At 41.9% G+C, this 51,436-nt stretch overlaps 1 protein-coding gene across 2 annotated transcripts; it reads left to right on the forward strand.

Moving 5' to 3' along the window:
• Positions 1 to 1,553: 1,553 nt before the first annotated feature.
• On the forward strand, positions 1,554 to 24,038 carry LOC142338704 (uncharacterized). Of its 2 annotated transcripts, XM_075388579.1 has the most exons (3): positions 1,554 to 1,679; positions 4,319 to 5,028; positions 22,751 to 24,038. In XM_075388579.1, the coding sequence occupies exons 2-3, from the start codon at positions 4,437 to 4,439 to the stop codon at positions 23,329 to 23,331; spliced, it is 1,173 nt and encodes a 390-aa protein (XP_075244694.1). In that variant the 5' UTR covers positions 1,554 to 1,679; positions 4,319 to 4,436; the 3' UTR covers positions 23,332 to 24,038. The 2 variants fall into 2 exon arrangements, with proteins under 2 accessions (XP_075244694.1, XP_075244693.1); XM_075388578.1 differs by lacking the exon at positions 1,554 to 1,679 and having other exon boundaries at positions 3,992 to 5,028.
• The last annotated feature ends 27,398 nt before the right edge of the window (positions 24,039 to 51,436 follow it).

Consider the following 51,436-nt stretch of genomic DNA (forward strand, 5'->3'; position numbering starts at 1 on the left):
ATTCATTCAAAAATTGCATTAAAAATTCGTTTTTCGAAGAGCCGAAGTTTCCGGATTGGCTGTCATCCAAATTTCTTTGAAACCATGCAACACTATATACGGTTCCCATTAGTAATACAAGGTCAAATTTGATTTTTAAGAATTCGAGTTAGTCATTGAAAGATCATAAATGATTTCGTAGTTATCAAACAAGAATCAATTTTTTTGTTTGCTAGCGCCCCCCCCCCCACCGCTTAGTGTGGCACCCCCCATTTATACATATATCCCCCCTTTTAATATGCTGTTAACGCTAGGTAAGTTTATACATAAACATATATGAACAATATGCATTTATTAACAGCTAGCACGGCTATGGTTTGAAAGTATTACGCATTGCAACGAAAATTTGCTGCATATAACGTAAGAATCAATAACAATTTCTGTATTATATCATTTTTGGTGTTATCGGCTACAAAAAGGGCTCGATTTTTTAATGAATTTTCAGGAAACTATTCTAAAATTGCCTTCAATATATCTAGACCCTCTTGTTTCAATGAAATGCAAATATCGCTCTGACAATCGGCAAAACTTAAAAGTTAGGAGATGCTAAATTAACGGCTATATAAGGCTTGGGGGGGGGGGGGTGAGGGAGGGGGCGTGCTAACAGAAAAGATCCCAAGAATCATACTTGTTAATCAGAAACGAATGATACGCGTGTCAAGCTCAGCTTTTCAACATTAGTACACACAACAACTAACGTTTCTTGAGCGCCTATAGTCATTAGTATTAACGAAAACCCTATGTCCAAGTTCAGTTCGGAAAGAGGTGTAAACCCAATTAGGTATTAGGCTTAGTAGTTTTACCAATTGATAGCTTACAGCATCCTTAGTTAGTACTTTATAAGGTTCGTAATAATTCGAATGCCAAAGGTAGGACAGCTTCGTGACGTCACATATACCGTGAACTTAATTCTGCAAATGTCGACATTCACGTAACACACTCGCTTGCAAAATTGAATAACAAATACATTTTGTTTATGCATGTACACACAAGCCAGGGTCTACTGGTGGAAATTAGCCTACTGACAATTGAGCCCAAATTGATAAATGTACTGCTTTATCGGATCATTAAGCATGGATCAAATTTCCTTCAATTACTTTTAATTTCGAAGAACAAATAAGCTTAACTGAATTGCCCAAAAAATTATTTCCCCTTCCCCATAAAACGCCATAATTGGCTTAAAGCTAACGTACAACGGACAAGGAAAAACCTGAATTCAGACAATCAAAAAGTTGGGAAGTCGGAAAGGATATATCTGAACAAACAAATTATGAAATCAAAGTCACGTTTTCAAAAATATTTTTTGACGAAATATTTCAGACCATTTTCATGGCAACTTTACTTAAATAAAGCTGCCTGGCTTCAGTTTTTCTGCTATTTGACCTGTCTGTTAATTTTGATGTCTGCGGTAATACCCGTTGACTCTACGTATAACATGGTGAGCTGAAGATTTAAAAGAGGGGGGTAAATAAACGCATATTTAAAAACGAAAACGAAAGATAAATTCAGCCACTATGCACGGACAAAACGTACATGTACTCACAAATCGTATTATACTATTATAGTTTGGTAACTATCTTGTTTGCCTTATTAGTTCATGAAAACTCTGCACCGCGAAATTTTACCCTCTAGAAGTTCAGGTGACCAGATAATAGATCGAAAGGACAACAATTTGAAAACACAAAAATTGAAACAATAGATCGAAAATCACTATTCTTATTGGTTGAAATTAAGCTTTTTTGCGAGCTGAATTATATTTCCCACATTATGGCCATGCCTCGCGAGCCAAGGCCATGACATAGCGGCCGCGTGGGACTTGATATGAATCTATCAGAACCGAACAAAATATCATAACAGAACATGTTACATGCTGTATAATAAATGAGCGCTCAAATCTGATTGGTTAATACGCAACTCGAACAATTTCATTTTCGAGATCTATCGTCCCAATTTTCGCTTTCGATCTGTTTTCTTTTGATCTTTTGTCCTAGTACCAAAAGTTAATACACTAGACATTTTGTTATTTTGGTTAGTTAACACTTTTTTTTAATAAAAAAACTAAATTGTTATCGCTCAGCTAAATTAGAGGAAATGTGCACTCTACCTTAGTCAATCTAAGTATATATTGGTATCTATTAATGAAATTAGTACACTGAAACATAAGATTTTTAGTTCAGCGGTGGAATTGAATAGTATTATCAGCACCGAATCAGTAACATATTACCCTGATCAATACTGATTTTCAGTACTAGTAATGGTTCAGAACTGAGTCAGCCCCAGACATTCGAGAATTTTCGTCGTGAAAGATCTTAAAAAATTCTTAAAAAAGTGTCTTGCAAATTTTTTATAAACTTATGTGTCGCCTGACTAAGACTTTGTAAGACAATTTATCAGGTCTTACACGATAAAAAAATATCACCAGGTCTGATAAGATTTTACACGATAAAAGTTCATTTTAGAGATCTTACAAGATAAAATTCTGCCTTTTACCCCAGACATTTGAGAGTTTTTATTTTGTAAGATCTTACAAAGTTCTTACAAATTTGTCTTATAAGTTCTTATAAGAATATGCGCCGCCTGACTGAAACTTTGCAAGACAACTTCTCAGGTTCTACACAGTGATTTTTTATCAGGTCTGATAAGATCTTACACGATAAAAGCTTACTTTTGTCAGATCTTACAAGATAAAATTTTCGCCTGATATAAATTGTTTATCGTGTAATATCTTATACGAATCTTATAAGATCTTGTAAGATAAACATTAGGAAAGCCATGCCACATCTTTTTGATAAGATTATTATCAGATCTTGTACTATACAAATTCTTTAACTAGGGCATAGTCCTAAAAATGAAGAGAATTCAGAGTTTTCTTCCAAAACTAGGCCAAAACAAGGCCAAAACTATCTTGGACTGCTAAGTTTAGCCATAGTACCTAGTTAAAACTCACATTAAAACTGCCACCGAAGCAGAATCAAAACAATGTATTTTTTGTTTCATAATTGGTTAGTTGACCAATTATTTTTTAAAAAAATTTCCTAGGAACTTGATTGCGTTATACCATTATATTGACATCATTAAAACATGTCTTATCAGCAGATCTTACAAGATAAAAATTCTTCCCTACGTAAACTTTTTTAGCTTCAGATCTGGTAAAATACTTTTTTTTCTTAAGCAGTGATTATCAAACTAGGCTGAAATAGTTGAGCCATACAACCTAGGTGCGACTCAGAATAAAACTGCCGCCAAAGTAAAATCAACCAACATTTTTTTCCAAAGTGGTTAGTTGACCGATTGTTTATTTTTTTCATAGGAACTTGACTACGCTATACGGCAGAATTGAAATAATTAAAACATGTCTTATCAGATCTTAAACGATAAAAATTTTGCCCTACGTGAACTTTTATTGTGTAAGATCTGACAAGATACTTATCAGATGTTGTAAAATAACAATTCAGCAAATTTGAATTATTATCTTTTAAGATCTCATAAATATCTTATCAGATCTTACACGATTAAAGTCTACGTAGGGCAGATTTTTTTTATCGTGTAAGACCAGATGAGATCTTACACGATGAAGATTTTTGATAAACATCTCATCAGATCTTACACGATAACAATTCCAGAATCACTGGGGAGTCTTGAGCCAATTGTGAACCATATATTCGCTGAAACGCAGGTTTATAGCAATTGCTCAGTACTGAAACAGAAGTGATTGTACTGCCGTACTGTGTGTTATCAATCCAGTACAGATTTTGTAATGGGGTTTCATTTTGACTTTCAGTTAATTACTTAGTTACCTAAAAATTTCAACCGAGATCATACATAAGATCATATTGATATCACACGTCAAAATTATGCCATATTTGCAGAAAAAAGACGCTCTAAGATAACATATTAGTTCATCTTAAACGGTAAAACAGAAGCATGCGACGTTTATTATATCTGAACGAAATCTACATTGGTTAAGAAGTTAAAAAACTTAAATGCAAGTTTGTATTACTGTCTGTACAAGCACGCTTTTATGTGCTTTTATATGCTTTTTACATGCGTAATCTTTATTCACCTTGATTTCTTCATTGGTATATGTCGCCATATTTGACTCACCTAATTTTTACATTTTTCACGCAGTTCAGAAAAAAATTGAATCATACGCACAAAAAGACAATATAATTAGACACACAGGCCCATTTTTAATTTCAAATTCCGTTTCTTGAGATTCAGCGACATAAAAAGTCTACAGTTATCAAAAATTGCTGGTTCTTTCAAATTGCGAATTAAGTTTCTACAAGTCTCTTCCCAAAAAAAGTGCTTTCAGTTTTGAAGTTTCAATCTTCAAATTTATTCCAGCGCTTACTGGTCCCTAATTGATTAGCGTTATTATAACTAGTCTGGTTATAATGGCGGATAGTTATGACTCTGACAGCTATCAGAGCATTGCGAGTCCTTATCAAGAAGTCAACTTTTATCAACAAGTTGAACAAATTCTAGAAAAGCATCAAGTTGACAAAAACGCGCAGGATTGGATCCTAACATTGCTTCCGTCATGGGACAACATCGAGGATTTTAAAAGTAGCCAGAAACTACCACCCGATAAAATTGAAGCGGTTGCGGACGATCTTCGTGAAACTCTGGACCGCTTTTTTTCCATCAAGAAAGCTTTATCTGGAGATTTTTCCATCATCGGGTTGAGTCCAGAAAGTGTGTTTGTGTGTGACGTCATCAGCAACATGTTCAAAGGATCCACGCATCTGGAAACTTTTCTTCTATCTGACGGAGAAGCAAAAAAATGGTTCTTGAGAGCAGATGTTGAGAAATTGATCTTCAACATCTTCAAACAGCATCTGACACGGAGAACACCCAGCTATGTATGTGACAGTGTGATGGTTGACCCGGTGGAAAGTTTCGAGGCCAGTGCTCCGACCTTTTCAATGTTGGACTTGACCTCTCTGGGACCTCTAAGCAGATTTACGCCGCCAGCTTCATTTCAAAGTAAGATTAACCTCAGAGCTCAAAACACGCACGCAAATACACACACACTCACTCAAAATATATATCGAGTTTACGAAATCGTGTTCTATCGTGCTCGATCTTATAAGATGCTTTTAATTGCGTATTAGATCAACATCCGAACTTGTAGTGTCGCGTAAATCATATCAGTCAAATTCATTGCCATCATTTTTTTCCTAAGATCTTCTGAGACATTTTTAAGTACACATCACAGTTAATTTTTGCTATATTCTTTCTTTTTTACGCCGAGTTGTTTTGCCCGAATCTTAAACAATTGTAGCTACTAAAGAAAACATGGTATCAAGAGCAATATTTGTGGTTAGTCAATATCTCAATTCAATACACCGTGTAAAGATTTGAATACCGTGATAAGTTCTCAATTGGTTTTTTGATCATTTTTATTTCCCGTACCGCTGAGTGCTGCAATTGGTAGCTTTTCTAAGCTGAAACTTCGAACGTTGAAAAATGAGATGAGCTCCCGAATGGGAAACAAAAGTTAATTTTGCAGGATCTTGCAAAATTAAATGTTTCTGGCAAGATCTTACAAGAATTAACTTTTTCTTGCAAGATTATATTATTGGAAGAAAAAAATTGGCTAAAAAACGAAAAAAGAGGAAAAAAAGGGCTCATTAAAAGTCGAAAGAACTTTGTCACAGGTCCTATCTTATCCTAAGTCCTATCCAATGAACAAAACATTTTATTTTGGAAGCGTAGAAAATTGAATATAAAAAATTTAAAAAGTGTAATGAAAAAATACTTAAAATGAGAACGTTTATCCGGAAATTATAAATAGGATCTTTTTCCCACTGAAATTATGAATGGTAACTTTTATCCCACCCTTGATACTATAAGTAAGAGGTGCTTCGCTATAAATTTAGTTCCTCTTATTCAATTCATTTCTTTCATTTCATTTCATCGTAGGTACTTCTATTCGAAATCAAACTTCTTAATGAATTATGAACTGAAGTCCGTTTCATCGTGATATCTAAAATGCTCATATCTCTGACAATTTTATATTTTTTTGATTACTTTCCTAATAAAATTTTAAATTCCCAATTTCCTTATTCCTTTCGAATTTCAAAGCTTTGTATTTTCTCAACTAGAAAAAAGTATGAATTGGTGATCCCAGGTTGAGGTGCCAGACCGAAAGTCGATATGTCCTGTTATCGATGTGATAATTCTTAAGTACATTTTGCCGCCTAATTGTTGTAAACTTGATTTCTTCGACACGTTTGAATCATAATCATCGAAAACAAGCTAAACAAAGGTGCACGTGGCGAAACAAAAGAAATGATTGAATAAAGAAATTGAAACAAGGATCTTATTTTGAAACAACAAAACCCAAGGAATTGAAAAAGAAAGACGACATCGGCAACTCCCCCGACCGGGACTAGAAGGCCAATGTCATTTGGCGCTCCGATAACAAACACAAAGAATCGTCAACCCTTCAAGTCTTCACCCCAGATGTGTAGGGAACTGGGTGGAATGAGCTACAGTTACTGATGCAGAATTAAGGATAACATTGCCAAATCGAATCAAATTGGAACTGGGGCAAATGTGAACAAAAGCTGCCTTCAGAAGAACATCAGAGGGGATAGGAGACCGTCAATCTTAGCAGAATTTGTCAACGTTCAGATATAACTTATTTAATCTTAACTTTGAGCAATGTGCAAATTTATAATATTTAACTTCTCGGGGCCTTAGAAAGCTACCCCCCCCCCCCTGAAGAGACTTAATCAAAAATTAACAACAGGGTTTGCGTAACTATAACTCAAGATCTTTCCCGTATTTTTTTTTGAAAAACAGGTTTCAGTGAAGCAATTGTTAAAATTATTAGCATTCTTAAATTGTTATATTACAAAGTTCGGGTCCGGCGAATTATGTTACAAAGTCTACATCATCCGAGCAGCCAGCACGACCCAGCAGTGCCCGCCACGAGCCAGCACGACCCAGCAGTGCCCGCCACAAGCCAGCACGACCCCAGTAGTGCCAGCCACGAGCCAGCACGACCCAGCAGTGCCCGCCACGAGCCAGCACGACCCAGCAGTGCCCGCCACAAGCCAGCACGACCCCAGTAGTGCCAGCCACGAGCCAGCACGACCCAGCAGTGCCCGCCACAAGCCAGCACGACCCCAGTAGTGCCAGCCACGAGCCAGCAAAACCCAGCAGTGCCCGCCACGAGCCAGCACGACCCAGCAGTGCCCGCAACGAGCCAGCACGACCCAGCAGTGCCCGCCACGAGCCAGCACGACCCAGCAGTGCCCGCCACGAGCCAGCACGACCCAGCAGTGCCCGCCACGAGCCAGCACGACCCAGCAGTGCCCGCCACGAGCCAGCACGACCCAGCAGTGCCCGCCACGAGACAGCACGACCCAGCAGTGCCCGCCACGAGCCAGCACGACCCAGCAGTGCCCGCCACGAGCCAGCACGACCCAGCAGTGTCCGCCACGAGCCAGCACGACCCAGCAGTGCCCGCCACGAGCCAGCACGACCCCAGCAGTGCCCGCCACGAGCCAGCACGACCCAGCAGTGCCCGCCACGAGCCAGCACGACCCAGCAGTGCCCGCCACGAGCCAGCACGACCCAGTAGTGCCCGCCACGAGCCAGCACGACCCAGCAGTGCCCGCCACGAGCCAGCACGACCCCAGTAGTGCCCGACACGAGCCAGCAAAACCCAGCAGTGCCCGCCACGAGCCAGCACAACCCAGCAGTGCCCGCCACGAGCCTACACGACCCAGTAGTGCCCGCCACGAGCCAGCACGACCCAGCAGTGCCCGCCACGAGCCAGCACGACCCAGCAGTGCCCGCCACGAGCCAGCACGACCCCAGTAGTGCCCGACACGAGCCAGCAAAACCCAGCAGTGCCCGCCACGAGCCAGCACAACCCAGCAGTGCCCGCCACGAGCCTACACGACCCAGTAGTGCCCGCCACGAGCCAGCACGACCCAGCAGTGCCCGCCACGAGCCAGCACGACCCAGCAGTGCCCGCCACGAGCCAGCACGACCCAGCAGTGCCCGCCACGAGCCAGCACGACCCAGTAGTGCCCGCCACGAGCCAGCACGACCCCAGTAGTGCCCGCCACGAGCGAGCACGAACCCAGTAGTGCCCTTCACGAGCCAGCACGACCCAGCAGTGCCCGCCACGAGCCAGCACGACCCAGCAGTACCCGCCACGAGCCAGCACGACCCAGCAGTGCCCGCCACGAGCCAGCACGACCCAGCAGTGCCCGCCACAAGCCAGCACGACCCCAGTAGTGCCAGCCACGAGCCAGCACGACCCAGCAGTGCCCGCCACGAGCCAGCACGACCCAGCAGTGCCCGCCACAAGCCAGCACGACCCCAGTAGTGCCAGCCACGAGCCAGCAAAACCCAGCAGTGCCCGCCACGAGCCAGCACGAACCAGCAGTGCCCGCCACGAGCCAGCACGACCCAGCAGTGCCCGCCACGAGCCAGCACGACCCAGGAGTGCCCGCCACGAGCCAGCACGACCCAGCAGTGCCCGCCACGAGCCAGCACGACCCAGGAGTGCCCGCCACGAGCCAGCACGACCCAGCAGCGCCCCCCACGAGCCAGCACGACCCCAGCAGTTCCCGCCACGAGCCAGCACGACCCAGCAGTGCCCGCAACGAGCCAGTACGACCCAGCAGTGCCCGCCACGAGCCAGCACGACCCAGCAGTGCCCGCCACGAGCCAGCACGACCCAGCAGTGCCCGCCACGAGCCAGCACGACCCAGTAGTGCCCGCCACGAGCCAGCACGACCCAGCAGTGCCCACCACGAGCTAGCACGACCCCAGTAGTGCCCGACACGAGCCAGCAAAACCCAGCAGTGCCCGCCACGAGCCAGCAGGACCCAGCAGTGCCCGCCACGAGCCAGCACGACCCAGCAGTGCCCACCACAAGCCAGCACGACCCCAGTAGTGCCAGCCACGAGCCAGCACGACCCAGCAGTGCCCGCCACGAGCCAGCACGACCCAGCAGTGCCCGCCACAAGCCAGCACGAACCCAGTAGTGCCAGCCACGAGCCAGCAAAACCCAGCAGTGCCCGCCACGAGCCAGCACGACCCAGCAGTGCCCGCCACGAGCCAGCACGACCCAGCAGTGCCCGCCACGAGCCAGCACGACCCAGCAGTGCCCGCCACGAGCCAGCACGACCCAGCAGTGCCCGCCACGAGCCAGCACGACCCAGCAGTGCCCGCCACGAGCCAGCACGACCCAGCAGCGCCCGCCACGAGCCAGCACGACCCCAGCAGTGCCCGCCACGAGCCAGCACGACCCAGCAGTGCCCGCAACAAGCCAGTACGACCCAGCAGTGCCCGCCACGAGCCAGCACGACCCAGCAGTGCCCGCCACGAGCCAGCACGACCCAGCAGTGCCCGCCACGAGCCAGCACGACCCAGTAGTGCCCGCCACGAGCCAGCACGACCCAGCAGTGCCCGCCACGAGCCAGCACGACCCCAGTAGTGCCCGACACGAGCCAGCAAAACCCAGCAGTGCCCGCCACGAGCCAGCACGACCCAGCAGTGCCCGCCACGAGCCTACACGACCCAGTAGAGCCCGCCACGAGCCAGCACGACCCCAGTAGTGCCAGCCACGAGCCAGCACGACCCAGCAGTGCCCGCCACGAGCCAGCACGACCCCAGCAGTGCCCGCCACGAGCCAGCACGACCCAGCAGTGCCCGCAACGAGCCAGTACGACCCAGCAGTGCCCGCCACGAGCCAGCACGGCCCAGCAGTGCCCGCCACGAGCCAGCACGACCCAGCAGTGCCCGCCACGAGCCAGCACGACCCAGTAGCGCCCGCCACGAGCCAGCACGACCCAGCAGTGCCCGCCACGAGACAGCACGACCCAGCAGTGCCCGCCACGAGCGAGCACGACCCAGCAGTGTCCGCCACGAGCCAGCACGACCCAGCAGTGCCCGCCACGAGCCAGTACGACCCAGCTGTGCCCGCCACGATCCAGCTCGACCCGAGTAGTGCCCGCCACGAGCGAGCAAAGCGCAGCAGTGCCCGCCACGAGCCAGCACGACCCAGCAGTGCCCGCTACGAGCCAGCACGACAAAGCAGTGCCCGCCACGAGCCAGCACGACACAGCAGTGCCCGCCACGAGCCAGCACGACCCAGCAGTGCCCGCCACGAGCCAGCACGACCCAGCAGCGCCCGCCACGAGCCAGCACGACCCCAGCAGTGCCCGCCACGAGCCAGCACGACCCCAGCAGTGCCCGCCACGAGCCAGCACGACCCAGTAGTGCACGCAACGAGCCAGTACGACCCAGCAGTGCCCGCCACGAGCCAGCACGGCCCAGCAGTGCCCGCCACGAGCCAGCACGACCCAGCAGTGCCCGCCACGAGCCAGCACGACCCAGTAGCGCCCGCCACGAGCCAGCACGACCCAGCAGTGCCCGCCACGAGACAGCACGACCCAGCAGTGCCCGCCACGAACGAGCACGACCCAGCAGAGTCCGCCACGAGCCAGCACGACCCAGCAGTGCCCGCCACGAGCCAGCACGACCCCAGTAGTGCCCTTCACGAGCCAGTACGACCCAGCTGTGCCCGCCACGATCCAGCACGACCCGAGTAGTGCCCGCCACGAGCGAGCAAAGCGCAGCAGTGCCCACCACGAGCCAGCACGACCCAGCAGTGCCCGCTACGAGCCAGCACGACAAAGTAGTGCCAGCCACGAGCCAGCACGACACAGCAGTGCCCGCCACGAGTCAGCACGACCCAGCAGTGCCAGCCACGAGCCAGCACGACCCAGCAGTGCCCGCCACGAGCAAGCACGACCCAGGTCACCAAAGTGCCCCCAAGGTCACCCAACTTGACCACACCTGACTCCAAGGTCACTTTTAAGTGCCCCCCAAGGTCACCTAGAGTGCACCCAAAGTCAACAAAGTGCCCTACAAGGTCACTCAAAGAGCCCCCCAAGGTCACCAAAGTGCCCCCCAAGGTCACCCAACTTGACCACACCTGACTCCAAGGTCACACGAAGTGCCCCACAAGGTCACCAAAGTGCCCCCCAAGGTCACCCAGAGTGCCCCCAAATTCAACAAAGTCCCCTCCAAGGTCACACAAAGTGCCCCCCAAGGTCACACGAAGTGCCCCCCAAGGTCACTTAAGTGCCCCCCAAGGTCACCTAGAGTGCCCCCAAAGTCAGCAAAGTGCCCTACAAGGTCACACAAAGAGCCCCCCAAGGTCACCAAAGTGCCCCCCCCCCCAAAGGTCACCCAACTTGACCACACCTTACTCCAAGGTCACACAAAGAGCCCCCCAAGGTCACTAAAGTGCCCCCCAAGGTCACCAAAGCGGCCCTCAAGGTCACCCAGTTTGACCACACTTGACCCCAAGGTCACACGAATTGCGCCCCAAGGTCACCAAAGTGCCCCCCAAGGTCACCCAAGTGCCCCCCAAGGTCAACCAACTTGACCACAACTGACTCCAAGGTCACACAAACTGCCCACCCAAGGTCATCAAAGTGCCCCCCAAGGTCGCCCAAGTTGACCACACCTGACCCCAAGGTCGCTAAAGTGCCCCCCAAAGGTCAATCAAATTAGTCAAATTAGCCCCCCAATAGTCACTCCATCAACCCCAAAGGTCACCAAAATTGAACCACCTAACCGTATTTTGTTACACCAAAAGCCATTAGAGTGGATTTTGAAAGCGGTTTCAGACTGAACCAATTTACACAAACTGCTGCTCCTTACAAAGTTTGAGAAAATGAGGTCAAATTTGTCAAGAAAAATAAAAGCAAATAACGGCAAGCAAAACATCAGCAGCACCGTCAAGCTTTTTAAACAACGATTAAAGACAACGCAGCTACTATTTCGAGAGAACAAAAAACAAATTTCAGATGATCTGGAGCCTGAAATAATCTTACAAACATATCAAGAATTCAAAAAGCTGATGGAACAAGCTGAAGTACTCATTGACGTCATGACGCAATCTGAAAGCACTCAAGTGGTAGAACCTCTCGAAGAAGCGGAAGAACTCACGTCGATGAAAATTGAAATTATGCAAACCGTCAAACAGCACGAGATCACGAAGAGACAGCTTCGGTCGAGAGCAAGCAGTCGCTCATCAATACACAGCCACCTATCAACTGCTTCCAAAGCTGAAGGTAGAAAGGAGAATAGAAATAAGGATAATCAGCACAACACAAGAGCTCCGTTTGGGCACACTTTTGATGCAGCCCAGAACCAAGAAAAAATCGAAGACCAGCTAAATAACTTTGTCAACTCGACCAACAGCGTACTTTACGAGCTGAGAAATAGAAACATTCAAAGAGTTGTCACGCAATGAGGAAAAGCAGAACAAGGATCAAAACCCAACGGAAACAGACAAAACGTCACAACTAGATCAACCCGGAGTTTCTGATGCTTTTCAGCTTCAAGGATCAGGCGATTATGATATCTCAAAAGTAAATCAAAAGTCTTTAGTCTCTAGCCACCAGATAACTACACCGACAAGCCAATATCATCCATTCGACGCCTATAGGAAAGCTAACGAGGCCAATTTTGAGCCCTCATACTATCAGTCAATTTTCCGTGCTGATCAACAACAGAAAAATCATTCTCCATTGAGACAAGAGGACCCTAACAGACAGTTGGACAAAAATGTTGACAATAGACCAACTATGATCATTTCCCTGGATCATTCACCTACAAGTAGCGCTATGCCAAAAACAACAAACGAAGCCTCAGGTCCTCTAAATAACAGCCCTAGTATTCAACTAACAGGAAACTGCGTTCGCGATGCAAACAGCCTACTGCTGAATCAACAAAAGACCATAAGGAATTCTGAGAATGAAATAGTGAACATTAACACCAACAGCTATCATGCGTTCTCAAACACCAACCCTATTAGGACAAATCAAGTCGAATCCAACAGTGAAATGCCGGCCCCCCCTTTAACAACCAATCGCCCGTATTTCACTGGGAGCGAAGAAACAGGCAACATGAATCCAACAAACACTTCTCCACTAAGCAAGAACAGCTATCAGAAAAGAGATCGGACTTACATTGCACAAGCTAACGGATCAACAGCTGCCACGGAAATTTTTAGTGTGCCAGCTGAAACAAAAAAAAGCTTCGATACGAACCACATCAAATATGTTGCCCCTGGAGCCGTGGCACATCAACAAAATGTTCTCACCAATAACTTCCAAAACACAACGCTCGGTCGTGAACACTTTTATAACGAAACTGACGCAGGAAGAAATCCCGAAAACCCCGCAGAACAACAAGGTAACTACGCTACAACCCAACCAGCCCTCAATGGTTACTACGCGTATCCAGGAGAATATCAGAACTACCATAACCACAATCAACACCAGCCCTTCTTTCGAAATAACCACCGCTCGGTCAAGCTCCCAGACATTCGCGTAAATAAGTTTGTCGGAGATCCTCTGAAATGGAATGAGTGGTCTAGTATGTTTTCATCAATAATCCACAATAATCGCGACATCTCGGACATTGAAAGAATGAGCTACCTGCAGTCCCTAGTCATTGGTTCAGCAAAAGAGGCCGTATCCTGATACTTGTGCAACCCAGGTTTTTATCACGAAGCGTTGTCGGAACTGGAACGCCGCTTTGGAAACCCGCAGCACCTCGTATCAGCCTTAACCAAAGAACTAGAGCTATGGCAACGACCACAAGCAAGCGATCATGCGTCTTTGATCAGCTATGCGTCCTTTCTACGCAAACTGGTTCAAACATTCAACGCCCATGGATTCTATGCCGATTTGAGGTCAACATACTTAGTTCGGATAGCACGAGATAAATTACCATGGTCTTTGAAAATGAAGTGGAGCGAACACATTGTAGATATCAATAGTACCTTCCCAGGAATAGAAGACCTCTCAAATTGGATGGATAGACAAGCTAGAGCTTGTGAACAGCTACAGGAGTCTGTATCACTCCAAAATCAACCGAATGATAACGGAAAACAAACAAATTTTAATCGGCGAGACAAAAATAACCACCACAATGGAAATAACAGCCATCAATCCAAGTTCTTTAATCAAAACATAAACGACAACAAAAGATACGGCAACAGAAACTCGAACACGAACGGTAGTTTCAGAAAAGGAAGCGAGCCAGTCAACAATTATAGTCACCATAACGTGCGACGAGACAATATTGGAGGAACATCACAGTTTATGAACAACAGCGGAAGTACTACCCCGAACAACAACAGCGGAAGTACTACCTCGAACAACAACCGAATTTCCGAAAGAAATTCTTCCAACACTCAGCAAACTAAGAGCAAGAAATGCCCAGTAGATCAAGGCGACCACTACATTGGAAAATGTTCTAAATTTTTGCAGATGTCACCATCTGAGCGAAATTTGGAAGTGAAGAAAAATCTGCTCTGCTACAACTGTCTAAGTCCCAATCACAATGCCAAAAATTGCCCATCAAAAGTATTATGTAGACACTGCTCACGCAAGCATCATTCAATGCTACACGATAAAAACTATAGCCCTAATCAGAAAACAAACATCACACAACACGAATTGCCCCTTTGTGAATCGTTCGAAGATATAAATAGCGGAACAAAACCGCCAAATTATACACCTGTCTTCCCGAGGAGAATTCGAAATCAATTGCCAATGATACCCATCAAACTATTTGGACGCAATGAGCACTTCGAGCGCTACGCGCTATTGGACAGCTGCAGCACAATCTCTTATGCTTTCGATCCAATGGTTATCAAATTGAATGCACCACAAACAAGCTCGGAAACGACTCTGAACGTCTCAACAGCTTTTGGCGACTCTTCTATGGAAGCAAAGCTAGTACAGCTTGACATCGGGCTTTTTCGGAGCCAACGACCATTGTTCCGTCTAAACTACGTTTACTCAATTAAAAATTGGCACTTCGATGACGCGCCCGTGACACAGTTAAATGAGGTATGCAGCAAGTACCCACATTTACAACACATCAACTTCCCGCAATTGGAAAACAACAAAATCCAAGTCCTGCTTGGAATTGATGCAACACAGTACATCCTTGAGCGAGAGTTCTTGCAGGTTCCTAAAAACACTCCATTTGCCATTCGCAGTCTACTTGGGTGGACCATAACAGGCCCCATTAAATTTGACAATGACAAACCCGAAAAAACAAACTTACTGTCAGATAGTTTTGAGGCTTTTGATAGGGAAATGACTTTTTCAACAGAAGATGATGAAGACCCTTTAAACGAATCCGTGACCAGTTTCTGGAAAATTGACACATCTGGAACGGAAAATGAAGACGAAATTTCCCTCTCCAAGAACGACCAAAGGGCAGTAGAAATACTTAACAACACAGTGAGACATACAGGAGAAAGATATGAAATCGGTCTCCTCTGGAGAGAAAAAGTTACCCTTGAGAACAATTACCCCGTAGCAAAAGCTCAGGTCCAAAGCATTGACAAAAAACTCAAGAAAGACAAAGCCTTGAAAGATATGTATCAGAAAACACTCGACACTGACCTTGAAAAAGGATATGTCAAATCAGTGACTTTCAGTGACACTACACCCGATCGCGTCTGGTACCTACCACACCATCCTGTTACCAACCCCAACAAACCGGGAAAGGTGCGCCGTGTCTCAAACGCTGCATCAACATTCAAAGGAAATTCACTGAATAGCAATCTTCTCACAGGACCCGACCTACTAAACAATCTTGTCGGGCTCTTACTTCGATTTAGAGAAAAACCTGTTGCTATCACGGCTGATATTGAAGCCATGTTTATGCAGGTCGGCATTATAGAAACAGATCAACCCTCCATGAGATTTCTGTGGCCAACTGAGCGAAGTATAAAACAATTCCAGTACACCCGCCTAATCTTCGGCGCTCGATGCTCGCCAACAACAGCAATTTTTGTTCTTCAAAAAACTGCTAGCGATTTCTCACCAAACCAGGCCGTTAAGGATTTAGTCTACAACAGTTTTTATATGGAAGATTTTGTACACTCGTTCAAGACAATTCAAAAGGCTAAAGATAAGACAGCTCTGCTTAAGAAAACGCTTTCGAAAGGCGGGTTCAATTTGACAAAATTTGTCTCAAACGAAAGATCCGCTATACAAGATCTTGACGACAGCAAAGAAAACGACGAAAATTGTCATCGAGTGCTTGGAGTTCACTGGAATAAGTCAGTTGACAGATTATTTCACAAAAAACCATCAAAGTTTGACAACAACGGTAACAGCTATTCAATCAGGAAACTTCTGTCGCTAATCGCCTGTCTTTTTGATCCATTAGGCATTATAGCCCCGCTAGTAATTACACTAAAGATTATTCTACAGGATGTATGGAAAGAAGGACTAGCGTGGGATGACCCTTTGCCGCTCGAAAAACGGATTCTGATCCAAAAATGGATTGACAAATATCAATCTGCACCACCTATTGAACCTCCTCGCTGCATAAATCCCAAATCATCAGCAAATGAACTACATGAACTCCACATATTCAGCGACGCCTCGCAACTAGCTTATGGAGCTGTAGTTTACATCAGAACTTCTTCAGAAAATGACGTTTCATGCTCGTTTCTCATAAGCAAAGCCAAGGTTGCTCCAATCAAGCAGCTCAGTATTCCTAAAATGGAGCTCCAGGCCGCAGTTCTTGGAACCCGCTTAGCTAGGTTCGTTAAAACGCACCAAAATATTTTGTTCAAGGAAACCGTCTTTTGGTGTGACAGCACAGCAGTCCTAGCGTGGATTAAGAGCTCGGACAAGCTTAAAGTTTATGTGTCCAACAGGGTGCGCGAAATTCAAGAAAACTCATCATCTGATAGCTGGTATCACATCAGTGGCAAGCATAACCCAGCCGATCACGTATCTCGCGGTATTGATCCAGATGAGCTGCCAAAACTTTGGCTAACTCCACCCTCGTTTTTGTTTGAACCAAAAGACAGCTGGAACAAGATACTCAGCGCGGAGAAAACAAACGTAACAACAATACAACAACCAGTAAACGCAGTCATTGACATCGAGAGATTCTCGAAGTGGACCAAGCTACTCAAAGCAACCGCACAAGTCTTTCGTTTCCTGGACATAATTAAAACCAAGCAAAAAAGAGCTCTCAACTGTACGGATATTGAGAAATCGAGAAGTCATCTGTTCAAAGCGTCACAACAAAACACTTTCGGTACCTCAATCTGCTTGATGAAGCAGAAGAAATCTCTTCCAACGAAAGACAAACTTCTACAGCTCTCCCCGTTTCTCTAAGACAACATTTTGCGTGTTGGCGGCAGAACCAAAAGGAGTACATTGTGTTACAACACGAAACACCCAATTATTCTAAACGCAAAAGAGTTCATTACTCGGCTCTTTCTAATCAAATGCCACGAAATCTGTATGCATTTTGGAACTGAATATGTGAAGAACTATGTACAACAAAACTTTTACGTGTTTGGTCTTCGAGACGCCCTTCGCAGTATCACCTACAGGTGCTTTGATTGCAGACGATTCAAAGGCCAAGGACTTCAACCACCCATTGCGGATCTACCCGACATCAGATTTCCACAAGACCAGTCTCCTGTAGTTTTTACAAACGTTGGAATCGACTATATTGGCCCCTTTACTGTTATTCAGCGGGACAAAGAAGAAAAAGCCTATATCTGCCTCTTCAATTGTCTAGTCACACGAGCTGTGCACTTGGAAGTGACAGAAGACTTAACGACAACCACTTGCATGACGGCAATCCGAAGATTTATCGCCAGACGCGGACAACCTCGACTCTTTCTCAGTGATAATGGTAGCAACTTTCTTGGAGCCAGAAAACAGATACGAAGACAACCCCTCAAACTTGACCATGAGTTCATTAGACAGAAACTAATGAACGATTCCGTCGAATGGCGTCTAAACCCTCCTTCTGCTCCCCATTTCGGCGGGGTGTGGGAAAGGCTCGTTCAAATTGTAAAACGAGCTCTTCTCTTGAATCTGGGATCTGCGAAGTTGACATGGGACGTCTTCTCCACCATTGTTATCGAAACAGAGAGTCTTGTCAATGCGAGACCTTTAACACACGTTAGAAGTGACATCGAGGACGAGGACCCGTTGACACCCAACCACTTTCTGATTGGTAGAGAGTTTCCCAATGTCCCAGCGTGTGTCTTCAAAGAGACTCCCATAATCCAGACGAAGACGTGGACCCAAGTGCGACAACGACTCGAAGCAATCTGGAAAAGACTTCTAAAAGAGTACATTCCAACCCTGAACACAAGGAAGAAGTGGTTAAAGCCTGATGCCAAGTTGGAAGTGAATGACGTCGTTTGGGTTTTGGGAGAATGGACCCCAAGAGGAATTTGGCCCCTGGGACGCGTGACAAGGATATTCACCGGCCCCGACAAAACAGCTAGGTCATGTGAATTAAAAACTGCTTTAGGCATCTTAACCCGACCAGCTGTTAAACTTGCACATGTTTTCCCAAAAACATCCCCGGCAGGTTAGGTAGGCCCCGAGTATGTTATCGATGTGATAATTCTTAAGTACATTTTGCCGCCTAATTGTTGTAAACTTGATTTCTTCGACACGTTTGAATCATAATCATCGAAAACAAGCTAAACAAAGGTGCACGTGGCGAAACAAAAGAAATGATTGAATAAAGAAATTGAAACAAGAATCTTATTTTGAAACAACAAAACCCAAGGAATTGAAAAAGAAAGACGACATCGGCAACTCCCACGACCGGGACTAGAAGGCCAATGTCATGTCCAGACCGTCCCAGACGGAAAGTGTCTATGTCCAGACCCTCCCAGACGGAAAGTGCCTATGTCCAGACTTTCGTGCGTTCAAAATTTTTCGTGCGTTCATCGTGCGTTGAAAACTCCCTATGTCCAGACTTTCGTACGTTCAAAATCTTATATGACCAGATTTTAGTGCGTTCCAAATTAAAATTCGTGCGCTCATTTTTGCGTTCAAAAACATCTATGTCTAGACTTTCGTACGTTCAAACGTGCTTATGTCCAGACTATCGTGCGTTCAAAATTGCACATGTCCAGACTATCGTGCGTTCAAAATTGCACATGTCCAGACTATCGTGCGTTCAAAATTGCATATGTCCAGACTATCGTGCGTTCATTTTTTCCAGACCGTGTAATTTTGATCGCACGACGCCATCTTGTGCGTTCATTTCGGTCTGGGCATATCGACCTTCGGTCTGGAACCTCAACCTGGGTACCAGTGAGGCACGATCAAGGTTAGTAAACACTATGTTCTAAAGGCTATCTTTCAGCTTGAATAAAATTACTTTCGGCAAGCAAAAACTTAGGAAAATGTTCCACGTTGTCTCACTTTTATGTCCTGACTTAAAAAAGTTCTTCTTAAAATTTCATTCATCTCTAATTTTTGTCAGCTATTGCTAAAAAAAATTTCGTCCATAAACTGACCTGAAAAAAGACTTAGAAAAATAAGAAAAGTCTTAGTCGCGCAATCTAATGAGTGCTGATAACGATCTAATCAGATTTATCGTTAATGTCAGATCTTGACGACAAAAGTTGTTGAGCATCTATGAGTTGGGGGGGGGGGGGGGGGGGGGAGGGGAGAGGGGGGGGGGGTGAAATGCGTCTTTTTTTGTTTTATAGCCAATTAAAATTGCGAACTATTTTTCGATCTATTGTCTCAATTCTACAACTTTCGATCTGCAAGTGTTTACAGCTGTGTTATTGTGAATCTCAGATAGCCGGCAAATTGTGGCTGGTTAGTCAAATTTTTTAAAAGGGTTGTTGCATCATTCCCAATTAACCATTGACTTACGCCGCAGTGCACTTTATTAATCAAGAAGGTGGCCCTTTATTTTGGTCCCGACTGCTGTCGAAATAGGGTGTCAATCCTTGCCAATCGTGATTCACAGGAACTGGTTTCTTCCTGCGTTAAGATCAGTGTGCATTTTAATTGCCTGGTTCGTATTAATCTCTATTCTAGAGTCTGTCTCATAAATTTGAAACAGGAAGGCTAAATTGTTCTGTGCATGACACAAAATGCTCCAACATTTACATTTGGAAGCATAAGATATATCGCCACATCTGAAATAAAATTTTGCCCAGCTGCTACGGAAAATGTCAAAAATATTAAACTTGAGCTTTAATTTGAGTTTTTCGGAGGGAGCAAAAGCCTGAGTAATCTTCAAGTTTAAAAAAAATACTTAGTTGCACTTAAATTATTTATAAAAGTTACGAAAAGTTTTCCTCAAACGTGTTCCTATTATAAACTAAAGCGTTTAAGTTTCAATTCTATTTACAGCATTGGTGGTGTTGAATTCGCTTCACCAAAATAGACAATTAGAAGAATGTTTCCGTTTGTGCCTCCCAGCTCTGTGGGTGCACATTCTTTGCACAGTTAGAAGTACATTTGACTTTTTAGTAATAATTTACTGAGTAATAACACGGGCTCCGTAACTGGGACTGCGAAACGTGCTGGGGGCACAAACAGAAAAATCCGGCGGTTACATTAAAAAAGCAGCAAAAGTTATCACAGTGAATCAATCTTTGAAGGAAGTTAGGAAATTAAGAAACTTAGCAGCACATGTCCTGAAATACAATTCAAGAAAAAATCAACAAAGAAAACGCATTTGTGACTACCTGGTTGATTTCAGAACTGCTGATGTTTTTTGTTACCAATTACCAAATAAGCAATTGAATTCACACAATCGACGAAAAAATTTCTAATAAAAACTAGTTCATTTTTACAGTTGTATCAAAAAAACCGAAAAACGAGTTAGATCACAGAATAAAATCCTGTACCCTAATGAAGCACACGACATGAAAATTCTATAAAAAGACCTTTAAAACAAAAAATGAGCTCACTGAAGTGAGCGCAAAAACAACAAATGCTTTTTGGATTTTCAAAACAGGTTAAGTCTCACTTTTACAAAAACAAATAAATTCAAAATTTTTCAAAGAAAATTGAAAACAAAATCAAAGGCGTACAGAAGGGCGTATGAGACTAAGTTGTGGAAACGTTGCTTTGAAAAATTTGACATTTAATGAATAGTTCAACTACTTTCTGCATCTCCAGAGAGATGTTTTTCTATCTGACAACATATCTGAATTAGCAAATAAGAAGCTGTAGCTAATTTACCTCTAAAGTTAATTAAAAGCTGCTCGTTTAGGAAGCCTAAAAAACGGAGTAGATCAATGGTGTATTTTTGGTTTGTATACTGCAAGACAAAGGACGTTTTAATACAGTTGGAGATCCTAAAAAGTTTCGCAAATTATAAAATCTTTTCGAAAATTCGAGAGAACCTTGAGCTACGTACACGAAGCATCATGTACATAATTGAGACTTTTCACTTGTTTTTTTTACAAACAGAGGCAATTTTCCTCCGAGCAACGAATTAACTTGTTGATTATTTTGGGATAAACGTATTTTGTAAATTGTAATTTTACTTGGTGTAACAGTTAAAGCAGAAGTCATAGCTATGCAAACCAACGAAAACATGCAAAAACATTTCTTTTGCTTCGCGTACCAAAAATTAATGATTCGGGCCGTAAGTTTTATTTTTGCCAACTGTTCAGGCCGAATGAGGTTAAAATCGCGCCCCAAATTTTGCATTCAATTGTCATCAGAGTTCTTTAAAAAGCTGCACCCACTAACAATAAGATCAATATGAAATGGGAAATCAGTAATAGCTGACTGAGTACAATAAGATACCCCTAACTGCTGGTGTCGGTTTTTGTTTTAATGGTTGACACCAATATGAATTAAATATCATCAGAAGTGGCATAAATTGCGATCAAAATTTGTTTTGTTATTTCTTATTCAGATCAAAATAGCATTAAAAAGTAATACAATACATAATCAGTCATTGATGATTGTGTTACAGTGATGGTGCATGCGAAATGTGCATGTACGATTCAGTTTCGGTTCGAAATAAACTCATATTTTTTTCATTTTTTTCGATCATTCTTATTAACAATTAACCAACAAAAGACAGATCTCGCATAATTTTCTTCCTGATTCTGAAAAATATTGCCAGTTTACAAATTAAAGAGAAATTGTCCAAAAATTGGGTTAAAAAAGTGAGGCTAAAATGCATTGTGGGTCAAAATTGTTGCCAAAACCTTGTTCAAAAAAAGCAAAATTCCTAAATTTTCTCTTTGCTGTGAAATTCTAGAAGCAGTGAGTTTTTAAATGATACCACAAATTTTGGTCTGGGGTGCCCTCAAAAAATCAACCTGAACAAGTTCTCAATCTGAACAAAAAAGTTTGGCTGGCTTAAAATTCTTCCATTTTTTTAAAAAAATGTGGGAACAATAATCGGACGTTCGAAAAAGCCAAATAATGCAAATGAGCATGCAAATGAGCAATGTAAACAATGTTTTTTGAAACGTCCATTATTTAAACTTTGTGGTCATGCTATAGATAGCCCCATAAAGTTGCAACGCAAGCGAACGTTCGAAAAACACCTAACATGCAAACGATCTCAGCATGTTTTAAATTTTGAACTTTGACCTCTGAAATGTTCGATAGCGTTGCAACTTTATGGGACTAACTATACATAACGTACATGATGCACAAGTTATAGAAGAGGTGTTGAGCTAAATGTGATGAGCTGAATCATCTTGCGTAAGAATGTGACTTTGTTTATTTTTTTTGGTGACTAGAGGATAAACGTGCTTGAATTAATTGGTCTGTAGTAGGTTGAGAGGTGTCATTAATAAGCAATTACCGTTACTGAACCACTTTAAAATGGTAAAAAGGCATTTGTGTATATACTTGTTCAGGTAATTCACCCACGCTAGAAAGCGACTCAGCACTGCCAGGTGAAACTCTTCAAATCCAGAGGACAGCTTCTCAATCCTCCCCACTATCTTCCAAAGAAGAAAACGATGGCGATGATGAAATTGACGATCTCTATCACGACTCGCGCGAGTACCACGACACAACTCAAACCTACTTCAGTCTCAGAAATAACACACAGCCCACTAGCGTTACTGATACTGATATAATATTGTGCTCAGATTCTGTGCCAGCAGACACCGACTATAATGCAAATCGAGGAGCTTCAAAACTAGATCTGGAATCTGATATCTCGATAAAGCTTGAAAGAGTTGTAATTTCCCCGTTACTGGTCGCCAAAACAGTTATACAAGAAGGCGCGCCTGTTGAAAAATTCGAATTGTGTGATAAAGGTATGAACTTTTTTTACTCCCTCGGAATTGACCAGTTGGATGACTCGTTTAAAAAGCGAGCGCCCGTTCTTGACACGAGCTCCTACATCGTCTTGAAAGCGCTGAACAGGGTAAAAGTTGAATGTTCGGGCCTTTTCGGACCTTTCGGCCTTAGAGGGCACGCTTTCACCTGAAATTCTCGACCTAATAAAATACTCAACAGTTTTTGATGTAACTGGTCTTTATCTTATAAATATTCCAGAAGTTGACAAAAATTATGTTTTGTTTTACTCGAAAAATAATGAAGATTTCGAGTTTGTTATTGAGGAATCGAGGAGCGTTTTATTTTTACGTTATTTAACTGAGCTCACACACAGCTTGGCTATGTGTTTTGACCAGCAAGGTTCACATTATCTTTCCGGCACTAAAAAATGCGCAGCTGTAGAGGACAGATTTGATATGTTCAGTTTAGACAATTCTGACGAGGAAAAATTTGCTCTGAAAAAAATCCGCGAATTGTCTGAAAATTTTGCTGAAAATAATCAGTCTTTGTTTCCCTTCAAAAATGGGTTTTTCTCACTTTCGTGTGAAAGGATTGAAGCAAAACACGAACTTTATGAGTATACTTTAATGGGATCGGTGGAGGAATTAGGATACCTTTTAGACGAGCACACAATCACAGATTTAGGCGTTATTTGCGACGAATTCAAGTTTGATTACATTAGGTGTTATTTTCCGCAAGATTTTGAAGATATAAGCGCTCAAACGCGTATTGAAGTGAACAAAACTGAGCCAGAAAAAAGAGCGCAAAATCTTCTTTTGAGTATCCTGGTCGACAATCATCTCCAATTTAACTTTCCCTCTGCGTACAGAGTGGTGAAGAAACTGAAAGAAGATAAAATCGATGGCACGCAAACTTAAGTACAATGGAACACCTAAACTACAGAATACGAAGTAATGGTTAAGTGACTCTGCTTGAAGTCACTGAGAACTTCTAGCGTTTATCGAGAACCGCGAAACGGTTCGAGATATTAAGTCAGAATTTCGAAAAGACTTCTGCAGAGTCACTTAACCATGTTTAAAACACGAAACGCGCACGTTTTAAAATGACGAAAGTCAACGAAATTCAACTTCTGGCTAAGTAGCAACTTCTGGCACTTTGACTTCTGGCACTGCAGACTTTCGGCATTTTAAAATGTGCACGTGAGTGTTTTAAGCTATCTTCCGGATTAAGCACATATAACACAAATATAAAACGCATAAGGCTGGGTAATGTGCGGGCACCCCGTGTCGAAATCACCCCCCCTGAACTCCTCTTTTAGCGCAAAAAATATTCCAACCCGTCTCACGCCCAAAGCTCGACCAAAATTTTTCTCAACTAGGGACATAGGAAAAGTCGAGAAAATATGGTTTACCTCGAGAAAAAGAAGACCTTTTTTTTCAAAAAGATGTTGATATCGAAGTTAAACCAAATATTGATATTCGTGTGCGAAAACATCAAGACGTAGGTTTTCCGGTTTTTTGGTAGAGCAGAAATTTTTTTTAGACAATTAGAATTTTGAAAAGCTGATTTATCTATAATTCTGCAATTCTTCAACACTCAAAACTGTCATTCATATCCATTTAACTCTTGAGCATCACAGAAACTTCTCATCACGCCGCTGAGGTTTACTGAAATTGTCACGGGCAAATTTGCCCGATCTGTGTACTTTTTGTTCGTTTCCACTTTGTTAATACATTGAAAACTCAAAAATTTGCAAAAATAGATATTTTAGAAAAAAGAGGTAAAATTGAAGGGGAACTGCTCAGCCCGTGTTCGCAAAAGTGTCCAAATTTTAACCGCGAATTTGCAATACAAGCTGTGTATCCTATTTTGCGCGCGCTACGTATCACAAATCCGCTTGATTTCTGTATCTTTTTCGCACGCAAGGTAAATAGAATTCGCACTGAATGTATCTAATTTTTGCAGTGAATGTATCTATAATCCGCAACTAAGTCTAATTTGATGGGAGTTTTGAGCTGTAAAATTAAAAGAGCGTTTTTTTTTGGGTTAAAAATTCTATTAATTGATAGCAATTAGTTGATTAAAATTGGTTAACAGGTTAGTAAGTTAACGTATAAGGCTCAATTTTGTCACAATGTTTTTATTGATTGCAAATTGTAGTTCGGTAAATGAAATTGACATCACTCAAAGCCTATTTTTTTCAGAAAAGATATTTTTCAGAAATATTGACAAATTAATTAACTTATGAAAGGTGACTCAATTTCAGTTTAAGGTAATGGAAAATGAATATACTATCAACTGATGTTTTTGATCGTCGCCTCACTATTTTTCCATGGTTCTCCAGGCTTTTATTTGTATTCAAGCGTCATTTTATTGCGATTTTTCAATGAAAACTTGACAAATAAATTAATTGAAAAATCGCTCAGTTTCCAGTTTTCCTTTATTAATCGTCTATGGTTCAAATGGATATTTCATCAATATACCTGGCGCTTAGGTAAAATTATCCATCTAAAAAATTGAGATGTCTACTGTAGCAACTTCTTAACTCCTTCTGTTCGTCCACAACAAGATACGATTGGACAGAAGGAGTTTCAGTGAAAATTCACATTTGAATTGCTAACTGTTTTTTTCTTGCTTATTTTGATTTAATGATTGATTTGCAATTGAATTCGTTAATTTGAGCTTCTTCAATGTTTTTATGGCTACCTACTGGTGAACAGGCGTCTAAAAATATTTCTGAAAAACACCTCAGTTCTACGTATTTTTTGGATACTTTTTCTGGAAAATACCTCCATTTTTGCTATTACTTTTTGGATCTTTTTACAGGTTTACAGGTGTCTATTAAATTTTGACTTAACATTTTGTTGCGTCTATTTAGAGGTTTATAGGTGTCTGTTAATTTTGATAAATTCCTATGAGTTGTCATTCTGTTTGGGATGTCCTAAAGTCTCCGTCCTGGTGGTGCATCTGCTGCAATGGTGCTGGAAAGGAAAAGAATGACCTGTCAGTAGTCTGAGCAGTTAGACTTAGTATTCATGTCAGTAGAAGTCAGTCTGTCAGAAACTCGTACAAATTCCCATGTTTTGCAGCAAAGTGGTTGGTTTTGGCTCGTTCTCTTCTTTGCGTCTTTAAATCTCTGATCGTCGATGTATTACGGTACAAAATTGTGGTAAAGCGTTTATTGAAATTATCAGTCAAATTTTTGTTGACCACTCAATTCGGAACTGACTGACAACCAAAAGCACAAACAGAAAAGATCCAATAACTGAATTACTCTACTTTTAAATATGTTCAATTTATTGGGCAGGTAAGAAAGAGGTACTAATCAACAAGAAAGAGTAGAGGGGTGATGCCTTCTTCGAGAATGTTGAAACCTCTTGTACTGTGTGCAAATTATTGCACGCGTTTTTGTTATATAAAAATGTTTCTGGATTTTTTCCGTTTGTCTCTCCAAACTCAGTGGGTACATACTAACTGCACAATTTCCGATGAACGCACGTGCTGTATAACTACAATGGTTCTCTATCTAATGGTTTTTTTTGCTTAAATGGGGGCATAAAGTCCTGTTTTTAGTCTTTTTGAGGATAGTAACAACGCGTTGTTCTATTTAACTGCAATTTTTTGAGAAAGTCTTACCCTTGGAGTGAAAAAAATATAAAGTCGCTGTTTCTGAAATCTCCGATTTATTCGCCCACACCCAGATAATTGGGTATATGAATTTTATGCCCCAGAGGAGTCCGTGCTATTCTGATTTTTTGGTTTTTTCTCGAATTAAGATCTGAAATAGATGCAATTTTGTTTGCAAGAATAAATGGATCTATTGTGATATTCTGTTCACCCCAGTGTTTTTTAATGCCTCCCAGTTACAATTTAGTTGATGTTCTAGATCACCTTTTTTTGTAAAAAAGGGTTTTCCCCTTATAGCATCCCATGAAATTAGACCCCCATTATGGTGTATTTACCATGTTAGAGGGGGCTATAGGTTTTCTGATCACTAAGCTGGGGGCTATAATGGGAAAGTCTCAAAAAAATAGCAGGTGCGCTTTGGGGCGTAAAAGATGGTACTAGGGAAACAGATCGAAAGACAACAGATCAAAAGCAAAAAATTGGGACAATAGATCGAAACTTAATTTATTTAAATTGCGTGTTGGCCAATCTTGTTTAAGCGCTCAATTATAATAACATGTTCGGTAGTGATATTTTATTTGGTTGTGACATATTCATATCAAGTCCCACGGTGACGTACAACCATGCCGACGTAATACAATGCCGATTATAAGAGTATCAAAAATTCATTCAATTTTTCACCCGAAAAATATCTAAAAGAATCACATCACTTTAACTGCGATGAGCTCCAAACTCTGAGCCCATCAAAATGAAGTGGTGAGATTTTGGGTGTTATTATTATTTATTAGGACATATAATTGGAGCTAGATAAGTTTAAAACAAACAATGATAATTGCGGGCCCTGGCCATGCCTCAGCGGCCCATGGGATTTGATAGGAATCTATCACCACTGAACTACTGGTCAGCATCTCCTGGTTGCTTTGAAAACAAATTCCGCAAGCCTTTAAATGATAATTGTTTCGACCCACTATAGTGGGGTGAGGAAATAATTACTCGAATGGGTTTTTTTGTTTAGTCAATTTTGGCCGATCGATATAATCATCGTAGAGATTTGTGAGTAGTGTCGTTAGAATTTAAACATTTTTTGGTTTTCGCTTTTCACAGTGAGTTATCGAGGTTAAAACTTTTGTGAATAGTAGACAATATTCGGTTGTTTTTTTTACACAATCCGGTTTTTTGACCGACCATCTGTGAATTTTGCAAATATATTAAATTTGTTTACGTAACGGTAGTGTTGCTGATTTTATCTTTAAAGATATATGAAGATTGTTAAATTGCTTGAACTGAGTTTTATGGCTAGAGTTTAAGCTAAACCTTTCAAAATTCAGATTTTTTTGTCAAAAAAGGGGGCCCAACTTGCTTTTTTAGCCCACTTTCTTTCAATTTGCTTGAAGTAGACACCTTAAAACTGCAGTCATATTTTTCAAAAAGAGCGCTAGTTGTACTCCCGCTGGATTAAAGAGTCTTATGGAATTGTAATTATCCCAGTTTTTCGCTAAGCTCGATAATTATGCAAACTGACTTTTTTACTTTTGATAAATTGAAATACTTTGTTGAAAATTGATCTATAACGCATTCATTTGAGCAAATAACTGTTTTCTTAACCGTACAGCAACATCAGGGCTGTTTCTGACATCACCATTGATCTATCGTGGCCTTGTTGTATTCCATTAGAGATTTATTGAACGATATGTTTGTTTTTGAAAGTTTTCTATCTCTTCATCATTTGTTAGTCAATTAAGTCAAGAATGTGAATGAGCGGGGTCGGAACATTATGTGCGTACGCACATTACCGAGCCTCCTTGTTAATTGGTATTGACAGTTTGAGTAAACGTCGGTGTAGTAATACGTCGGCATAGTTGTACGTAATCAGTCCCAGGGGCCGCTAAGGCATGGCCATGGCTCTCGAGGCATGCTGGCCAGATGCGGTAATTTCACGTCAGCTAACAAATAACGCTTAATTTTAGCCAATTTTAGCGGGGGCGGCGGTCAATAGATCCGAACAAAGTCGCAGTTGTTATTTTAAAGCATAGCACAATAAAATTTTTCATTCTCGAATTTGTGCACCAGCAAGCCGCTATGATGCTTAAGTTTGCGTAGACGAAGAAGGGTCGTTTATGAAGTTTGTCGGTCGAGACAAGGAAAGCATTTCTGTGTTAGTTGCAAAGTACAGATCGAAGATTAACGGAAAAAATAAAGAAGAACGCTAAATTTGAGAAGTTTGACAAAGACACAAAACAATTCATAACGTGGACCAGCTTAAGGCGCCGAAAAATATTGCCGGAGAAATATGAAGACTGCCCGTTTGTTGATTTGAAACCTTATCAACGTGAGAAGTTGTGCAAAATTGGTCACGTGGACTACAAAACAGAAATAGAGCGTTTGGAACCCAGCGATTTTGATCCGATTTCAAAGATGGCGGAAGAGTTTGAATTGCATGTATCTGAAACTATTTCCATGTTTTTGAAGAAGGATAAGGACTTAACTTTCAGTTTCAAGAGCAGAGCGAGAGCTCTTGGATCTAGAATCAGTGAGGGACTCAGAGATGAATTTCTATTACGTCACATTCTGTGTCACTTCAACTCGTATCTTGCAAGCCAACAGTGCGCTGCAATCGAAGGCATCTGCGAAATTCTCAAATGTGGCACCGAACATAAATTTGAGGCACGCTTCAGAAAGCTTCACAGCAACGATCTGCAGCTAAATTATGAGGTCTCCCGGTATCCATGGACAAGTTCAGAAAGTGATTTACCAAATATCGGGATTTCGAATGCGAACCATGTTGGCAATTTTGTGTTGAAAGACGGCGAAAATGTGCAGGCGTTTTATCCTATTGATGATGTCACTGCTTTGATTGTAATAAATCTCAAGACTGGATCGAAAACAGTAGTCTATAACCTGCAATTGCAAAAAGAGAAATTTTGCATTCCCGTCGGAAAAACTATTTCTGCGTCATCCTTCGATCCTGCTGCGCGTGTCGTTGCTTTCCCAGGTTTAGACCTCGACTTATGAAAAGACTTTATAATTCTAGTGGGGCGGGGGTCTTTATTGACTATAAATACACAGTCCAGCACTTAGTTAAAGTCCAGGTAAAGTCTTTTCATGGGTCCAGCTAAGTCTTTTCATAGCCAATTATTGTCGAGTACGGTCTTTTCATGGAAGACACTTTGGTTGCATACAAGTTTACAAAATGGACGAACATTACCAAACGCGACATACGTATCCTATTATTGACACCTATGCAAACGATTTCGACTGTGGAACAGACGAAGATAATTTTTCATTTTGCCTTCAACCAAGCAGCGATTGTCTTTGAGTCGCCATGGGAACGCGAGTGCAGAAAATTGATTACACGGATCAAAAATTTCTATTAAATCCTGCAATCGTCGAAAGTGATGTCGAAAGGCTAATAAGCACCGGTGACGGACAGTGCGTAGTCGCTTGCTCTGTGGAACAGACTCTATATTTTATAATGACAGAAACTGCGCGCGTACTCACCAGCCTACCTTTAGAAGGAGATTCAGATGAAATAAAAACTTTTATGCAGGGTAGCAGATCACTTATTTTCTTACCAGCAGAATCGAAACTGTTTGTGCACCAGGTGTTGGTGTCGGGAGCCCCCAGTATTAAGAAGAGGGACATAGGTAGCGGTAATCCGAAAACGGAAGGAGAATCGAAGGAAGAGGAAAGAGATCATTGGATCAACTGCTTGTACTGGATGTATTCAAAGTTCCCATGTGACGACTTGTTAAATCATGATCAGAAAATGTTAGACATTTGGATGTGTTGGATTATGGACTTTCGCAAGCGGAATAAAAAGCGTTTTTAACTAAGTAAAAGAATTAATTTCTCAAAAAATGAGAGAATAACAAAATGATATTTTACAGTAGAATTTAGAGATTTACAGGAGAGATCTGATTATTAGATCAAGATGGTGATTTGAATTTGGGGATAAAAAAGGACTCAAAAATCAGCTGTATATATACCCATTATCAGTGTGAAAAAGTCAAGATACAAAACTAATCTTAGCACCGTGATTTATAGTGGGGGTCGCAAAGGTTACCCAATATGGTTTGCTTCTGCAAATCAGTCGCAAAGGGAACCATAAATGGAATGCATTTGCACTTTTCTGAGAATTCATTCACACTTCCGGAGATATCATCATCATTTAATACATGCTGGGAAGATTTTACATCACTTAATCTAACTCTAATAATAGTTATCTAGATTCACCAATTTGAACCGAATATTGATTCTCAGCACCATTTCTTGACGATTCATTTATATAATTTCTTTGATCAAAATCAAATTGCTTGTCTTTCTAATCTGGTAAGTCAAACTTTCTTTCTAATTCTCACTAAGTTTAAGACTATAGTTTGATCGAAATTCTAACACCCCCACTCAGACTTGAGCTGATTGCGTAGAGTCTGTTCCCATCAAAACTGCTCTGAATGTTTCCACTTTCGAAACGGGTAAGGACTTTGTGAAGATGTCCGCTGCCATTTTGTCTGTAGGAACGTAATGAATTGAAATAGTCCCATCCTCCGTTTTGTCCCCGATGAAGTGGAACTTTGTTTCGATGTGCTTGCTCCTTTTGTGCATGACTGGGTTTTGGCAGAGTCTGATACAACTTTGGTTGTCTTCTCCAATTGCTATTGGACGTTTCTCCTGTCGTCCTGTCGTTCTCTGTTGTCATCGTCTTGATGACCATCATCTGGGTGGCAGATTCCCAGTTCCGACCCATCATCTAGTAGGTCCGCCGTTTCTTTGTTGTCAGGGATTGAGCCCACTTCAGACTCCTTGATGATCACATCGCGAACTGCCATCACCTTGCGTGTGTTGGGTATGTACACCAGGTATCCGTTTTCTCCTTCAGTGTAACCCACAAACTTTCCTTCCAGTGCCTTGGGTTCAAGTTTGCTGACTTCTCTGTCCCTCTTCCTCATGAAGACTGTGCAACCAAAAATAGATAATTTACTAATTGGAAGCTTAGGTTTTATACCTCTCATCAGCTCTGCTGGGCATTTTTCTTCTCCTCGTCTCACAACCAAGTTTCTGATCCTTGCTGCGTGAAGAATTGCTGCTCCCCTTATCATCTTTGGAAGTCCTGAGTCAATGAGCAAACATCTTGCCATCTCCAGCAGTGTCCTGTTGCACCTCTCAGCTAACCCATTCTGTTGTGGCGTCTCTGGTATGGTCTTCTCCTGTAGAATGCCTGCATCTAAGCAGTACGTCTTGAACTGCTCTGAGAGAAACTCCTTCGCATTGTCTTGCCTCAGCTTCTTGGGCGTCCCCACACTGAGAACAAATCTCTTCAGGCTGGCCAGTGCTTCACTCTTTGCCTTAAGCAAGTCCACAAACACAAACTTCGTGTACTGGTCTGCAAACACTATGCAGAACCGGAACCCTGACAGTGACTCTACTCTGAAAGGTCCCATCACGTCTGTGAACACCCTCTCCAGCTTCTCTTCTGCTTGGGTCTCTGCCACTCTTGGTACTGGAGTCTTTGTGATCTTGGCCAATGCACACACATTGCATACATCATCGAGTTCCCCCACTGTCTCTGGTGCATTCCTGACCACATCTGCTTGATTCAAATGACCCAATCGTCTGTGCCACTTCCTTGCACTGTCAAGTTTCAGGCTGTTGGAACTCATCTTGAATTCTAGAACGCTGCAGGGTAAGTAAAACAAATTATTTTCTTGTGTTAGTTTTACCCGAGTTCCCTTTTGGAATTTCATGCAGCTGTTTCCTCTCTCGAAAGTGAAGCTATGTCCCCACTCCGTGCATCTTGAGACTGATAGGAGGTTTGAAGAATAGTCCGGCACACACAGAACATTTTTGAGTTCGCATTGGAATTCCCCTTTGTTTGAGGGTATGCTGATCCTCACACAGCCTGTGCCCACCACTCTGGAAGCCTCTCCGTTGGGATTTCTGACCACTGATTGAATGGGCACAAAGTCCAGAAACGCATCGATGTTCGTCACTATGTGATCTGTACAACCACTGTCCACTAGCATGCCTGCTGTCTTCCACTGGGTAAGAGCTGCCCAGCATTCCTCGTCTGGTGTAGCCAATGTTGGACCCATTGCCACTGACTCATGTTTGCCTCCATCTCTTTGTCTCTTGCATGCCCTGTCTAGGTGACCCTTCTCACCACACTTGCTGCATTGTGCTGTCTCCTTCTTCCTGCAGTCCTTGGCAAAGTGTCCAGGGATCCCACACACAAAGCAGTTTCCTTTCTTGGGTCCCTTCTTGAAGTCACGCTTCACTGCCAGTGCCACTGAACCACTTTGTCCCTTGTGTCTCTGCACCGTGCTCTCATGAAAGTTATGCAGCCTTTTCCTCAACTCTGTGAAGTTCGTTGCCGGGTTGAAGCTTTCCTGTATAACAAAACTTTCATACCTCATTGGCAGACCATTGAGGACCAAGGCGTTGAAGAGGGTCTCTGAGACTGCTTCCCCTGCTTCTTGTAGCCTTGTGAGCAACTCCTGTCCTCTGATGAAGAAGCTGTCCAAATCCTCAGAATCCTCGAGCTGCAGTCGAGCAAGCTGTGCCACTAAAGTCACCACTGTCGGCGTCTCCACACTCTGAAATCTCTCTTGCAAAAGCTTCCAAGCCTTTGCTCCATCCCCAATGCCGTCATCTCCCACACAGTCATGTCTCATCAGCATGAGGGTTGTTGCATCTAGAGTCAGTGCCAGATGGCACCACACATTGTTCCGTTTCTCCTTGATGTCTGCAACTTCCTTCTCATATGCATCCTTCAGCACCTTGTGGTTCTTCTTTTCATCATTGGTTGCCCCATTGGCCAGTGGCGCAGGCTCATTGGGTTGCTCCTCTGTCCCCAGTAGTGATTTGTAGAGTCCCTTCGTCTGCATCATCGCCACAAATCTTGTGCTCCAGATTGGAAAGTCCTGTGCCTTTCCTGTGTAGGTCAGCAGCTTCACTGTCTGTTGATCCATTGAAGTTTGAGCAGGCAAAACAGTTGTGAAAAGAAAAGGTACTAAGCAGAAAAGGATTATGACTGTCAACAACAAATTAGTTTTGTTTTGGAAATTAATATTATGACTTAAAAAATTGCTGGGCCCATAAGCTGTTGGGTTATGGACTTTCGCAAGCGGAATAAAAAGCGTTTTTAACTAAGTAAAAGAATTAATTTCTCAAAAAATGAGGGAATAACAAAATGATATTTTACAGTAGAATTTAGAGATTTACAGGAGAGATCTGATTATTAGATCAAGATGGTGATTTGAAATTGGGGATGAAAAAGGACTCAAAAATCAGCTGTATATATACCCATTATCAGTGTGAAAAAGTCAAGATACAAAACTAATCTTAGCACCGTGATTTATAGTGGGGGTCGCAAAGGTTACCCAATATGGTTTGCTTCTGCAAATCAGTCGCAAAGGGAACCATAAATGGAATGCATTTGCACTTTTCTGAGAATTCATTCACACTTCCGGAGATATCATCATCATTTAATACATGCTGGGAAGATTTTACATCACTTAATCTAACTCTAATAATAGTTATCTAGATTCACCAATTTGAACCGAATATTGATTCTCAGCACCATTTCTTGACGATTCATTTATATAATTTCTTTGATCAAAATCAAATTGCTTGTCTTTCTAATCTGGTAAGTCAAACTTTCTTTCTAATTCTCACTAAGTTTAAGACTATAGTTTGATCGAAATTCTAACAGGATGCTTGATTGTTGTTCTTCGACAGATCTGCAGGCTAAAATCCGGAACAAAATTAAAAACATTCGCGAAGAAATGAGAAATGTCTAAATCTGGTAAACCAATGAACTTCGTCACCGTACATTTCGAAGAAATGTTCAGCAAAATTGAGCATATTTCAGAATTTCATAAAACAGAGATTTTGGGAAGCATGTTGCTGAAATTGATGATGTTCGTTCCGCTGCAGATTGTTAGATGCGAGTCTAATTCGTTTAACATATTAGCTGCCAATGAGGAATCTCTCAGGGCTCAAGCCGTTAAAAATACGTTTGATCTTGCTAGCACAGTGAGCTTTGGCTATTACGACATCCTGTTCAGCTCATGGACCGGAGACATTAAGGTAATCTCTTCGATGGGAAAACAGAGCTCTGGAAAGAGTTTTTTGCTGAGTAATCTACTTGGAGCGTCATTCCAGAGTACAGGAACCAGGTGCACGGACGGCTGCTGGATGACAGTGACGGCTACCGAAGATTGTCTCTATGTCATATTAGACTTCGAAGGAATCGGGAGTTTTGAGCGAACAGACCAGGAAGACATGCTACTCTCGTTGTTCAACAGCGCCATTTCAACTGCCACTATTTTTAAAACTGAGAAACGATTTGAGCGAGACGATGACAAACTATTTAATAAAATCAATTTGGGAAGTGATCAACTTCAAGACCAGGTGTTCCAAGGAATGTTCGTCATTTTCATCAATGACGTCGCCGAGTCGTCTAAGCACAGCTCTAAAAGAGAAATCAAAGAGAAACTGATGCGAGTCGTACAAAGGAGTGACAAAAATTTTATCAGAAAACTGTACAGAGGTCGTTTCGCAATAGTGTCTGCTCCAATGTTCGAAACGAAGGATTATTACTCGAGTATCGAAGTACTTCTTTGAATCATTCAGGATGACATAAATGCCGTCTTTTCAGGTGGTCGCGTGTTTGCAGATACTATGAAGCTGCTGATGGCAAAATTAGCTATTAACGATTTCACACCTTTAGGTCGGCAACAAATCGAAGGGAGAATCAAGAAGTTGAACTTGCACATGACTGATATAATTCGTTACGGACGACTAGCTGCTGATCAAGCAAATGGCGAAAATGAGAGCGAACTGCTCAGTTACGATGATCCAACGTTCTCTGTTTCGAACATTAAGAGCATTGCTTTGGGAGCTATCGGAGATGTTAGGCTAGATGACCATGAAACGATCTTGCAAGAATCGGGATTCGACGAAATTGTCACCCGATTCGTCGAAATGTCAAAATTGACCTGTGATAACGTTGAAAGTTGGCGTTCTGATTTGGAGATGTACATTGGTCAGTGTGTGTTGTTTCGGTTTGACCGTATTCGAGAATGGATCAAGGAAAATTTCCGGGAATGGAGACGATTAGAGAATGCAGAGTCTACGGATCTCATTGGGATGCAATTGGAAAAACTAGATGCCCAGAATTTGAAGTATGCACAGTGGTTTTGTCTATGCAACGAAAAGTGTTCAAGTTGTTTCCTAAAGTGCACTCATATTTCAAACCATGACTTAGAGCACGAATGCTCAACCAATCACATTTGTAGCGGAGTTTGTTCGTACTGCGCTGTCAGCAAAAACAGCTGCGCCTTGTTGTTTGGTCACAAAGGTAGCCACAATTGTCTACACGCAGACCACCTCTGCACTGAATCGTGTCGCTTCAAAGTGGTCAACGGTTGTGCTGGCCAATGTAATAAAACTATAGATCACTCTGGAGGTCATGAATGCGCTCAAAAAAGTCACCCATGCAACCAAATATGTAGCTTGCAGATTTGTACTGGACGGTGTGTCATTGAAAGCGAAGTCCAGCACACGGTTCACAAATGCGCCAAGGATCAATGTATTGCTGCGTGCTGCATTGAAAACTGCTCCAACATGTGCACCTCAACCGACCACTTCCACGGAACCGAACTGAGTGAAAAGTACAGGAAAGAGCTTAACTTAAATTGGGAACCGGCGTTTTTCCTACCCGATGGGGTCTCGGCGCTTGATACCAATGATCATTTCTGTGGAAAAAGTCACAATTGCGATAACTACTGTGAACATGAAGGGTTCTGTCAAGTAATCACAGAGAAACAGGTGAAAGACGAAGTCTTTGTTGGGAAAAAGGAGACGTTTAACTACAGTCTGAAGTTTGTCGAAACTAGCAAGAAGCATCAGTGTAGACAGAAAATTGCCCCATTCTTAAAGTCACATGACGGATCTCACCTTTGCTCTGTTGGGGCACATACGTGCACTGAAAAATGCCCAACGTGCTTAAATATCTGCAACAAACCAGTCGATCATATAGCTCAAGGCGACAAGTTGCACCACACTAATCACGGAAATATGCATAACTGCAATTTCGTTGCGAATGCAGACGAAATCAACATTGGCGAGCACGTGTACCAGGTCGGAGAACCGGCTGTCGCTGAGATGTGCCATATTTTCTGCAAAACTCTTGGCCGAGGTCACATACACGTTGCCAATTGCAGAGCAATCGATTCGAAACAGTGTACCGGAGACAGGAATCGCAGACATGCCACCGTTAAGTACCAACCCAACGAGGAGGAACCCAAGGACGAGCTTACCCACAGAGCGTACTGGAATTTCATTGGGTTCGAAGATCCCTGTAGCCATGAATTTGCGAGTGAAGATTTTGAAAAGTGTCCCGCCTATTGTAACTCTAGTTGCCATGATGAAAAAGATAAAAAGTATTGCGCGCTGCCTTTGTGGCATAAAAAGATAACTTCTCTTGACCAGGTGAAGTCAAAGAAAACGGGAATAATTTCCAAAGACGGACATTTATTTCCGTGCAACCATAAAGTCTCGGCCTTTCATTTCGTTCTGTGTCTGGATGATTCTGGCTCGATGTTTGGCAGACCGTGGGATGAGCTGAAAGCTGCGGTCAATTCCTTCATCAACAAGCGACTGGCACTAAACCCAAATGCCCCTGACAGGGTATCGATTGCCATACACAACGCACAGACCCGCATTGTTGCTAATTTCATTTCTTTGCAAGATTACAAGTCCGATCTTCTGAAATTCGAAGGTGGTGAAAATGACTTTGCTGTGGCGTTGATGAACACAAGTGTTCTGATACAGAAAAATCTGCAGAAGAATATGACCCCTGTTCTTGTTTTCATGTCAGATGGAATTTGGAATAACGGAGATGAAGAAATGAAAAAACTCAACGAGAAATTTTCGATTGAAAACGGTCTCAAAGTGTACATAATTGGTTTCGGCAACATTAATTTCGATAAGTTGAAGAAGTTGGCTGAGATAGGGAAAGGTGAGTATATTGAGGCGATAGACGGAGTTCAGCTTAAGAACTCGTTCCTGGAAATCTCGTCTAAGCATCCCCCTTCTATCGGGATATCAGTTCAACAAGCCAAAGCCAGAGGACAGATTTCTTTCTAATCAAAAATTAACTGCTTTTTAGTTTTGCTTGACAAAAACCGCGCTTAGTATTTTGTAAATTGCTTGATCCAATCAATTTAGTGTCAGTACTATTAATGCTCTTGTATCTTCCCAATAAAGCTTGATTTGTATGGATGTTTGGAAGACGCATTCAGGTATGTTTTGATTTAGGAATTATAATATACGCAAAAATGATAAAATTTTGTAATCAGATGGTTAAGATTTCAACTGTAAATATATTTTTAAATCTCTTTATTTACCAAATTGTGACCGATTTTTTTGATCCCGGGGACTTGACATAAGTAAAAGGATTTTACTTCTTTACTTAGACAATAATTTTGAACAATATTTATCAGTATGTAGATGCGACAACCATTAGCGCTTGAACAATGTATTTAGTGTATTTTAGACAACAGACTTTTGAAGCGAGAATGGTAAGGTGAATCAGTAAAACCGATTTTTGCAGGCATCAAATTAGACGACAGCCCAGGTTGAGGTCGCGCTCGAAATCACCTCTGATCAGACCGTCCCTGACAAGTGGGACCTCTGATCAGACCGTCCCAGACCGAAGTGACCTCTGATCAGACGAGTATGCGCTCGAAAATCATTGTGCGCTCGAAGTGCGCTCGAAGCCGCCTCTGACCAGACGAGTTCCAGACCGAAGTGACCCCTGATCAGACAAGTTCCAGACCATTGTCCAGACGAGTTCCAGACCATTGTCCAGACTAAAGTGCGCTCGAAATATTGTCCCAGACTAAAGTGCGCTCGAAATCACCTCTGATCAGAGAATGATTTTGAACATGAACAAATATCTCAATATTGTTATAATATATTCATTTCATCTATCATTTTATCAATCTTATATTCAACTATCAAAAAAAAACAATCCTGAAAGTATGGTTAAAGAAAGTAAATCGGAAAAAAATGATCAAAAAATTACTGAGTATGCCATTTTTTTATGCTTTCAACTGAAAAAATGAACTTAGACAGCTCTGCATAAAAACGTCTTGATCTACTTTGATTCAAAATCTTTTCTTGAGGGGACCGGCATTTGTTATCAGCTGGACCCCTTGGTTCTGATCAAACCCATCAGATTTGCAGATGAAGTTTCGATCAGAATGCTGTTTTATTGTTGTCTCTTACCCGAGACAACCAAAGTCAGTAAAACAAAAAAAAATTGAAAAAAATTTCGCTCGAATTGGTCTCTGGTCAGACTAGTGTGCGCTCGAATCGGCCTCTGATCAGACTAGTGTGTGCTTGAAACTGCCTCTGATCAGACCGTCCCAGACCAAAGTGACCTCTGATCAGACCGTCCCAGAACAAAGTGGCCTCTGATCAGGCAAGTTCCAGACCATTGTCCAGACAAAAGTGCGCTCGAAGCTTTTTCCAGACCATGTAATTCGAGCGCACCGGGAAAATGTGTGCGCTCGAAAATCGTCTGATCAGGGGTCACTTCGGTCTGGCCACATCGACCTGGGAGGGTAAAATTTAGTGGCGCATTGAAGCCTCCAATTAGCTCCATTGTTGATTAATCACAGAAAACACTGTGAAATGTACGTACTCAATGAAAATCAGCTTTTTCCTATTTTGCATTTGTCCAAATTTCGTGCCGTCCGTGGTTAAATTGCTTCGTCTCAGCACTTTGCCCTAATTAGTCAAATTTTTTCACCCCAACTCACATATTCTGTTTTTTTTTTATTTTAGGCGCACAGTCAAATTGTTTTAAATAGATGCTTGGTATCTTTTTCCATGCTTAGTTTTGCTAAGTTGTTTCAGGATTCCCAAGCGGAAGAAACTAATCGGCGCTGGGTCGACAACCTTTAAGTTTTTTCTTTCTTGGCGCAAAGTAAGTATTTTTGAGACCTTCAAATCAACAACTTAACTATAACTTATTTTCCTTCACAAATGAAAGTTAATAAAATTTTCAGAACAAATGGCTTTTTCTAACTAATTCTTTTGCTCCTAATACTGCATCATTACAGTATACATATGTAAATTGAAATAACGAAATAAAAAAAATGAATTATTATGCTCAATTTGTGCTCTCAATTACCAATTAGCGTAGATTTTCAGTAATGAATCGTGTATTTAACATTAAAATGAACCGCAAAACGAACTTAAAATTTCGCTTTCCCAATGTATATATCGATCCCCAGGTCTAGGTACAGACTTATGAAAAGACAATGCTCCAACAAAAAGTACTATGAAAAGACCATACTCGACTCATTTGATCTATGAAAAGATTTTAGCTGGACTTTAAGACATTCTGGACTTAAGCTCGACTCAGATTTTGCGCAAAAGACTTGCTCGACCCAAAATTTGGGCTGGACTTAAGCTCGACACTATGTTATCTGCTTTTTTTCCATTAGCATTTTACGTGCAATATTGCGTATAACATAGTCAGCATGTATGCTCCTTCACCTTTTACGATTAAAAAAAAACCAGAAATCCCATGAAAAGACCTTAACTCGACTTTGTTGGTTATGAAAGGACTTTAGCTCGACCCATGAAAAGACATTAGCTCGATTTTAACCAGGAAGCTTGACCGTGTAATTATAGTCAATATTGGCCCCCCTACTAGACTTTTAAAGTCTTCTCATAAGTGGAGGTCTAGGCCTGGGTCCCTTATTTGATAACTTTGGAAGTCTGGTACAAAAACAACTTTGGAAGTCTGGTATTGTTTTGTACGTATCTGAACGTGTGCTTTCTTCTTTCTGTTTTTAAAGATTCTAGTCCATAAAGCAATAATATTCCAAGATAAGAAATGAACAACTAACAGCTGTGCCTCAGGTATACCAGTTTTTCTGCAAAAACATTTTTCGTGGCCAATGTACAATGAGAGAGACGACTAAAATAAACCCTTATTTTTTAAACAAGGTTGTAGCTGATAATCGAAACAGTCTACCGAAGTTTTAACTCATAAGGTCCAGCAACATTATAGTGTTCTTGTATAATAAGCAACGTATAAGCTTTAGTACGACGAAGACAACAAGTGAGGTTTATACGGCAAGGGTTTTAGATGCTCGTTTACCATTTTGTTTTGCTTGACTTCCTTGACGCCAAAATCGGCTCATAATCGGTCAACAATTGTCTAAAGAACCTAAAAACATCAAGACAAAAATCACATTAATTGATACATATATGTTTTTATTTACTTCAAAATTAGGCTGTACCAAATTTTTGTAGCTTTAATTCAAATTGGAACAATTTTTTCGCGTATTAAAATACTCTATTCTGTTTGGCTAGTATTCCCTCGCTTGATATTTTTCTTTACCCGCTTTATTTACTTGGTATCATCCTCCGGCCAAAAGAAGATTTTGAGAGAATGCGTATCATTTTTACAAGCGGGCGGAAGAGCGATCTGGCGGACGTGCGCAATACGGAGGAGCGTGCGACGCTATCGGAACCGTAACAAAGATCATTGATCCAAGTGGTAGGCTAGTAAGCCCTTGGGCTGGTTTCTTCAATAACTCCAAGTCACAGGTGTTTAGGTGTTGTTCAGCAGGCGTCTGCCACTTGAAACGTTGCTTTAGCAACGGGATCTACTCTTTGATCCAATACGTTTACGGTCAGGCAGCGTTAGCGTAAGACTGTGCGCGGGCGAATCGCTTAAAGTGATCAAAATCATCTACGCTTATGACGGACGGAGTTGCAGTTGCTTGGTTACTAAGTACAGAATGATTACGGGTTTTTGCGCCAAAGTCAGACTGGTCGGCGCTTATGGGCGTTAACGGGCGTGCTTTAGGTTGCGTATTGCGCGAGACAAAAAACTGTAATCAAAACTTTGTCGCTGAGGCGACAAGTACGGGGAATGGTTTAAAATTTTCGTTTAAAGCTACGTACTATCCTCTCCCAGACGCCACCTTGATGTGGCGCACTGGGCGGGTTGAACCTCTGTTTTATGCTTTTGTGGGCAAGCTCAGCGGCAATGTTTTCTGTGTTCCATTTTTCAATGCTTAGCGGAGCTCTTTCTCCGCATCAACAAAGCCGGTACAATTATCGGACCAAAACATGCTAGGTGTTTCTCGGTGGGAGGCAAACATCTCTATTCTCATTACACATGAATTAGCCTTCATAGACGGGACGATTTGCACATGGACAGCACGGATAGTCAGACAAGACGAGACCCTACCTCTTCTCGGTAATCCGACAAACGGTGACGTAAAACGGGCCGAAAAAATGACCCCGGTGTCAGTAAAAGGAGAAGATTGCAAATCTTTCTACAAGAGTTCAGCCATTATTGTTTGAATAGTGGTAGCGCGAAAACATTCTGCACCTAACACAGTTAGATTTAATTGAACGCAGTAAAGATCTTAGTTTCAGGATGAAATAGCATTCTTCTAATTTAGCCCGCACATATTCAGTGACTTGATAGTGATTTTTTACGTGAGTATGACACAGAAAAAGTTTTGGCGGTAAAATGGCGCGCGCCAAGAACGATAGGATGTTTAAGATAAAAATTAACTTCGGCCAACGGTTTTACGCGGCCAGCCGAACGAATTAGACAATTGGGTCTGACAAAAGGAGTAAATGGAGCAATACGGCAACTCCGTTTAACGGATCTAATTTCAAGATCTTTTCTTTTGGAATTAAAAGATTCTTCTTGAAGGAAAAGCTGTAGATGAAGCTCGGCTTCGTCAAGATCAGTGGGATCTATTGTACTACCATCAATGTTACAGTAGCATTCTTGGGACGGTAACAGCGGGGTAGGTATGTTGTTATCTATAGAAACTTTTGATAAGAACTGAACTAATCGAAGGGGTTTAGTTGCGGAGACGGTTCTTTAACTAATTTGGTTACTGATGCGGCCAGTGATGGGTTAGTTTTTGTCATTTGCTTTTGTTAGTATACCAAGTTTGATGCTTTTAACTAATTCAGTGCTTTGTTCGAATAGGAATTGGTTGGTTTGTGGGGGATTTCTGAACCCCGTCCCCGCCTACTCGATTGCAAAACCTCAGCGGAAATACCACGAGTACCTCCGTCTGCCGAGTTATCACTTAAGGCAACGTGGTTCCCTTCGTCAACGCTAGTGTACTCTAAGATCTCGCTAAAATGGATGAATACTGGGGGCTTGTTTGTCGAATTATGCCGTTGCAAGAGAGTAGTGTTGTCTGTCCACATGAAAACCTTGTTGAAGTTCACTGTGAGAGCTCAACAGATATCCTGTTTCAATCGAATGGCCAGTAGCGCTGACTTTAATTCCAGCTTTGGAACTTTCATCACCTTCATAGGTGCTACTCAAGCTTTTTAAAGGAGAAACGTAATTTCCGTTTGGGGCCCACTCGAAGTAGTTACTTGAGCTTGGAGAAACGCAACGACAATTAAAACTTTTTGCGAACTACCGAAGTTCCTGGAAAAAAGCTACTTGTTATAGTGATTTCGGCAAGACTCGGTAGTTCTACACCCCATTCAACGGTGTCTTTTTTAGCTCTTCATCTTAATGCTACCCGCTGACACGCGAGATGTCCTTTAGTAACAATTGGGCACCAACGGTAAATGGTGCCATTAAACCGATAGAATTGAAAACCTTAGACACATGGCTCAGTATCTATTAATGTGTTAAAGACTTAGTTACTGTACTGGAAGTACCGCAACTCGCAGTTTGAGTTTCATTGTTGTTTTCCATTTTAACCCAAGCAAAGGCATTGATTCCTCATGAAAGGACACGATTACCTTTGGTTCGGTGGACTGAGGTGTGACATCATTTTGATCCCCAAGATTTAGCAGATTGCTTACAAATTTTGCAAGCTTTAACCCACCTAAATGGAGATGCACCAATTCCTTGGATTTTATGCCCACAGGGGACCCAGCGAAAACAAGTATTCGTCCATGTAGAAGTTTTCTAGGACGGGTTTCGTTGATTCAGGGTACGTATTTGTTTTTTCTCAGTCCGTGCTTTGCATTGCATACTTAGCGCATGTTGACGTGTCTTTAGCATCAACTATATTGCGCGTATATTGTTACACTAGAACTTCTGTTGAGGGTTCCTCGTGCCACAAAAGACGCAGTGATGGCTGGTCACAGTCAGAGACACCAATCCTTTGGAACTTATTTTCGACATCTGGAGATACGGCAAATGTAGGTTGGCGAAACCTGAGTAGTTCTAGAGCATGTCGGGGCCATTGAGAAAAGATTTGGTCAAAGAAAAACGCTGCACCATTTTGTTCCCTACGCACTTTTCCATTTTTTTCGCGTTGATCACGGGATGATGTGGTGGGTACCAATTGTTATCCGATCGCTGCTCGAACACGTGAACTTCAGGAATTGTTATTATGTAGCCTTTCTGAAGGACTCTCGGCGGCCACATTTCGAAAGATTTAGGCTCTACTAGTAACGAAAAGATGATTTTCGGAGCAGGATGTTTTCAACGGCCCGTGACATACTGACATGACGTCAATGATGCTGCTACCCACGTTTAATCTTTCCCTCACATGGGAATGTACAGTGGAAGCTTCGAAATCTGAATCTTTATGAGGCGTGACTGTCAACTAACACCTTTTCTGTCAACGAAAACTTTCTTTTTTCCTTTACGTTTTATCCCTTCAATTTTGATGCAGTACCTTTTAATTCAAGTCTAACTAAGAGTCTATTGGACACTCAAGAGCTTCTGCAAGCGTTTTCGCATAAAATCAACATTGTGGTATAAGTTCAAGAAGATTTAGTTAGTTGCAATTCTGTCACCTGAAGGAGGCCTTTGACATCCGTGACAGAAGACAAAGTGGTCGACATGCTTTTTTGCTGTTGGCCGGTATACGGTTTATTACCACCTGCGTTTGACTTCGAAATAATGATGTTTGTTGATGGTTTAGCTGGATAAAATTTTCAGCCCAATGGAGTAATGCGGTGGTGTTGTGCGACCATTTGCAGCTATCTTTTCTACATTTACGGTGGCTGGTGCACTACCTGAACTTTTTTTGGTGCACTACCTGTTTACCACGCAAACAATATGAACAGAGCTTTTCCTCAGTCACAAAATTGGCTTGCTGCGTGGAAGTATTTGTTAAATAAACGACCTTCCAAGAGCTGGCTTATGGCTGCCTCTACATACAATGCAGCTTGGTATAGATGTTAATGGACAATTTTGTTGCGGCTCCTGAGGAACCATGTGTTGCGTATTTGCAACAAGTGCCTTTGATGAAAATTTCGCTCTAGTTAGTGAATTGGTGGTATCTTCAATTTTTTTGAATTGCTGTATTTGTTAAATCGTGCTCCTCGGCTTTTTTGCCTAACCAGTCATTAAAAGCCAGACAAGCAGGCTTCACCCAATACCCTTTGACAGTGAAGATTGACTAAGACTCCTTCAAACTGGCTGGTAGCTTCTATGAGCAGCTTTTTTATATCCAAGCAAATGACAGTGATTTGGTTGAAGACACCCCGACAAGACTTGAACTGCAACCTCGTATATTAATGATGGGATTGCTTTTCTGCATCATAAATGGCTAAAAGCTGTTGAGAGTGTCCAAATGATCACCTACGACCGCCTGTGGTTGAGCAAAATTACGTTATAAGGTTCACAGTTCGTCTTTGTACCTTGCGCCGCAGTAGGCGAACTCAGCTATAGCTGTTTTAGCTTTACCAGTTACGAGTGTCTTAAGGTTTGTCAGTAACTGAAAGTCAATTGCGCTTTTTAATTCACCAAACCATTCGTGCCGCTGTATTGGGACAACTTTCATTTGACCCCATTGTATTGGGTCAACTTTCATTCGGGTATCGTGTTGTTCCTCTTGCTGGTTATGGCGTCAGGCAATGCCTTAACCCCGCTCGCAATTTCGGCTGTTGGCGTTGCATGCTGTTGGCCACCTCAGAACAATGGCATTGGAGCGGTACGGCGATTTGTTGGAGGTCTCGACAAAAGGTGGCAAGATATTAGTTGTTGTACTGAGGGGAAAAAAGCGGATACTATAAGTTGCTTTGTGGTTGCTATGAGCATTTTTTTGTTGGAGTTTATTGCAAGATTGGATGACTGATGGCTGGGTTAGCAGTGCTGGGGAGTCGGGTCGGCTAAATTAATGAGAACGGCTGCATTATTTGTCGCCTGATTTACGTTTAGGGGCGACTCTGAGGAAAACGCCACATGTTTAGATTAAGGTTTCACTCTAGGGGACGTTTCGGTCCGGTGGAACGCGGCAAGAGGTGCTTCATGGGAACGTATGCGTTTTTTAAGATGGGCGCTTGTTGTGATACACTGGTTTGGGTTGCAGGTGGAGTTACGTTAAGTCCGAAGTGAACTAAAAGATGAGGCGGGATTACGGATGCGGGTCCACGTTTTGGTTTGGGGATGGAGATAAGTTGTGCTGGAGGTGGGTATTAGGGAATTGTGTTGCATTTGGAATGTTACTTTGGGGCGGATTCTGTTGTTCCTTAAAAATGAGGGTTGGGTAGATGCAACGGACCAGGCAGACTAGAATTCTTTGGTCTCAAGTATAGAGCGGGTTGATCCGTGATTGATTTGACTGTGGATTTGGTGACAAATCAGGAAAAAATTGATGGAATTCGAGGTTGTCGTAACAGATGTCGGTGGCCAGGGAATTTGCATTGATGAATGAGGAGGTGGGGTTGCGACATTTTGTACGTCGGTTTGTACTTGTCTCACTGGGTTAACCACTCCTTTGCCTTAAGGACATTGTGCCTGCTGGATCCTTCAAGATTGCTGGAGTTAAGCATGGAGGTATTCCCTTTACAACGCCTCTTGTTGATCAAATGAAATTGCAATTAGTGAGATAGAATTTAGAGGTGATTTGAGTTACCGACAATATTACTCGAGTTTTCTGGAAGATTACTAACAGCAGATTATTGAAAAAGATGGTCGGCAATTACTGATCCAGGACGAGAAAAAGCCTTGCGGCAGGCAATAAATTACGGGTTGGAAACGAGTTTACCCTATTCTGCACAAATTTATAATTTCTGCACCAATTCTGCACAAATTTTAACCCGTTGTTTAAGTAACTTAAGTTTACCTTAGTGGTGACTAAACAAAGATTTTTTATCCATCAGTTCGGCCTCTTTTATTTTAACGGCTGCAACACGCTGGTGATGGTCTTCTTGTAATTCTTGAAGTTCCATCTGCTCCAGTTGTATTTCAAGCTCCTTTTTCCACATAACAAATTCGTGTTTTTGTTTTGTGAGGCTCAAGGCATCTTGTTCTTGTTGCCCAACCTCTTCGCGTTGTAATTTTTCCATGAGAAATTCATGTTTGTGGTGGCTTGACAGTGTTGAAGTTGTTCCGCGAGAACTTCTCTTAGACTGTCCTTGAGGATTGAGGCTCTCGCATTCGATGTCTCGGTCTGCAACTGAGTCAACATGGCTTCTAGCCGCAAGCAGGAATTTATCATTGCTCTTAGTTACATCATCCAATCATTGCTAAAGGAAGGGAAAAATTGACGCATGTTTTCCGGTTTCAGTTGCCAAGACAAAGAGTTCTCTAATTTTCTGTACTCACTCACTGAAGGCATCTTTTAAAATAGAACCTTTTTCAACTTTAACCTTTCTGTCATGTGGATCTATGGCGCCAGTGATGTCTTTGTGGATGTGACATAACTCGGATCCTAGATTAAATCTTGAATAAAAGCGCTTTTCTGAATTTCTGTTGTGGTTTGGTCATGATCTTTAAATAGCTGATTGGTCAATGTAGAGCAACTTCCAAACAAACACGCGAAATAAGGGCTATACCAAACCCAATTGACTACGACTTGATAATCAAGCCGCCAAAGCGCAAAAAACTGATTCCGAGTAGCACAATATTCGCAAAAGTGACTAACGGGGAGAGAGCCTCTGACGTGACTTCAAGCAAGCGAGACAATACAAAGAGACAAGCGGCGGTTTAGGGAAGGCCGTGTGGAGGAAGCATGATGAAGTGTTAATTGAAACGAGCCGGTTGGAAACGCAGGCACGAAACGTGAAACGGGACCGATGAGCTGATTGAACGACGTAAAAACGAAAATGGAAAACGAAACGATGGAAAGGAAACCCGGCAAACGACGCACAACGGGAGGAAGAAGGAAACAGATGGAAGGGAAATTTTCGACGATGGGCACAGAAAGCGGCGGGAAAAAGGAGGGATTTAAGGGAACTGTCGAGCAGATTGCCCGCAACAAAACGTGCAGACGTGAAAGAACGGGTGGGAAACAAGAACGCAACGAGCGAGGAGGCGAAGAAGTACTATCAGATCACAGCAAAAAAATTCAGCCAAACACACTGGCCGTAACTCCAGAACAAACATAAATCACACCATAGGAATTAGAAGAGAAGCAAAACAAAATAGCCACAGTCAATATCAGGCTTAATATACCAATAACAAATTAATTCAATGCAACGCAGTAAAACAAAAGGGATAAAAGGGCAAAAAACTTCCTGGCAGTAACTACAGGATAAATTCAACTCACACTCTAGCGATACCCAAACCTAAAAACCAATCGGTAAAATTAAACAGACTACAGCAAAGGTTGAAAAACAACAAAAGTGTATTTTTTGACTCTGACAGCTGGAAAACTCAAAACAAAATCTAGCCGTATTTCAAGAACAAAATTAAGCCATACCATTGGAATTAGGAGAGAAAATATGGCAAAACAAACTAGCAAAATTTACTATGGGGCTTTATATCCCAATAACAAACTAATTTACGGTAATGCAGTAGTATGCTAAAAGGTTGAAAAGAGCAAGAAATTTACTAGCCGTAGCTGCAGAATAAAATTAGCTCTCGCTCTGGTAATACAAAAACCTAGAAAACAATCAGCAAAAAAGAACAAACTACAGCAAAATTTAATAAGCTACAAAACAGTAATTGTAGACTCTGACTTTTGAAAAGTCAAGACACAATCTGGTCGTAACTCCAGAACAAACTTAAGTCGGACCATAGGAGTTAGGAGAGAAACTAGAGCAAAACAAATTAGCAAAACGTTTTATGGGGCTTAATATCCCGATAACAAACTAATTTACGGTGACGCAGTAGTATACTAAAAAATGAAAAAAGCAAAAAAATTTACTAGCCAACGCTCCAGATTAAACTTAGCTCACACCCTAGCAATACCCAAGCCTTAAGTTTCCATCAGCAAACTAAGAATTTTAAACAAAATACAGCAGATCTGAAAAAAATAAAAAAGTGTATTTGTAGACTATAGCTGGAAAAGTCAAGACACAATCTAGTCGTAACTCCAGAACAAATTTTAGTCACGCCATAGGAGTTAGGAGAGAAACTACTGCAAAACAAATTAGCAAAAAATTCATGTTGCTTTATATCCCAATAACAAACTAATTTACGCAACGCAGTAGTTTACTAAAAGGATGACAAAAGCAGAACGGATACTAGCCGTTGCTGTGGATTAAAACTAGCTCACACCCTAGCGATACCAAAGCCTTAAGTTTCCATCAGCAAACTAACAATGTTAAATATAGCAGAACTAAAAAAGTGTGTTTTTAGACTGAGAAAAATGGAAAAGTAAAAGAAAACAGTGTAGCCGTTACTCGAGAACAAACTAAGGCACACACCAGAAGACAGTAGGACCAAACCAAAAAAACATTCAATGATAGCACACAAAAAATAATAGGTTATAACGGGTTGGTGGGGGGCAGTAAATTAGTAAGGTTCTAACATTTATAAGACAATCTAGCTGTAGCTCGTGAGTCAACTAAGCCACACAATGAAAAGTAACTGGACGAGAACAACCAACCAGCATATCATCAAAATCAACATACTGCAACACAAATGAGACATCCATGATCACACACTAGCAAAATATCTCAAAATCCAAAAAAGAAGGCAAAGAAAAACAAAAAAAACAAGTTTTGAGAGAGTGATGTTTTTGAAAAATAAACGGAACACGAAGAATGGAAACAATAGAGGACGAAAAATACGGGGACGGTATGATATTGACACGAACGCCGAAGGTATAAAATTCTACTATTTTTATGTAGGCCGGAGGTTGTGAATTTCATTACACCTTTTCTTGGACTTGAGTTGCATTCAATTGACGAACCTTGTTCTGGGAAAGCTGATTTTTGATAAATTTGCCAAAAATTCGAAATTCTTCTGAATTGGATCATGTTTTTGCAAATCGTGATTATCGCACGATCATATGCAAACTGGATGGTTTTATGCATGAAAGTACCGTCTAGCAATATCCTTTATTGATTTTCTATATTTTTTTGTATTGGATCAAAATTGACCAAAAACGTTCAAAAATGAATAATCAATCGATGACCGTTTATGAGTTTTTTCCAAGAAACTGTCTGAAATTATTTTGGTTGCCCCTACACTAGCAAAAATTACTGGTGGGGTTTCCTAGACTTGCCGGTTAAACATGTAAACATTCACTTTTATGGACAGTTCAAAATTATTATGCAAAAATTTCTAGTTATGTCTTGCAGTGTTTGTTGCCTGTCATAAAAACTGTGGGTCACGCGGAGTCAATCAAAAGGAAAATCGGCTCAGCCCTTGCACCATGGCTGACTGACGGATGCAATCCATCAATGCTCCTATCAATCGTTTCCAGCATATCACTCTAGGAAACAACATCAGGAACAGAAACAACACTCAACAGTATTGCAACATTCACTAACGCTTCCTTAAATTTGTCTTAATTTTTCGTTGTTTTTGATGTGACCAAAAACCAGTCTAACACGGAGTTCATTAAAATTTTAGCTGTGTTACAGCTGCAATTCCCCAAAATCATTTTTATTATGTCCAAAACCGAAAAAAATGATCAAAATTGTTGTATAATTGTTGTATTGGTTTGCAAATCTTGATAATCTATGAACTTTTGCAAAAAGATAATATTGCAAAGCGGTATTTTAGATCTGATGATTTGATCTTTTGTATGTGCTATCTTAGAGAATGAGTAATTTTGCCAATTTTGGTAAAACTTTGGAAAAAATCTTGTTTCTTTGTTGATGCTGTTCGACTTTATGTTGTGATGAATTCGTTTTGATGTTTTTCGTTTACCTTTTCAACCGAATTGTCAACCATTTTGTTGATTGAGGAAAGCTTTCTCATTTTTTAGTTGTGACCATAGTTTATTCAAATTCAAAATTTCATGTATAAGGTCTTCTGTCTTCGTTTTCTTGAAATAATTCCCTCTTTCTGCACCTCTCTCGTTGTTTATTTTCAAATTAAAACATGTAGTTTGTCTTTGTTTTTGCGGAAAAAAGCGCAAGCAACTAACTTCTGACTTTAAACACCGACAGAAGTACGTTTAAATGTCGATAGAAACCCTCTTTATAGGTGATAAGGTTACTACTATTTAAGTAGGATACTAAACCTGTTTGACAGCAACCAATATTATTTTATGCGAATTCACCGTGTTTTTCTCGGATTCACAATTCTCATATAAGTTTGAGGTTTTTCATGGCGTTGAATTTGTGCAATTTCTTCGCTAAACTCCAGCGGGGAAATGCTTACATTGATCACTGGTAGTAGAAGTGCAAGCGTTGCAACGGAGGACATTATCTCCCTCTTTACAATGCCCGCAAGACCTGTTCTAGTTGCCCTTTTTGAAAACTTTTTCCAAAAAACTTCAAAATTTTTG

Source organism: Convolutriloba macropyga, chromosome 4 (genome assembly GCF_964194025.1).
Source record: "Convolutriloba macropyga chromosome 4, txConMacr16.3, whole genome shotgun sequence".
NCBI classification, from domain to species: domain Eukaryota; kingdom Metazoa; phylum Xenacoelomorpha; order Acoela; family Convolutidae; genus Convolutriloba; species Convolutriloba macropyga.

Bases quoted from the DNA above. Each gene is read 5' to 3' on its own strand.
- LOC142338704 (XM_075388579.1), top strand. From the start codon at position 4,437: ATGGCGGATAGTTATGACTCTGACAGCTATCAGAGCATTGCGAGTCCT. The intron at 5,029-22,750 runs GTAAGATTAACC...ATACTTGTTCAG, and splicing joins GCCGCCAGCTTCATTTCAAA to GTAATTCACCCACGCTAGAA.